Raw genomic sequence first — 52,962 nt, forward strand, 5'->3', positions numbered from 1 at the left:
AAGACTGCAGTTCACAATTTGGCAGCAACAATATGAATCCTTGGACTCAGAGTGCCAAGGCTGCTGCTGGTGCTGATGATGATGATGATGATGCAGCTAGAGGGGGTGAAATGGTTTGGGGTCTATTATCATCTGAATGTCACACAGTCTATCTCGTTGATCAATCATCTGATGAAATTCAGGTTACCCCGACACTTTCTCTCCTCTGTAATATAGGCCATGGAGTGAACATGGAGGGGAGTATACAGGGACTGCCGCCTGTGAGAATTACATAAAGTCTGATCAAGCTTTCTCCTGCCAAGTTGAACATTATGATTTAATGAGTGTCCTGGTTTGCTGCTTGCCAAACTTGTGATGTACAAAAACACATCACGGCTGTCGAGCTCTTTTGTCAGGGAAAATGTGAGGTTTTCTGGAAAAAGAGAGGCAGAAAATATGCTGCTGCTGCACATAAAAAAAAAGGAAAAAAAAGTGGGTCTTTAGTGACATCTGCTGCACGGTAGTGGACTTTCACCGTTTGCCCTCACCTTGTGTTTGTGTCACAACTTTCAACGGACGAGTCATTGAGGTCGAAATGAGTGTCGAGCTTGAGTTTGTCTGACACATGAGTAATAATAATAATAATAATAATAATAATTATGTAATAATATGAATGACTAATATAAGGTACAACGTACCAGAAACACGTCATGCTCGTGCTCTTGACCAGTTCAACGTGGTTACACTGGACTTTGGATGTGGTTGCGTAACTGTGCCAAAAGTGACAGACACACACACACACACACACATCCACATGTTCATGACTGGCACCACATTCAATGGCACTTTCAGTCTTTTCTTCAGTTTCACTCTTACATTATTAGGTCTGTGGTAAAAAAACAACAACAACATACAACAATTATTTTCACTGAGGTCGTCACCTGATCACCAGCAAGGATTAAAGGCCACTTCACCCTTTTTACTCATTTTTAGAGATAAATGTGTTATTGGATACGTCAAAGTCACTCCCTTCAAAGAAAATAAAAGCCCTACACTGCTCTTTAGTGTGTTTCTGTCAAGTTTTATGACTAAAAGACCTGAAAAAATCGAATTCAAAACATGTTGGAAAAGAAACCGAATAAACTGAACTTGACATATGCACAATTAACAACTTCCTGTAGCCTATATATGAACCTTGAATTGAACTGAAGTGAATTAAATGTGATTTAACTGAATGAAACAGAGTTGTCGTTGAATGAACTGAAAGATTGAGGGTTACTGCACAGGTCTGACGACAGTGTCAGTGTGACATAAGTCAACTCCACCTGCTTTTTACGTTTGCACGACGAGGAAAAGGATGACGCAACCGGCGCATGCTCCAAATGTTCAGTGTCAGCAGCAGCAACAACTGAGGCGAGAGCCCGGACCAGCCGCCGTGCGTAAAGTTGTGAGTATGACAACTACATTAAATAATAATATTATAATAATAATAACACCTGTCACGTGTCTATGTCTGCACTTTAAACCTGACTTGAATGAAACGCAGACCTTTGTCCCCACGCGGGCGGTTATCCATGTGCGCCCCCCTCCTCTCCTCTCCTCACCTCACTTCTCCCCTCCTCACAATGCTGACTAGTTGACACCCAGTTCCCCACCTGACAACCCACCTCCTCCACGCGTCACTGTCGCGCTGTTATTTAAAGAGCAACCACACAACGTGCAAACCCCGCACTGTGCCAGGGGTCACTGACAGTGACTTGACTTTGAAATGGAGTCAATTGCGAGATCGAATGGGCATTTGATCACCGTGGATACAGGTATGACCTGAGTGATGATGATGATGATGATGATGGTGATGATGATGATATTGATGATAACATCTGACTGAGCTGTGGTCTTTTCATGTGAGTTAAAGCCACCTGATGCAACTGATGACGCCAGAGCTGCAGCAGCCACGTTGCTTTGTGCTGATTGTCCACTCAGCTGGTGGAAGTAATCCCACTGTGGACTGGTGGGGCTGAAATGTGTCAGTGGTTTGACTGAGGCTGCCAATCCTAGCCCGTACAGCGGCACTGCCTTGTTTGAGAGTTGTAACCTAACATGAGGGGGTTAACAATCAGAAAAGCAACATTACAGACCAAATCATTGACTAACGGTAAACCTGTGTGTCAGACATGCACATGATATTCAGCTTGAGCTGAACAGTTAGTAAAAGCACAACATCTGTTCCTTATTTTATTTTGGAATTTGGAGTATAGAATAAAGTTGTAATATTATGAGAATGAAGCCTTAATATTAAAAAAGTTGTAATCTTTTGAGAATAAAGTCGTAATATTATGAGAATAAAGTCATAATCTTTTGAGAATAAAGTCGTATTTTTTTAGAATATAGTTGTAATACTTTTAGAATAAAGTCATAATCTTTTGAGATAAAGTCGTATTTTTTTAGAATATAGTTGTAATACTTTTAGAATAAAGTCATAATCTTTTGAGATAAAGTCGTATTTTTTTAGAATAAAGTTGTAATATTATGAGTATAGTGTCGGAATATTAATTATTACTAATTATTAACTCAAGCAAAATCTCATCTCAATCGGCACCACATTATCATGAGCTGCAGGACTTTGAAAAGACACAGATTGTGCTCCAGACACAGATTGTGCTCCAGACACAGATTGTGTCGTAATAAAGTAACTACACCTCTGTCATACTTCCCGGATTCCCCTTTTTTGTTCACAGGCAGTAAGAAACAAACACATAGTGAATGTGTTTGTTCTGTCACATATGCACATTTTTCCAACCTCATCTGAGATCCTGTGTGTGTGTGTGTGCTTTTGCAGTGCGTGACGACATGGCAGAGTTTTGGAAGACGCACTCGGGGAGCGCCTCGGTCGAAGAGATGATGCTCGACTCTCGTGCCAGGGACCTGCATCAGCATGAGCTTCCCGAGATCCTCTCCATGCTTCCAGGCCTGACTGGATGCAGAGTGCTGGAACTGGGAGCTGGTATTGGGTGAGCACACAGGGGTTGAAAATCCTGGGCAGGGTTTTCAACATATATATATATACATATATATATATATGTATATATATATATACATATATATATATATATATATATGTATGTATATATATATATATATATATATATACATAATACATTACATGTGTCTCAACAGTCGTTATACCAAGCACCTGCTCACTAAAGCAGCCCATGTGACGGCTGTGGACTTCATGGAAACCTTCGTGGAGAAGAACAGACAGGAGAACGGTCACCACAACAATGCAACCTTTATTCAAGCAGATGTCATAAAGATGGATTTCCCCCAAAACAGGTGTGTGTGTGTGTGTGTGTGTGTGTGTGTGTTAAAATGTCTCCTGTAGGCGTGGTAACTTTGGTCTGTTTGTTGTTAGATGACATTATTGGAGCTATTTATATGGGACACCAGAGGATAAAGGGGTTTTGGGTCATTTTAATTTGGGTAAATAATCGATATAAAATCACCACTATTAACTATTGACCACCCGACAGCAGATACAGGCATTTCCATACATTGAAATCACACCAGTGGCTCTATTTAGAAATGAACTGGCACTTTAGTTAAAACGTAGTCTATCCCCTGTGTTGTTAATGAGTATGCATTTCACCCCGACCTTCACATTCTATCACCATGGATTTCCCTGTTCTCTTGCATGCCTGAACAATCTTTGGGACGGATGCAAAAGTAGATTCGACACGAGAGGATGTGTGCAAATACAAACAAAATACAAAAAAAAATAAAAAATCATGTTAAAATACAAAAATACAAAAACAAGCCTGTGTTTTCCCTCGTGTTGCTTTGTGTAGTTATGACCCAGTCCACCAGTTTGTGCCCGTGCTGTCTTGTCCAATTGTTGCTCAGCTAGTGATGTACATAAACATTGGATGTGTAACAGTAAAAGAAAACAATTGCATGTCAAAATCTCCCCTCAGCTTTGACCTCATCTTCTCCAACTGGCTGCTGATGTACGTGAGTGATGATGAGCTGAAGAGCTTTGTAGAGAAGATGCTGGGCTGGCTGCGGCCTGGTGGCTACCTTTTCTTCAGAGAGTCCTGTAACCACAGGTCAGGTAGTGTGAGTTCATATTAAAAATGTGCACATTTCTTTTACTATATTCAATATTCTATATAATATAATATAGTCAAAGTACAGTGACTGATTACTGTTATTACTATTCATGTCTGTCAAATTCGGAGATCATTGGCATAGGTTTAACTTCTACAGCATGTGGATGTAATGCTCAACCATGTGTTGAGTTAACCAGGTGTAAAATACCTTTTTTTTTTACATGAAATAGTAGGGTAGGATATTTATTACACTGCATACATGTATTTTCTGGATGTGGTCCAGTACACTGATTTAAAAAATAATTATACTGTATGGTGATTATTGCTAAGACAAAAACAATCTAATTGAAAGAAAGTGGTGAGATATCAACGTGTCTCTTCGACGCAGCTGCAGCTTAAACTCATGTCTTTTTTGACCAAGGTGACAAACGAAGGGACTTTGACCCCACCATTTACCGCACTGAGGAATATTACAGTCACCTGGTATCAGCATCACAAGTGGAGGAGCCAGAGAGAGGCCAGACGTTTGGTTTTGACATTGTTTTGAAAAGAAAAGTCCAGACCTATGTTCAGGTAGAGACATTCTCCATTCACCATTGGATACTGGTGCAACAATGTGCATTTAAGCCATTTCAATCCTTAATCGTCTTCTCAACAATCCCATCCCCATCTTCCTCCTTCCAGCTTAAAAACAACCCCAATCAAATCTGCTGGCTCTTAGAGAAGGTTCCACGCTCCGCAAACAGCCAGAAAGGATTTTGCACCTTCCAGCAGTTCCTGGACAACCAACAGTACACAAACCGTGGCATCCTGCGCTATGAGAAGATGTTCGGGGCTGGCTATGTCAGTACAGGGGGGCACAGCACCACCAAGGTGGGAATTCAGTCTGGAGCGAAAAAGAAATCTACCAATTATCACTTGTTTTTGCCCAGTGGCACTGTTCTACTGGCAGCCTAGACTCTCGTGTCTATCGTGTAGCATCAGGCAGACGACACAGAGTTCAACACTGTAAATCTAATCGCTGTAAGGATTTTCCCCAATATCATTCACAAGTCTTAATAGTGAATTAGCACAGCGATCCCTGGTTTTGTGTTGTGCTAATGGGTTTAAGCCTTGTTGAGTTCAAGACACATTCAAGACAGGATTGTAATGATCTATCTACAGCTGTTGCACTTCACGTGAAGCTTGAAAGCTGTATTTCTTTTTGTTTTAGAGAAGGGACAAACTTTATAAAGTATATCTACTACAATTTTTTGGTCATTCAGTTATCATGGTCATGACAGATCATTCTTGGAAAGACTTAATGCTTTCAAAGATACACAGCCATATGTGTTAATTTTTTTTTGTGCACACTGACCACACGGTGACATAGTGGCTAGCACCGTTGCCTCGTAGCCCAACGACCCAAGTTTGTGCCTCAGTCCAAAAATCACAGCCACCCTCATGTTGGATGATAAAGCCGTAGCAATAACTGAGTGAAATTTGCACCCTGTGCTGACAGGAGTTTGTAGATCTTCTGGACCTGAAACCTGGACAGAAGGTTCTGGATGTTGGCTGTGGCATTGGTGGAGGAGACTTCTACATCGCAAAGGTAGAAGAATCTGTAATAGTGAATTAGAATGATTGCAAACAATGTAATGATGGTGATGATGATGAATGTCACATTTCAGACCTTTGGTGTGGAAGTGCTTGGCCTGGACCTGTCAGAAAACATGGTGGCCATCGCCATGCAGAGGGCGATCACTGAGAAGCTGCCATCGGTGTGTCTGAATCTTCCCGGATCATACATTGTTTTAAACGGACAACAGAAAACTAACTCTCTGTAATGACCTGTGCTCTTACATTAGGTCCAGTTTGAGGTGGCTGATGCCACTAAGAGGACGTTCCCAGAGGGTTCTTTCGATGTGATCTACAGCAGAGACACAATCCTGCACATAGATGACAAACTGGCTCTCTTCAAGCGCTTCCATGTGAGCATTTTGTCACATATTAGAGAGTATTTCAATTTCAATCTCCTTGTGTCTTGCCACATAATCTAGTTTTGCCTCCTTCATGTTCCAGTCATGGTTAAAGCCTGGTGGCAAGTTGCTTATCAGCGACTACTGTTGTGGGGAGAAGCCGTGGACACCAGCATTCGAGGTGTACATCAAACAAAGAGGCTACATCCTGTATACACCTTCACAGTATGGCAAGGTAAAAAGATAATACTGTACAAACTCACTGGGTTGTTGTTTTTGGAAGGACCGCACTTTGATCCTCTGACAGTCAGTGTCTGATGCAGTGTTCTGTTAGTTCTCAACGTCCAAAGCCAAAGTGTAAACCTTTCTTCATTATGTGATAATACGTCAACCAAGCCACGATGCCGATAGGTGGTGTAAAATTAAAAGAACTGACTTTGAATATACCGAGAGTAGAGTTTCTCAATCCTGGTCCTGCGGATCCAACATGTTTTAAATACTTCCATGTCTTGTATTTTTGTATTTTTAAAATACTGGAAAATTCTCGGGTTGGACTGCATGGTGCTTGGCCCCTAATTTGAGGTGTTCTGTTGTTGTTGTTGTTATTGTAGAAGTTATTTAGAGTGTCCAAGTAACAATGACCAATATGGAGTGGGTACCTTGCTCAGGGATAGCCCAGCCCTTGTCTTGGAGGGAATTTGAACTGGCAACCATCAAGTTACGAGCCCAGTTCCCTTCCACGGGGCCATGGGCTGTTATTGCCACTACATGGTGTAATTGTGTTTCATGCATGAGAGTGTTGTACCTCAGTGTCATTGGAGGAAAGTATTTTATTCTGATGCATGGTGTGGCTGCTGTATTTTGTAGTTTATTTTAATACATTTATTAGTTGGGTATTTGGTATGTCATGTACGCCAGACAGACATGTCTGCTTTGCAATGGCCAAAGGTAAAGAAACTATCACTATCAGATTGTGTAACTCCTAACAAGTCAAAGTCTCCTTTTGTGTAGCGCGCTCTTGTGTGACATAGACTCTCTCTCTCCCTCTCTCTCTCCCTCCCTCCCTCCCTATGCAGTTCATTGAAGAGGCTGGCTTCAGCAATGTTCGGGCCGAAGATCGGACAGAGCAGTTCATCCAGGTGATAAAGACAGAGCTGCAGAGAGCTGAGGCCATCAAGGATGAATTCACTGAGGTTGGCAAGAAGACTTTAACGCAGAGGAATTGTGTCAACATCATATTATTATATATACAGATTATACTTAGCTTAACAAAAACCTCTTCTTGCCTGTCTGTGCCCCTTGCAGGAGTTCTCTGAGGAAGACTATTTTGCAATCGTGAATGGATGGAGGGAAAAACTTGTCCGTTCCAGCTGTGGAGACCAGCGATGGGGACTTTTTCATGCAAAGAGAGATTGAGTTTTTGCACCAGGGATGGAGAGGAAAATGTGTCACAGTAAAAGTTTTCTTCCCTTATTGTCTTTGCTTTTGTCATTATGAAGCCCCTTTTGAGGATTCAAAAGAATATAATATACAATAGACACAAGTAGGCTTACAATATTAACATTTTAATGACATTTCATTCATTTATTCATCTTGTACCGCTTTATCCTCCACATGAGGGTCAAGGGGGGGCCCTTGTGCCAATCCCAGCTGATATAGTGCGAAAGGTGCGGTACGCCCATTTGTGATTAAATGAATCAGGTTTTTGCTCATTTAATCATGGAAACACAGACTGCCCTTAGACAAATAGTCAGAGTTTAGATACCGATCAGTCTACATTTAGTTATGTGGCTAATCTCCAAAGGCTCAAAGGAATCATTTGACCCCATTTATATCTCTGATTCTGAATCTACCACAGACAAAACGACAAAACAGACACGGTGCTAAAAGGTGAAAAGTGTGAAACAGAGGAAAACATTATTATTTATTCAGACTCCAAGGTTTTTGTGGACTGAAGGGAAAACTGGAGCAGAGCAACCCGTTCTACCTATGTCATTACAAGCAGACACTGCATCAGCAACAGGAAGTCATCATGCTAAAGATGTCGTACAGTATGCTGTGGTTTGCTGGGTTATTATCAATTCCTATTATTTCACAACAGAGCGTCCCAAACCTCAGCGGTTTGAGGCCCCTGAAAATTTAGCAGAACTGATACGTAAGCACAAACGTAGCACAACAGTGAAATAAGAAGATTAGGTTTAAAAAAAAATTACAAAATAAGACGTTGTTATTCATAGTTTCTATCCCCAGAATAAAAGAAAATGAGTATGTTTTGAATAATTTGACAAATGGAAGAATCTTTTCATTCCTGCCTGAAGTCCACCTGTAATACCTCCAAGGGCCACACCTTGAACAAAACAAAGCACAGAAGAAGTTGACGATCCACTTTGTGAAGTGACTCAGTCAGAACCCAGAGCTCAGCCCAAATGTGGAATAACCGCTCAAGAGAGACTATGAACAAATGAGGTTTGTAAGGAAAAACGGTGACTTTGTCCACCCACGCATGTGAATGTTTGGTGTGTTAATTATTAACAGAAATTTTGGAGAAACAATGTGTGTTTACCAATTCTGGGTAAACACTGTGTGTTTACCGGCGTTCAGACTACGAACACAGTGCAAGTAATTAATGCGGTCAAACGAGAAATTCCAAATTTTAAACTTGTCAGACTTGCCTGTTTTTCTCCCGACCCAACCTTTGTCTACAATTATCATCTGCCTTCAGGCAGCTGCAGCAAATAGATGTTAGATAGATGTTCAGGACGAGCAGCTCCTGAACATGTGTATAGTATAATTATTGTAACAGTGTTTTGTTTATTTTACCATTCACCATTGAATATTTATTATTCATTAGTATGTTGTAGTGTGGATGACCACACTTTATAGTATTACTTTTGTATTAATGTGTTAGTCTATTTTTTTGCATGGAAAACTAGCTTTGTTTATTTTGGGTGACAGTGGGGGGTGGGGGCACAAAATCCCAATGCTGCCTATAGGGTGGCAAAATGCATAGGACCGGCCCTGGTTGGGGATATAGCTTTGGTTGAAGACTTTTATTAAACTTAACCTCCAGATGTGATGTCCATGTGTCTTCACTCTGAGAAGGAAGTGCAACAGTTCAGTCTCCCTTTCATTTCCTGGTAAAGGACTAGAATATGCATTATGTCTTCTGGGTGTCGATCAAAAGACAAGTGTGCGGCGCGTGCGATGCGGTATACGCCCACTGCGTGACTTTGACTGACACCAAATGACGCAATAAGTCAGTCGCCAAACATGGCGAGGTTAAGTGAGCACGGCATTCGCCTGAGTTCCGTAAGTTCTTGATTTATATTTCAGTCACTTGGCACGTTTGTGGGGGTGTGAGCACGCGGGCTGTTGCAGAATGGGCATGCAGGGAGGGATGATTGACACTCACTGCGTATGTTTGTTTGTTTGTTCGTTTGTTTGTTTGTTTCCATTTCTGTTGCAGATGAGTCCTTCATTTCTAAACAGCAACTCTACAAGCCACACCTGGCCTTTCAGCGCGGTGGCAGAGTTAATAGGTAAAATTAAAAAAATTAAAAAAATTAAATAAATCGAGCATGACCAGTTTTGAGCACCTGCTGCAGCTGTGAGTAAATAGACATGGTTTCATTTTCATGCACTCTTCCGCTGCGGACACATCTCTGATGTAGATGTAGATGTGGACTTCCTCATTAATCCCACACTATCAATGTTAAGTCGTGATAATTCATTATAGTTAATTACATTTGTATAGTGTATATCCATCCCCTATAGTCTTGATTTTTTTCATTAATAGCCTACGTTGTAACATTGTGCTTTTAGAATATATAGTGTGTGTGTGTGTGTGTGGTATTCCTTATGTTGTGGGGACCTAAACCTATTCACACAGTCACATTTTGGGGACTTGTCTTCATTATGGGGACACAAATCAAGTCCCCATAACGTAAATTCATTTTAAGGTGAAGACATGTTTTACAGTTAAGGTTAGATTAAGGTTGGAGTTAGGATTAGGATTAGGCCAGTATCAATTATGGTTAAAGTTAGAGTAAGTCTACAGGAAATGAATGTAAGTCAATGTCCTCTGAAGTCAACCAGCGTATGTGTGTGGTTCTTCTTCTCACTCTTGTCACTCCTCACTCGTCTGTGGCTCTATCTTTAATTCAGCTGTCAGTTGGCTGCTGTTTTGTTTCTGTTTTATTTTAGCAGGAGCCACTGCATAAATGCACTGTTGTGAAGAGACAGTGACATCTTATCTGGAGTTTATGCTTAAAAAAATCATCATCATTTCTCTGAGACTCAATAATTCTCATCATTTAGAGCACATATAAAAAAAAAAACAAGCGAGGCTTGTGCTGTGCAGAATGGCGTCAATAAAAAGCAGTAAAGTAGAAAACATAAAAACAACATAAAACGATACAGTGCATCATAAAAAGTCCAACTCAATAAGTGTAGCCCTGGACCAAACTCAAAGTCAGACTATAGTGTGTCGACTATGTTTACGTGGAATGTTTTTCATTGCTTTCACACAAAATGCGTTCAATAATCTCTTTTTTTTTTCATCCACCTGCAAAATACTGTACATTCTGTTTACTGTTCAGTTTCTCCTCAACTCACTGCTTTGTTTCCCAACCTTCTGCATATGAATGGACATTTGTTTGTTAGACATCTATTGTTATTATTTCACTCACTCATTTCCTAGATAACGCGTCCGATCCCGGTGTATATGCTAAGCAGATCTGGATTGATGTGATCGATGAAGCCGGTCACCCCTGTTTAACATTCATGGATAATGGCAGTGGTATGACCCCCAACAAACTGCACAAGATGCTCAGGTGACACTCACACACGCATAGTGACATGAAGTCATCATGCAAAACAGTGTGGCACCAGATATGTTTCCTGTGTAGTTACACACAGTTATATTGTTCCTCTTCTCTGTATACAAACCACAAGAGTGACTCAACGGTATTTTTAGCCCACGTTTTACGTTTGATGTTTCTCATGCACGTTCTTCCAATAAGACTCACACAGTTCAGTAAAAATGCACTCGCAGCTATACTTATACAGAAAGATTAATTGTATTATTTGTCCACAATGGCAAATCATAGTTTGTAAGTTTACACTACTGGCACTTTTCCACTACCCAGTTCCATCACGGCTCGACTCTGCATGTTTTGTTTTTTTTTTGCTTTTTTTGCTGTTTTGTTCGCGATAGTACTTGGTACCTGTTTTTTTTTAGTACCTGCTCTAACCGATAGTGATGAGCGTGACGTCCAACACAAGAATCAAACTGAACAATGCCGAACTGTAGATCAGTCAAAAGGTCTTAAAAATCCTGAAGACATGCGTTAATCTTTAACATTTAGCAGGGAAATGTCTAAAAACTCATCATTTAACAGGAGTCTGGTGTATTTAGCCGTGATCGTGAGCGGCATCACAACCCCTTCCGCTGTATTTCAGTTGCTCGGTCATGCAGGAAGTACTGAACGCCTCTGTGACACAAATCTTTTTAATGAACTGACTCTAATGATTCAGTACATGAAAACAACTGCTTAACAAGTCACTCGTCACTAGTTTGTGTGTGTCAGTCTCATGCAGCCGTGCCATGACTCCGCCCACGTTGAGGAGGTACTATAGTAATGGAAAACCATACCAAACCATGTAGAGTCGAGCCGTGCTGGTACTGGGGAGTGGAAAAGCGGCATCATTGACGTCCTAATTCCCCTCACTGCCCCCCTCAGTTTTGGTTTCACAGAAAAAGGCTCGGGTAAAGCCAGTCAGCAGGCCATCGGCGTGTACGGAAATGGTTTCAAGTCCGGCTCAATGCGTCTGGGCCGCGATGCTCTGATCTTCACCAAAAACGGCGGCTGCCAGAGTGTGGGAATGTTGTCCCAGACCTACCTGGAAAACATCAAGGCCCAGGCTGTCATCGTCCCCATCGTCCCCTTCAACCAACAAACCAATATCCTTCACAAAACACTGACAGAACATTCAGATCACTCCACTGTCTTCTTTTCCAAGTGATTATTCTTACATACATATAAAAGGCTTATTCTAAGGCAATGAAAACCAAATCATTTTTATTCAAACACTTATTATACAGTCATACAAATGTACTTGTGGGTAAGACATTTACTGTGTGCCAGTAAACCCTTAAAATGTTACACACTGGACCATTAAATCCTACACACTGGTCCTTTAACTCGGTGTTACAGTCACTGGTGGTGACAGAGGACTCCGAGGCGAGCCTGGCAGCCATCCTGCAGAACTCCATCATCAGCTCCCTGGAGCAGATACACGCACACTTTGACTCCATGGCTTTCAAAAAAGGCACCAAGATATTCATCTGGAACATCCGCAGGTTAGAATCATATGACTAAACACTAAAGTGTTATAAAATGCTTAGTTAAATTGTGTGTCTATTCTTCTTATTATCTATGGATTTAAAATGATGACAAATGTGTGTCTTCTGTTGAATTTTTTTCCTTTTCCATATAGGTTTAATATACTAGCATGACAGATTACATGTCAGAAGCACACATGAGACAGGCAAATGTGCACCTTTAGACAAATCAATGCAAACCACCACACATTCAAATACGCACGCATCCTTATATCACCATATTCAGATTAAGATTTAAGGTTTTATGGAGCCAGAAATGTGTTACCCCTTATTAATGCAACGATGAATGACTGAGTGAAGCTAAATTTGACCCAGATATTGTGCCGGTGATAGGAGACTCTAGTTAGGAGACTTATTTTGAGAAATAAATCAACACTTGTAGTGTCCTCACCTGACCCAACAACTGCTCACGTGTTATCCTGAAGGACCACGGATGGAAAGACAGAGATGGACTTTGACACTGATGTGAGTGACCTCCGTTTGCCTGAGATTCAGATCGAGGAGATGAAGAAGGGACTGAGGAACAGTGGGTCCCTGAGAGCTGAGCTGAACGTCCCCGACATGTTCTACAGTCTGCGGGTGTGTGTGTGCGTGTGATCACATTGTTAAACTTATATTTAGCAATGTTTACATTGTCTCGTGTTTGTCTTTCTGCTTCAGGCCTACCTCAGTATTTTGTATCTGAAGCCGAGGGCACAAATTATACTGAGGGGGAAGAAGGTTATCACCAAGCTGGTGTTGAAGAGGCTGACGCGCGCTGAGCATGACGTGTACAAACCACAGTTCAGCGTATCCCTTCACTATTCATGTGTGTGTGCGTGCGTGGGCTTGTATTTGTTACCTCTTTAGGACTTGTTAAATGAAGGGCTAAGATCTGGATTGTGGTTAGGTTAGGGTAAGACATAAACTGGTTATGTATTCCTACCCTTTGAACTTTGTATTATACTGCATCTCTTGGACTATTATCTCTTGGACCCCTATCTATATTATATACAAAGCAGAAGTGTAGAAGGATATTTACAGCTGATATATTAATACATTGTTTTCTATATTATATTATTAACTATTCACAGTCGACATATAAACCGGTTTCCTCCCACAAATCAAAAACATGCAGATTTGGGGATTAGGCTAATTGGACACTCGGTGTGAGTGTGAAAGTGGATGGTATTTGTCTCTATTTGTGACCTTGTGATGGACTGTGACCTGTCCAGGGTGTAATCCGGTGAGTTCATTTAAAATGGCTGTGGAGTTCAGCTGTGGAAGACAGTTCCATTTGATTGGACCCTTGTACTGCATTGGAAACACCAGCGTCAGAAACTGGCTATATTAAAGATCCACAGCCGTTTAATAACGGCGTGGTATGAGCATTCCAGTGGTCACAGTGTCCCTGGAGCAGTGTCCCATTAACTGATAATGTCCTGAAACCAGCCGATGCCCAGTGCTAACCTTGATTGATGAATGCCAGAAAGAGAAGGTGAAAGTGACCTTTGGGCTGAATCCCACAAATAAAGACCAATATGGAATCATGATGTACCACAAGAACCGACTCATTAAGGCTTATGAGAAAGTGGGATGCCAGCTCAAGGTAAAAAAAAAAAAAAAAAAGGATTTTCCTCAATATATTCATTAATGGATACTTGTCCTTTCCTTAAACTCACTCCCCCAATTTCTTTTATAGGCCTCTGGTCGACGAGCAGGAGTCGGAGTCATCGGTATCATTGAGTGTAACTTTCTCAAACCTGCTCACAACAAGCAGGACTTTGAGTACACTAAAGAATACAGGTAGGGTTTGTTTGATGCTTGGCCTGACACTAGTGCTGGATACTGTATTTACAAAGTGATACTAACATTTTTACCTCATGTCAAACTTCATTCACTTTCTTGTCCCTTTACTTCTCTAAAGACTCACACTCGGTGCTTTGGGCCTTAAACTCAATGAGTACTGGAAGGAGTTGACAGAGAAGAAGGCCAGAGAGCGAGAGTTCCACGCGGTAGACAGAGATCAAGATGAAGATGACACTGATGGGTTTGTATTGACTGTTATTTACAGGTGTCGGGATTATTATGATTAGTGTTGTTAGTGTTATTGCATTTGTAAATAACTAGTCTAAGTCTTTCATGGATAATTGCTGTAATAGTCCGTTAAGATACAGGTTAATTGATCATTTAACTGACGGTGAAAGTATATATATATATATATATATATATATATATACAGTAATCTACAAGCTACGCTACTATGATTTAAAAAAAATTTTAAATGTTATACATTCTGAAGTTACTATGAACTAATATTCATCAATGTATATACACATGTTTCACACTCAGTCACACCAGTCTATGTGTGTGTGTGTGTGTGTGTGTGTGTGTGTGTATTTACAGCGGCCCTGTGTGGCTACAGTGTGAAGAGTGTCTGAAGTGGCGGAAAGTCCCTGCAGGACATTACAGTGTTTCCCCTGAAAGCTGGTACTGCAGCCAGAACCCCAATCCACGTTACAGGTGTGGCTTTCAAATTCTTAATTCCCTGCAATACAATGTTCCTTTCATTGTTTACTCCAGGGTTTTGTATTTTACAATGTGTCGTACAGTGTGCAATTTATGTCTGAACTGAATCAACCTGGTGTCTTTTATTAATCAGGCTTTTAGTTAGACGAGTGTTCTTATTCTTTTATTCTTTTTACTGTGTTTTCCTGTTTTTGTTGTTGTTGAAACTATCAGTATTTTATGTATTTTACTCTGTTTCGCTGTGAAGCACTTTGTGATTCTATATCTGTGAAAGGTGCTGTATAATTAAAATGTACTTACTTACTTACTTTGCCTGTTTAGAAGTTGTTCTCTTCCCGAAGACGCAGAACAGAGCGAGGAGCTGCTTACACCCAGCTACCAGAAAAAACACAAGAAACAGTAACTTCAACTTCTACTTCTTCTTCTTCTTCTTCATTTTTCTGTGTGTGGAAATGATTGTGCATCCATGCTGATAACTGCAAAGAACAGGTTTTTACAGATTGTATACATTTTTTATTACAATTGCACTCAGGCATAACAAAGAATTGTTGCCTTAATGTCATTTGTAAAAACATTTTCTATAAGAGGTCACAGGACATTTAAAGGTAAACATCTCATCACTGTATCGATTTTCTTACAGAGAGCATCTTCTCAAGGGCAGAAAAAGAGAGAATTCACTTGAGGTGTGTAAAAAGTGTTTCTCCTTTCTACTGACATGTCAAATCACTTCTATGATTTGATTGATAAAAGCACCACTGTACTGTTTGTTTGGCACTTCTGCACATTTGAAGTCTGTGTCCTCATGTGTGTTTGCAGGTGTGTGCCTTTCAGGACCAAGAGGTGAAACATCAAATCCTCAGTCGTAGCACATCAGAGCCGATTCAGCCCGCCTTCCAGTCCAGCTGCTCACCACCGAGATGCCACGTGGAAGAAAACACGCTTGAACACGGTCAGACAAACACAGGCAATCACCCTGCACGTCGGCGCACGAATGGCGAGGAAAAAAACACACAACAGAAAGCCGCGGGAAGACACACGGCCTTTAAGGACAGGACACGCACCACACAAGGAGGGGTGCAAGTGAGAAATGTGACAAATTATCACAAAACTAAAGAGACAGGCACAAGTGAAGACACAGACGTGGAGCCAGTGCAGAGACGAGAAGAGAGCACCGATACATTCAGGTGGGACATGTTGCATGCAAACATGTTGTATGCAAAGTCAGATTTCTTTCATCTTATAATGTAGGTTTATGTAGTATTTCTACACACATTTCAGTTTGTATTAAAAACCTCACATACACTGAAAACTGGAACATATTTCAAAATTACATTTCAAGACAAACACAAATACAAATGTGTCCTAACCCTTAAGCCAACAACAAAAATGAGTTATATATGTAATATAATTGTAGGTAGATGAAAGATCAGACATTGTATGCCTCATCACCACAGGCATTTATAATATTATTTTAAAATGTAAATAATAACAGAAATAGTAAAAGTAAATATATGATGTAATTATTAATATTATTTGGATAGTACTTCTAACGAGTGCTTAAAGACACTGAGCGCAAATATTAAATAAGAAATAGAAGAAATAAAAAATGGACAAATTCATAATATTCATGTTATTGGAAGTTTTTCTGCTGGTCTTTACTGCATAATGTTCAGTTATTAGGTTTCAAAGGCCACTGCCCTCTCTAAAAACACAGCTTTTGCTTTGTGAACATGATATCTCAGGAATGCCGTGAGGAAGTGGGACTCAAGGATGAGCTGATCACTGATCATTTGTTTGGTCAAAAGACAAAGGTCATGGTCACTATGACCTCACTAAATCTGGATGTCTTCTGAATAAACACCTCAAGAGAATCGTTTTAAACTTGACACTAATTTTCCTTTGGTCTCATGGATGAACTGCTCAGCCACTTTGCACGAGAGTTAGTTATAAGTTCATAACGAGTATCCCTAGGAAAAAAAATAGAAAATAATCAACTTACTGTTTAAAATCCGCTGCATTATCACACAATAATGGAAAAACAACAAAATGTACCTTTTAACTGAACGGGTCTCCAGCTGTCTTACATTTCTAACATGTGTTTCCTGCAGCCACATAGAGAAAGCAGCGTTTTTATGTAACAGTGTGAAAAAGAAGCTGTGCCGTTTGGAGGAGCGACAGCCTGACTCAGAGAATATGGCAGAAGAAATGGATCCTCACAAACAAACAAAAGTGTCTGAGCCTCTACACCAAGTGGAAATGCCAGGTGGTGGAGCACAGGTAATACCCACCCACCTCATCTTGACCCACTCGCTCACCTCCGCCCAGAATGTGACGCTCCTTCCACTGAATCAAGCAGAAGAACCTCGGAGCACAACGCTGCCACTCACAGGGAGCGACCGGGAGGCTGAAGTACAGAAACAGAAACTGGCTGATTTAGAGAAAGAGGTTCAGGGTCTTCGGAGGCTTCTAGGTCTAGAAGTCACAAAGACATCTCAAGGCACAATGACAACTGTTGATTCTGGTGCTGAAAAGCCTAAAGAAGTGGGCTGCCAGACAAACATCTGTGAGGTCAGTGCATGACTTTGTTTTGGGGAGATTTGTTTTGCACATGTCATTTTACATATATGTATATGTATATATATGTATATATATATATATACATATATATATATACATAATAGGAATACTGAGTGAACGGCTCATCTAGTTCAAATACGTTCAGACTACTGAAGTTCACAAACTCAGAGTAATCTGCCTTCCTCTGTCCTTTCTTCACACCAGATTTCTTCTTCATCATGCTGCCTGACTCATACCCTGATGGTCCAGGATCAGGCGGCTTTATGTGAACCAGCAGAGCAGAACGGAACCAGTAAGGAGAAAAATGAAAGTGAAGACAACAGGTATAGTCACTACTTTTACATAATAAAATCATCAATCTGTCAAAGAGTTTAGGTTTTCATATTTAAGTTTGTCTTTTATTCTTTATTCTTAGCAACTTCCTGTCTGAAGTTTTTAACGTATCGATCAGATTTTTTTTGTGATGGGTAGGTGGTCACCCAAGTATGTTACGTACGCATCTACCCACTGATGAAAAATATATTATAAAGCAATTTTAAGTTAAACATGGGAAGACCCATTTAACAAGTCGGGGTGTTTATATCTGAGTGACATCTTAACAGATCAGAGTGAATTTTGTCGTTCTTATGTACAATGGTAATCGCTTTAAGTTAAGTTCTATACAGTGGATAAGGGAGCTATTTCTGTATGTTTTTTTTGAGTTGTAGATTCATTCTGCATCATAAATACATTCAATATCAATGCATACTTTTATTTTGAAGTGCTGTGAACTATCTCTCATCAGTGATGATATTCCATGAGATATCTTCATATATATGTATATATATATATATATATATATATATATTATATAATGTAATTTTAAGCTCATGTTGCCCACCATGACTGAACAGTTGTTTCAGTTGTCAGTGTTTTTTTACTTGACTGGCCCCCTACTGGCCAGACTAGATGGCTCAGTGGCCCCAAGGTTATTTGAGTTTGAGAGCCCTGGTTCAAGGTCTGTGCTCTCTGTGTGCTCTTGTTAGGGTTCGAGCAACAAGGTTGCAAGAAACCTATTGAAACTGGAAGGATTATTATTATTAGGGTTCGAGCAACAAGGTTGCAAGAAACCTATTGAAACTGGAAGGATTATTATTATTATTAGGGTTCGAGCAACAAGGTTGCAAGAAACCTATTGAAACTGGAAGGATTATTATTATTATTATTCTTATTATTCCCCCAAATGAATTGCCTTTTTGAGGCCTTTCCCATACCCCAAAACTCACCAATTTTTGTGACCGCATCAATCCTGGTGTAAATTTACGTCTGAAAAAGGTTCGGGGAATGTGCGTCGAAAATTGAATGTGGGAGGGGCCAATAAGTGCGGCGCCACCTGTCCAAATTCACCATGACCAACACAAATATCGCACATGCACGAAATTCGGTACACATGTGTAGTGGGTCAGGATGAAGAAAAAATTACATTATGACCATGATCCAAACCCAACAGGAAATCCGCCATCTTGGGTTGATTGGCCATTTTTTGGCGATTTTGGCGAATTCGCAGCAATGGTATTTGAACTAACTCCTCCTAGAGTTTTCGTGCGATCACCTTCAAACTTGGTGAGGTCCCTGTGGACCAGTTGAGGAGCTCACGGTATCAAAAGTTTTTTCAAATGTCGCACGGCGCACGAGATAGGGGGCGGCAAAGTTCGTGATGATTCTGATGTTTCGCATCAGAAAAACAAAACTCTTATAACTTTGCGATGGAAGGTCCGATCCGAACCAAACTTGCTACCATTGATGATGGGCCATGGCTGAAGACGTCTATGAAAAAACGGTGAAGTTTGAAAACAGCGCCTCCTTGTGGTGAAAGAAAATACACAAAAAAAAAGTTTTTTTACAATTTCGGGAATAACTTTTACACAGATAATCGTACCGCACTGAAAATTGGTGACAACAGTCAAAACACATGGTAGATGATGCGTGATCAATATGACAACAAATCGTTTAACGGTGTTGCCATGGCAACGACGCAAAGTCGGATTTTTGGGACAAAAAATCAAACTGCTACAACTTCGTGAATCCTGGTCCGATCTGAACCAAACTTGCTAGGATTGATGATAGTCCGGCCCTAAAGACGTCTATATGAAAATATTAAATTTCGAAAACAGCGCCCCCTGGTGACAGCAGACAATATGACAGCTTGTATTTCAATTATCTCCTCCTAGAGCTTTTGTGCGATCACCTTCAAACTTGGTGAGATCAATGTGGACGAGTTGAGCATCAAAAGTTATCGAAAGCTTTTTAAAATAGTGTATGGCGTACGAGATAGGGGGCGCCAAAATTGGAGATAATAATAATTTTTCATAACAGACAATGAAACTCTTATAACTTCGCGATGGAAGGTCTGATCCCAACCAAACTTGCTATAGTTGATGCTGGTTAGTTGCTGAAGACGACTATGTTGCTGAAACGGTACATTTTGAAAACAGCACCTCCTGGTGGTGGTAGAAAATTCTAAAAAAACAAACTGTTACAACTTTGCCAATCCTGGTCCGATCTGAACCAAACTTGCAAGGATTGATGACAGTCCGGCCCTGAACACGTCTATATGAAAATATTCATTTTCAAATACAGCGCCCCCTGGTGACAGCAGACAGAATTACATTTATAGTTTTTGATGCTGCTCCAACAGGGATTGTTGTATCCACTTGAAACTTAGTATGTGGGACCCCAGACCCTTCCTCAACATGTCCGTAAAAGGTCACCTCCCTACAGGAAGTGGAACGCCCGAAACAGGAAGTAAAGTCTTACATTGTCCGATTGACACGAAACTAGATATGTGAGTTACTGGACCTTCCCTGAACATGTTTCCGGAGACGCCGTTGACCGAACAGGAAGTCGGCCATTTTAAACAGGAAGTGCCCTCTAACTTTGCCGTACGTTGTCCGATCTGCACAAAACCTTATATGTGACACCAGGGACCTGTCCTGAGCATGTCCGTAAAAGGTCACCTCCCTACAGGAAGTGGAACGCCCGAAACAGGAAGTAAAGTCTTACATTGTCCGATTTGAACAAAACTTGATATGTAAGACAAGGGAACTTCCCTGAACACGTTTACGGAGACGAACAGGAAGTTGGCGATTTTAAACAGGAAGTGCCCTCTAACTTTGCCGTACGTTGTCCGATTTGCACGAAACCTTTTATGTGACACCAGGGACCTGTCCTGAGCATGTCTGCAAGAGATGACCTCCCAACAGGAAGTGGAATGCCCGAAACAGGAAGTAAACTCTAAGATTATCCGATCTGCACAAAACTTGATATGTAAGACAAGGGAAGTTCCCTGAACACGTTTACGTACACGCACTTAACCGAACAGGAAGTCTGCCATTTTAAACAGGAAGTGCCCTATAACTTTGTCATACGTTGCCCAATCCCCCTCGAAATTTGGAACGACATGCGCAGGGACGCCGCTGAAAATAACTAGTACTGAAAATAACTAGTACTGAAAATAACTAGTACCGCGCGCGGTGAATGAACGGGTGAGAGCGCGAGGCACGCGGGGAGCCGTGGCACACGGCGACCCGCGTGGGTCGGCTCGAACCCGTTCAGAACCGCGCGCGGTACTAGTTATTTTCAGTACTAGTTATTTTCATTATTCTTATTATTCCTTAAAGTAAATTGCCTTTTTGAGGCCTTTCCCATACCCCAAAACTCACAGATTTTTGTGACCGCATCAATCGTGGTGTAAATTTACGTCTGAAAAAGGTTCGGGGAATGTGCGTCAAAAATTGAATGTGGGAGGGGTCAATAAGTGCGGCGCCACCTGTCCAAATTCACCATGACCAACACAATTATCGCACATTCACGAAATTCGGTACACATGTGTAGAAGGTCGGGATGAAGAAAAAATTACATTATGACCATGATCCAAACCCAACAGGAAATCCGCCATCTTGGGTTGATTGGCGATTTTTTGGCGATTTTGGCGAATTCGCAGCAATGGTATTTGAACTAACTCCTCCTAGAGTTTTCGTGCGATCAACTTCAAACTTGGTGAGGTCCCTGTGGACCAGTTGAGGAGCTCACGGTATCAAAAGTTTTTTCAAATGTCGCACGGCGCACGAGATAGGGGGCGGCAAAGTTCGTGATGATTCTGATGTTTCGCATCAGAAAAAAAAAACTCTTATAACTTTGCGATGGAAGGTCCGATCCGAACCAAACTTGCTACCATTGATGATGGGCCATGGCTGAAGACGTCTATGAAAAAACGGTGAAGTTTGAAAACAGCGCCTCCTTGTGGTGAAAGAAAATACACCAAAAAAAAGTTTTTTTACGATTTCGGGAATAACTTTTACACAGATAATCGTACCGCACTCAAAATTGGTGACAACAGTCAAAACACATGGTAGATGATGCGTGATCAATATGACGACAAATCGTTTAACGGTGTTGCCATGGCAACGACGCAAAGTCGGATTTTTGGGACAAAAAATCAAACTGCTACAACTTCGTGAATCCTGGTCCGATCTGAACCAAACTTGCTAGGATTGATGATAGTCCAGCCCTAAAGACGTCTATATGAAAATATTAAATTTCGAAAACAGCGCCCCCTGGTGACAGTAGACAATATGACAGCTTGTATTTCAATTATCTCCTCCTAGAGCTTTTGTGCGATCACCTTCAAACTTGGTGAGATCAATGTGGACGAGTTGAGCATCAAAAGTTATCAAAAGCTTTTTAAAATATTGTATGGCGTACGAGATAGGGGGCGCCAAAATTGGAGATAATAATAATTTTTCATAACAGACAATGAAACTCTTATAACTTCGTGATGGAAGGTCTGATCCCAACCAAACTTGCTATAGTTGATGATGGTTAGTTGCTGAAGACGACTATGTTGCTGAAACGGTACATTTTGAAAACAGCGCCTCCTGGTGGTGGTAGAAAATTCTAAAAAAACAAACTGTTACAACTTTGCTAATCCTGGTCCGATCTGAACCAAACTTGCTGGGATTGATGACAGTCCGGCCCTGAACACGTCTATATGAAAATATTCATTTTCAAATACAGCGCCCCCTGGTGACAGCAGACAGAATTACATTTATAGTTTTTGATGCTGCTCCAACAGGGATTGTTGTATCCGCTTGAAACTTAGTATGTGGGACCCCAGACCCTTCCTCAACATGTCCGTAAAAGGTCACCTCCCTACAGGAAGTGGAACGCCCGAAACAGGAAGTAAAGTCTTACATTGTCCGATTGACACGAAACTAGATATGTGAGTTACGGGACCTTCCCTGAACATGTTTCCGGAGACGCCGTTGACCGAACAGGAAGTCGGCCATTTTAAACAGGAAGTGCCCTCTAACTTTGCCGTACGTTGTCCGATCTGCACAAAACCTTATATGTGACACCAGGGACCTGTCCTGAGCATGTCCGTAAAAGGTCACCTCCCTACAGGAAGTGGAATGCCCGAAACAGGAAGTAAAGTCTTAGATTGTTCGATTGACACAAAACTAGATATGTGAGTTACAGGACCTTCCCTGAACATGTTTCCAGAGACGAACAGGAAGTTGGCCATTTTAAACAGGAAGTGCCCTCTAACTTTGCCGTACGTTGTCCGATTTGCACGAAACCTTATATGTGACACCAGGGACCTGTCCTGAGCATGTCTGCAAAAGATGACCTCCCAACAGGAAGTGGAATGCCCGAAACAGGAAGTAAACTCTAAGATTGTCCGATCTGAACAAAACTTGATACGTAAGACAAGGGAAGTTCCCTGAACACGTTTACGGACACGCACTTGACCGAACAGGAAGTCTGCCATTTTAAACAGGAAGTGCCCTATAACTTTGCGATACGTTGCCCAATCCCCCTCGAAATTTGGAACGACATGCGCGGGGACGCCGCTGAAAATAACTAGTACTGAAAATAACTAGTACTGAAAATAACTAGTACCGCGCGCGGTGAATGAACGGGTGAGAGCGCGAGGCACGCGGGGAGCCGTGGCACACGGCGACCCGCGTGGGTCGGCTCGAACCCGTTCAGAACCGCGCGCGGTACTAGTTATTATTATTCTTATTATTCCCCCAAATGAATTGCCTTTTTGAGGCCTTTCCCATACCCCAAAACTCACCAATTTTTGTGACCGCATCAATACTGGTGTAAATTTACGTCTGAAAAAGGTTCGGGGAATGTGCGTCGAAAATTGAATGTGGGAGGGGCCAATAAGTGCGGCGCCACCTGTCCAAATTCACCATGACCAACACAAATATCGCACATGCACGAAATTCGGTACACATGTGTAGTGGGTCAGGATGAAGAAAAAATTACATTATGACCATGATCCAAACCCAACAGGAAATCCGCCATCTTGGGTTGATTGGCGATTTTTTGGCGATTTTGGCGAATTCGCAGCAAAGGTATTTGAACTAACTCCTCCTAGAGTTTTCGTGCGATCACCTTCAAACTTGGTGAGGTCCCTGTGGACCAGTTGAGGAGCTCACGGTATCAAATGTTTTTTCAAATGTCGCACGGCGCACGAGATAGGGGGCGGCAAAGTTTGTGATGATTCTGATGTTTCGCATCAGAAAAAAAAAACTCTTATAACTTTGCGATGGAAGGTCCGATCCGAACCAAACTTGCTATGATTGATGATGGGCCATGGCTGAAGACGTCTATGAAAAAACGGTGAAGTTTGAAAACAGCGCCTCCTTGTGGTGAAAGAAAATACACCAAAAAAAAGTTTTTTTACGATTTCGGGAATAACTTTTACACAGATAATCGTACCGCACTCAAAATTGGTGACAACAGTCAAAACACATGGTAGATGATGCGTGATCAATATGACGACAAATCGTTTAACGGTGTTGCCATGGCAACGACGCAAAGTCGGATTTTTGGGACAAAAAATCAAACTGCTACAACTTCGTGAATCCTGGTCCGATCTGAACCAAACTTGCTAGGATTGATGATAGTCCGGCCCTAAAGACGTCTATATGAAAATATTCAATTTCGAAAACAGCGCCCCCTGGTGACAGTAGCCAATATGACAGCTTGTATTTCAATTATCTCCTCCTAGAGCTTTTGTGCGATCACCTTCAAACTTGGTGAGATCAATGTGGACGAGTTGAGCATCAAAAGTTATCAAAAGCTTTTTAAAATATTGTATGGCGTAGGAGATAGGGGGCGCCAAAATTGGAGATAATAATAATTTTTCTCAACAGACAATGAAACTCTTATAACTTCGCGATGGAAGATCTGATCCCAACCAAACTTGCTATAGTTGATGTTGGTTAGTTGCTGAAGACGACTATGTTGCTGAAATGGTACATTTTGAAAACAGCGCCTCCTGGTGGTGGTAGAAAATTCTAAAAAAACAAACTGTTACAACTTTGCCAATCCTGCTCCGATCTGAATCAAACTTGCTGGGATTGATGATAGTCCAGCCCTGAACACGTCTATATGAAAATATTCATTTTCAAATACAGCGCCCCCTGGTGACAGCAGACAGAATTACATTTATAGTTTTTGATGCTGCTCCAACAGGGATTGTTGTATCCGCTTGAAACTTAGTATGTGGGACCCCAGGCCCTTCCTCAACATGTCCGTAAAAGGTCACCTCCCTACAGGAAGTGGAACGCCCGAAACAGGAAGTAAAGTCTTACATTGTCCGATTGACACGAAACTAGATATGTGAGTTATGGGACCTTCCCTGAACATGTTTCCGGAGACGAACAGGAAGTCGGCCATTTTAAACAGGAAGTGCCCTCTAACTTTGCCGTACGTTGTCCGATTTGCACAAAATCTTATATGTGACACCAGGGACCTGTCCTGAGCATGTCCGTAAAAGGTCACCTCCCTACAGGAAGTGGAATGCCCGAAACAGGAAGTAAACTCTAAGATTGTCCGATCTGAACAAAACTTGATATGTAAGACAAGGGAACTTCCCTGAACACGTTTACGGACGCGCATTTGACCGAACAGGAAGTCGGCCATTTTAAACAGGAAGTGCCCTATCACTTTGCCATACGTTGCCGCGATCCCCCCCGAAATTTGGATCGACATGCACGGGGACGCCGCTGAAAATAACTAGTACTGAAAATAACTAGTACTGAAAATAACTAGTACTGAAAATAACTAGTACTGAAAATAACTAGTACCGCGCGCGGTGAATGAACGGGTGAGAGCGCGAGGCACGCGGGGAGCCGTGGCACACGGCGACCCGCGTGGGTCGGCTCGAACCCGTTCAGAACCGCGCGCGGTACTAGTTATTTTCAGTACTAGTTATTTTTTTCCTAATTAGATTTGGCTCATGCTGTTTGACACATAGGTGGACGGCATAACATTTATTCAAGTTAAGTGCCTGTGCAGATGAAATAATTACAAGCTTCTACCTCTCCGATGTTAACATTAATCTCTATATGCCTGCAAAGTAAACTTCAGATTTTTCCCCAGTATTTCCAGTTGCATTTAAGATCATTTATTTTCTCCATATGATAAATAAATGTGCTTATTTGACCACTGTTCTACTGTTTTGAATTACTATTTTAGTCACTTTCTTTACATTTTCTTTTCTCTGTTTAAAACAGATCAGCTCAGGAGAATCTGCGCACTGTTCGTAACAATCTGGTTGTTCTTCTCACGGCGCTCCTGCCCCAACTGGACCTGACTGGCATCAGTCTGGAAACCACTGACGTGGACAGCATCCTGCAGCAGATCATAGACGTCAACTCACTGAAACTATGATCAGCATCGTTATGGAATCCAGTGGTAATAAAAGTAATTAAAGAGGCAAAACCAAATGCATTTTGCTCATTTAAAAACCCATGTTATTGTTGCATTACTGTCATGTGGATGAACTCTGTAACACAGTATTTTTTTTATTATGACTGTTTTGTCTTTAGCAGTTACAGTCAAGACAACAAAGTGATTTTTTTTAATTGATTTTAGTATCAAATACATTTTCTTAAGTTACACATTTATGACATTTCCTATTTGTGTTTGTCTCATTTTGATATTTTCAACCATGTTTGTATATATTAATGTAATAATACTCATCACAGAAGACATCTTTTTTCTCTGAGTTCTCAAATGAGAGCCATTTCCTTGTCACAGTCTTTTTCCCTCCAGCAGTGCAGTGTATTTATTAAATATACTGCTGGTTTAAATAGTCTCTCTTTTCAGCAAACCTTGGGACACAAAATAAGGTCTTTCTCTCCTGGGGAACAGGATGTCCAAGTTCTTAAGAACACAACATTCCCAGGAAATATGATAGCGTACTGTAGATGAACGACACCAACTCCCAGAATGCACTGCGCTCGCTGGCCTGCGGGGCACAGCCATACGCCACACCCCCTTCTTAGCAAGTGAAGCTAGTTGTGTAAACACACGAATCCCCATGAGGAAATAGTTGGCAAATACATTACGGACTTGTAAATTACTCACGTTTTTTTGTACGGTGCTAAATTGTACCGGACTGTGCAGTAAAAACAAGACAAGGACAAGCAGTAAGTGCCCATCATTTGCCGGTCAGAGATACAGAGCGGTGCTAACAAGCTGATAGCCTGAAGGCTAATGCTAACGCTATCAGCTTGTTTGCATTGATAAACCATCCGGAGTTTGCAGAAGACACGTGGAAAAGTTGGACACTCAGAGGGTTTACTGTCTCCATTTCCAACAGGAAGACGTCACTGAGCGGTAAGGCTGACGCTAATGCTCTACTCTATTTCTGCTCACACACTGCACGATGTGATATAAGCAAAGTGCTATATAACTAAGCTGTTAGCAAAGTGGAGCTACTTTGTTTTCGTTTGAGAATAATTTCAGTGTTATTCAAATGTTATTCATGTTTGTTCAAGAAGTCACAGGCTATGTTTTCAAGTCGTTGTCAGTGTGTTTAATGTCTAATGTTATTTATAGCCTATATAGACAATATTAGAATGTTCACAGCTAACTCAGTTGGCATGTTTTGCTGAAAGGTTTATGTTTCCTGGAAAAAAAGTAAAATCTTTGTTCAGATTGTATGTGTAATTGTATTTATTGTCCTTTACAGGAGAAACATGGTTTAATCAAGTCTTGGAGACAATGTTCACACCACACAGTGTCTGCTCATCTTCCAGACTCCTCTACGTAGCTGTGCCACATCAGATTCTGTCGCTTTCATTATTATTATATTTTTTTGTTTGCATAGTGTTAGACATTCTTTTAGACGTGTCTCCTTGTTTATTTTAATTTGTACTCTTGAATGTGATGGCAAAACATTGTCCTTTGTGAATAATAAAGTTTTTGTTTGTTTCACCTTACCCTGCATTCATGTGTTCACCACAGTTTAGCTGTCAAGACTCGTGGAAGGAGGCTGAATAGTTACTGATTTGCTCTCGTATTAATTTCTATACTACACAGGTCAGATTTACACAATAAAAATGATGCATTTAGCATCAGTGAACAAAGTAGCTCGTATTCTGAAGTGTTTATCCACAAACAAAAAATCAAATCACAACCAATATGAATTTACATATCCGCTCCACATATTCTGCTTAATTCATGCAGTGACAATTATATATATACATATATGTGTATATATGTATTTACATATTTTGTACATATGCATTAAATTAGTGAAAATTTCAATTATAGACTGCCTCCTAATTTTCAAAGTTCTGTTAATTTTGTGCAGTAAAAAGGACAGCAGTCCTGCAGTACTCATTATCTACCACAGGGTGGCAGCCAAGCTGAGTAATGGAAATATGGTTCTAGTGTTCATACTCCTAAAATACTCCTCTCTCACAAGGTATACGTTATGTCAATACGTGGTCAAATAAAGGGCACTTATTTGTAGTATATACTCATGTTCATGATGGGTTATAATTGTATTGTAATATAACATGCATTGATTGGTGAACAAGCCTATCATGAAACCAACAAAGGTAGAAATACAAGGATGTCAACCTTTTTTCCAAAAAAAAGTACTGATTAATACAAGTTATGAGAAACAGTAAAAATAGAGGTATTTCTTTAGAACAGTAATATAATTTGGTTTTGGTTTAGAGTCAGCGAGTCACATCAAATGAAAGCCAATGAAAAAATGAACTTATTTATTATTATTATTATTATTATTATTATTATTAATAACAATATTATTATCATTATTGTTATATTAATAATAATGATAATAATATTGTTATTATTATTATCAATAATATTCATGTTAATTTAAAAGATAGATAGATAGATCTGTTTAGATTTGTTTGTGTATTAGTTAGATAATATATTAGATTGAGTAGGCTGCACTTGAGGTTACTGTGTAATTGTGGGATTATTTTATTGCACTTCAGCTTTGTGAGTCTGTTAGACACACTTCAGACCTCACGTGCCCCCACGTGCCACTTCCGTCCCCCCCTTCTCTCCTCCCCACACCCCAGCACACCCATCGCCTTTAAATATGACAGGCAGCAGGAGGAGCAGCAGACCGGACTGTAGTCTGTGTGACAGGTGCCGCACACCGCGATGACAGCGACACGTGTGCTGCTGATGATGATGATGGTGGTGGTGATGATGATGATGCCGCTCTGCTCCTCCGCAGGCGAAGCCCCGCAGTTTTCCGCCACGGTCAGAGAATACTTTGTAGCAGCTGTAGAAATCGGCTGGGACTATGTTCACCTGGAAGATGCTGAACCACCGTCAGCTGAACAAAGGTCAATATGTCTTTATTGTGATTCTTTAGTGACGTCTGTTTTGAAAATGTCTGTGTGTGTGTGAGCAGAAAAAGAGGTTCTGGCCATTATGGCCCAAGGAAGAACTTTCTTGACGTTATTAAAGTGTCATGTAATAGTATGCTTTATACTGTATCACATACAGTGCTTAGACCATCTGTCATAAAAACAAATATTTTTAATTAAATATTAACAAAACGTTGTTTAAACCCCTTTAAAAAAGCATTATTTATTTGGCTCAACATTCAACCACTAAAACTAATTTCTCTGTTTAGGAATGCAAGAGAATATCTCTAATTTGACATCTTAATCAAGAAATAATAATATGCTTTACTATTTATTTTTGTAAAATACTCAATTTGAAAATCCATGGATAACAAATATGATAACCTTTCAGCATTAAAAAATATCATTTCAGTGAAAGAGTTTCTACACACTGGCATATTAACCATTACAGAAACATAAACGAATGGTTTTGATAAATACTAATGTTGTTCATTTAGGGCAGCTGTGGTAATATAATATACCTTACATTGGGTGGTGGTCTAATAAACGTGTTAAGTTATGTTTGGATGAAGCAGTGATTTCTGCTTTAAGAGAGTAGAAGGAAATAGGCAACTGGACTTTACTTTATATTTTCAGGAGATCAAGATCCAGAGACATTACACAAAAATACATCAAGGCAGTTTACAGGGAGTATACAGATTCTACATACACTGTCCCCAAGCCAAGACCAGCATGGACAGGTGGGTCTCCTCTCATCATGTTCACAGCTTGTTTCTTCTTTTTTTTATTGTTATTGTGAATTCGTAAAGGAAACTTTTTTGTCCACTTGTTGCAGGTATTCAAGGTCCGGTGATCGTTGCCCAGGCTGGTGATCGGGTGGTGGTCCACTTCAAAAACCTTGCCTCTCAGTCCTACAGTATCAGCCCTGTTGGAGTCACATACTGGAAACTGTCTGAAGGTAAAGTGAAAGTAACCTTTTTACAAACTGCCTATTAGTCAGCAGCATTCTGTTCACCTTGGTCAAATGATGGTCATGAGCAAGAACTTGACTCAGCTTTTAGAAAGGAAGAAATTTAAAAAGCGCCAAAGTGATTTAAATCTTAGTCAGACGTTCGACCTGTGGCCAAAAGTGAGCAATGGCATTTAAAGACGTTTAAAATTACATTTAATCACTCTTGGGTGATTAATTGTGGATGTAATCGTCAATAAAAAAAAAAAGGTTTACTTGCCCAAAAAGTCGCCCCCCCTCATTCCTGAGAAATTGAAACTTGCAACGGTTTCCATTATCTTGTGTGTGCAGCAGGTTTTGTACAGCATGTTAGAGCCAAACACTCACCAGGTATCAACAAAAAACATCTACAATAGATGTCTGCAAATGTGATAATGGTATAAACATGATGTGAGAAGCTTTCGCAAATAAATCCTTTGGCAGACTTTGGCTCACGTCCTAATGCTGCTGCAGATTCCGAGCAGTCACTTCCTGTAAATGACTCACGTCTTCCTGCCACTGGTTAGATTCTTCTTGCGAAGTTAATCATTATCTGAAAAGCTGCTCCTGTCGCATCCATGATGCAGCTTAATCAGAAGTGAATGGCGAGGAAAAAAAGTTTGTGCCCTGTTGGTTTTTGTCTGTGTACATTTATGATTGAAGTCATTGTTGCACATCGTCGTGAATTCAACTGATTCAATCATTTCATTCATCAGCGACTTACATCTTTTGAGTTTCGGGGCTGTTAGTAGAGGAGATAATAATGACTCCTATCCTTTCTCTGAGGACAGGAACAAAGTAGCTTTCCTGTTTTCACCCACTTCCCCTGAACGAGTCATGCTGCATGTCTTTTATTTCCAGGAGCCGGGTACGATGACTCCACAGCGGGTCAGGAGAAGGAGGATGATGCCGTCGCTCCAGGAGGATACTATGAATATGTGTGGGACATCAGTCCCAAAGACGGACCCACCAGCAGCGACCCTGACTGCCTCACTTACTCATACTCATCCCAGGTGGACACAGTCAGAGACGTCAACTCGGGACTCATCGGTGCCTTGCTCATCTGCAAATCCAGTCAGTATTACAGCCTTTAGAAACCTTATATTACTTTATTTCCTACCTCACTGCTGAGTCTTTGCTGCACCTCTCTGTATATGTTATGCCTGCATTATGTGCTTACCTCTTTTCCAGGTGCCCTCACAGACGAAGGCAAGAGGAGAAGCCCAGCATTTGTCCTGTTTCTTGCAGTATTTGACGAGACCAAGAGCTGGTATGGAGAGTTAGGAGAGAGGATGAGTCGAGAGAAGTTCAAGAGGAGCAATAACAGGAAGAAATACCACACCATCAATGGATATATTAACGCTACGTTACCTGGTAATGAGACACGATGTCCGCACACAGAGTTTGTTCCACGATGTCATGTGGTAATGTTAAGTGTTGCTAACACTCTCCTGTGTATCAGTGGCTGCGTACAAGGAATTTGACCTCATTTCTTTCTCTCTCTCTCTCTCACTGTAGGTTTGACAATGTGTCAAGGCCGCAATCATGTGTTTTGGCATTTGATTGGCGTAGGCTCAGCGCCAGAAATCCACTCCATTCAGTTCCAGGATCACTCTCTGCAGGTAATTCAATTCAATTTAAGAAGCTTTTTATGGGCTAAAACTTACATCTATGAACAAAATGAGCAGTAGTGGGTAAAGTAACTGTAACAAAGCAAAGTATTCTTCCCCACCTCAGCCATCTTTTTCGGTATTCTGCATTTTAAACTCTGGTATTCAGTTTTAAACTCCTATCTACTGTGTTGAATTTGTCCATTTTATTTGATCTTAACTTTTGTCTCTTTGGTTTATCTTCTTTTTTAAGGTATAAAGTGACCATTAGTGTTTGAAAGGCACTTACAAATAAAATGTATTATTGTATGTGCTTTGAAGGTTTCCTAGTTTAAATAAGGTTTATATATAAATGTGTAAATGTGATCTGTAATTTATTATCACATTCCTGTGTTGACCAAAATCTTTGTTTTTTGTTGTTTTCTCAGGTGTTGACTCATCGTAAGGTCACCATGGAGGTGACCCCCATGACCTTTATCACAGCGGAAATGAGACCTGCTACGATCGGACGCTTCCTCATCAGCTGTCAGATCCATTCACATCGCCACGGTAACAATACACATCTGTTACTCTGGCAGAAAATCTTCATTGGAGTCATTTCTCTGGTTGTTATAATGCACTACTGCCCCCCGCAGATGGTATGAACGCGTTGTTCACGGTGGAGAAATGCCCCGAAGTCGTCGCCGTGCCGGGACCAGATCTGCGTAACGTCCAACACAGTGAATACGGCGACTACGGTGAAGACTACAGTCAGGAAAATTCCGAGCATTTGTTCAATACTATAAGCTTTCAGCCTAGGAAACCTCAAGTGCAGGTGAGATCCAGCAGAGGACAGGACTCAAAAACCTGGGAGCATTTTATTGCTGCTGAGGAAGTCACATGGGACTACGCTCCTCACCTCAAACCCACAGACAGGTAGGAGAGCTGGAGCGGGTGAAAGAAGAAGAAGAAGATCTAAAAGTGAGTGTTTTGAAATGAACTGAACTGTGATTTCAATTTCTCGGCCTCGCCAGTGATTTGAGGTCCAGATATTTCCCTGCGTCGCCCCATCACCTGGGTTACAAGTACAAAAAGGTTGTGTATGTAGAATACACGGATGCATCGTTCACTGTGAGGAAAAGCCCTGCCAAGAACTTACTGGGTCCACGTCTGAAAGGAAAAGTCAATGATCAGTTCCACGTGAGTCACTATTTTTATGACAATATGGGGTAAAGGAGCTAGAATAGAAATAAATAAATGATAACCTTTCTGTGAAAGGAGAAGATCTTTGTTTGATTTGTCCGTTGAGCCTCCGCGGGTTTTTCTTGTGTTTCCAGATCACTTTTAGAAACCTGGCCAGTCGACCCTTTAATATTTACCCCAATGGCCTGACCAAGATCTCCCCACTCCAGCGAAGCACAAATGGTAAATCTTAAAACACAGACACAAACAAACACATCAGAAACTGTGTATTTCTAAGACATTTTTTTTTTTAGCAAATTTAGCTCCTTTTGTATGTTTTTTATAATAGAAAATATGATGAAAGTATGACTTCATGAGGGGTTTTCATATCATGTGTTGCTTTCAAAGCCCAAATCTCTCCACAGTCATCAGAGCTGTAGGATGATTAATATAAATATTAATATTATATATCATATTTATGTGGATCAGTGTAATACTTACTGCAGTATAAATCTTCAACACTGTTTTCGTGTTTTATGGGAAGAGAAAAATAATCTTTCTGCACACTTTTTGTTTGTCTTATTGTCTGTCATGCTGTTTTATGTAGTTAACATCCCAAATGACTTACTGTTACATCCATTTTTGTAAAATCTAATTTCCTTTCATTAAACGCAGAGCAGAACTTGCGCTCCATGGGCGTGCCCCCGAACGGGACGTTTGGCTACATTTGGAGGCTAACAACAGATGATGGGCCCCTGCAGGGAGACCCCCAGTGTCTCACCCAGCTGTATCAGAGCACCGTCTCACCAGAGAGGGACTTGGTATCGGGACTGGTGGGCACGCTGCTCATCTGCAAGTATGATGCCATCGACAGAAGAGGACGCCTGGTCAGAAGAATGTTTAACAATCTGCACATAACATAGCACTTAACCAGCGTGAAGGTGTAATGTCATTTGATGTTTTGTTTCCTTTACTGAACGCATGGTTGCGTGCAGGTGGGCCCAGATAAAGAGTGGAGTTTGACTTTCGCTGTCTTCGATGAGAACCGAAGTTGGTACTTCAATGAAAACATGCAGAAGTACAACCAGAACTCCTCAAACCTCAACGACCCGGAATTCTACAACTCCAATGTCATTTACAGTGAGTTGACTTTGAAGTTGTGTTTGGGTATATAGCGAGGAGCAATGCTCACTATCAGTATTTCCCTTTCTCTCCCAGGTGTGAATGGCATCATGTTCAGCGGGCGGCAGTTTGTGATGTGTCAGACTGATGTCACATTCTGGCATGTGGCCAGTGTGGGAACCCAGAGTGACTTCCTCTCTGTTTACTTTACGGGAAACCTGTTTCAGTACCAAGGCCTTTACCAGTCAGTTCTCACCCTGTTCCCCATGACTGGCATGACTGTTCCCATGGAGACAGAGTTGTCAGGTAAGCTTCTGGACATAAACGTAAACCTGTTTCTTCTCTGGTGTGATTTAGTCACAGATTAAACTAATAAGGGCCTCACAGGCGGACTTGAAACTCCAGTGTGTAACTTGTGGCACCGAATCAATGCTAGTGTTGCTACCCCCTCCAGACTTACCCCAAACCTTAAGTGCACCTGCAGAGCTTTCTGAAACGACAAATCCAGGTGTAACTGTTGTGCTTTTGCCTTTTCCCTCATCAGTTGTGAGTCTGTCACCACAAAGGCACAGAGAGAGAGTCGTGTGCAGCCGATAGGATTTAACAGCCCTGTTTTCAATGTGTCCGTATTCAAACAGATGCCATGACACACCTGCATTATTTCAAAGAAAATAAACTTTAAAAGGCATAATTATAAATATTTTAACGTGTATAATCTACTAAAAAGAAAAGTGAGAAAGTTAGATTTTTTGTGGTAAACACTATAATCTACAGTGGATGATTTCTCTGGAAGTGTGGAACATACTCAACATGTTTTAATAGTCAAGTCAAGGTCCTGGTTGTAACATAAATGTGATTAAATACATGTTACTCTTTTTGAGCTCTTTAAGCTTTAAGGCCGCTATGCAACATATTTACTGGTGTTGAGACAGTTACTCAGTAAGTGTTATAAATGACTTATTACATATAGCTAGTTCAAAAAGCGGTAATATCACTTTACGTATTACTTGCTATCAAAGGGAACAAGTTGCATTTCTTGTTATATTACCATAAAACATTTTAAATACAATCAAATACAATGTGGGGTACCACAAATTTACTGCAGTCAAGTAATACTATTACAGTATATATGAATATATGAATGAATGATGCATGGCTGTCCAACAGTGATTGAGTTATCTCTCACTGGACTGGGCTACGATGTAGACCAATATGTGCCATCAAAGGACCTACTTCCACTCAAGTCACATGACCTCTCTCTTCTCTCAGGTGAGTGGGAGATCAGTGCCTTTGACGGCAGCCTCAAAAGCCGCGGCATGAGCGTCCAGTACACCGTCCGTCCCTGTGACAATGGAGAGCTCCCGCTAGTCGATCGAGACGGAAGTGAAGAGGATCTCTCTGACTACATCGATCAGATCAGTCTACGGCCCAGAGGCAGAAGACCTCAGAATGATACAGTTTTGGTTCAGCTGAGGAGAGTCACAGGATCATCAGAAGACGGAGAAACCCCAAACAATGTGTCGGAGGGAGGAATCCCTCAGGATATCCTGGAGGCCATCGAGAGGAATGTGGAGCGAATAGAGAACAAGACTGACAGTGGAGAAAGGAGAGGCGGCAGACAGAGAAGACATGTAGAGGGAAACTGTACAGATGGAGACATCACCTCGGGAGCCTCAGAAGATGGAGCTGCTGGGATATCGATGGGTGGAGAGAATATGGAAAACTGGACTGACGCTAGTGCTGAGGTAAAGTCTGAGGAATGGAGTGAAACGTCAAGTGATACGACAGAGTCAATGGAGGCGTCGGAAGAAAGCAATGAGATCTTATTGAACGGTGATGGAAAGACGGTGTCACCAGTGGAGCCGGGTGCTTCAGAAGAAAGGGTTGAAAGCTTTGTGTGGAAAAATCACATCCAGACTGAACCTGGCTGGAAATACAACTACACCACTGAAAAAAACAACAGAACACAAACTGATCTGTCGCTGGAGTACGACTATGACTACAGCACTCAGGTACTGCTACCATTTCTGGTGCTCTCCCGCTCACCTGTAGCAATGTATTCATTCATATTAATGAATTTATGTCCTCATTTATTTTAGATGAACACCACATCAGATATGTTTTCCTCAGATTACCTGGACCCACGCTCAGGAGGCAATATATACCGCACTTTCTACATCGCTGCAGAGGAGATCGCGTGGGACTACGGCATCAAAAAACCACATCAGCTCATCAAACCCAGGTCAGTAATAATATTTCGTCCAGATTTGATAGGACGTTAGTTAGCTAAGATAGTGTGACACGTTTGGATGAGATATTGTCCAAACTATGATTTTTTCTTTCGTCTCCTTCACCAACATTTGTAACTACCATCCTTTCCAATCAGTGTCAAAGCAGCAGCATTGACTCAACGCCTCTTTTTTCAGAGAGATGCGTCGAGGGATGAGGAAGTTCCTGCCACAGTATAAGAAGGTGGTGTTCAGAGGCTACAGAGATGAAGACTTCCTCCATCCCGAACACATAGGAGAGCTTCAGGAACACCTGGGAATCATGGGACCGTTCATCAGAGCTGAGATTAACGACCTTGTGACTGTGAGTGACACCAAATAATGTTTACTTTGAAGTGCATGCGGGGAAAACGTTGAATTGAACTTTGAATAAAACTCTTATTCAAGGTGATCTTCAAAAACAAGGCATCCAGGCCGTACTCTTTTCACCTGCACGGAGTCTATGACCGCAGCCAAGGGGCCAGCATAGCTCAAACCTATGCCTCCTCTGCACCACCGGGTGTCCCAGGAGAGCCTGTGGCTCCTGGGGAGGCACGGACCTACAACTGGAGGATAACCAGGAAACAAGGACCCACTGACATTGAATTTGCCTGCAAGACCGGAGCTTACTATTCCACTGTTGACAAGGTCTGCTTCCATGTGCACACACAACATGTACTGATTATGTGTGTGTTTGTTTGTTTATTTATTTACTCTTTTGCCTCTTTAGTTCCTCAGAACGACCAGTGTTGGAAGTTTAGGGCTAAGATTAGAATTTAATTTTGCAATACATACACAAAGCAGATTTTTCCAGAATAGATGGTAAACTTTCTTTAAATTCACTTGAATCTTTATATAAACAAAAGGACAAAGAAATGTTGTTGCATATTCAGCAGCAGTTACCTGCCTTGTCTTTACTTTGTACTTTAATCTGCTGAGTAAAGGTTCAAGCATTTCAAGACATTACATATTTTTATAGTATTTTGGAAAAATTGTTTTTGTATGTCCTTCAGGAGAGGGACCTTCACTCAGGTCTGATCGGTCCACTGGTCGTCTGTAAGCCCGGCACCCTTCAGACTCGTCAGAACACTCAGCCAGACATCCAGGAGTTTTCCCTGCTCTTCCACACCTTTGATGAAACTAAAAGCTGGTACATGGAAGAGAATCTACAGAAGCACTGTGTGCCGCCGTGTCAGGTCAACACTGAGGATCCCTGGTATCACACCAGCAACAAGTTTGCAGGTCAGGAAAGTGAAGATTAACGAGCGGCGGTGTCATTTCTAAACAAACCCACTATGTCGTGTTTCCTCAGAAGTAGTTTTTCTTTTTTTCTCAAAGATATTTTTATTGAATTTTAACATTTTACAAAATCACAAAACAAGAAACCTTATCTAACCCAAGCCCACCCCTCAGAACACATCATTACCTAGCCAGACACATTCACAAATAAATAAACAGAATAAACACCAACTGTGCTTAATTCCTGGAGTGGTACAAGTAACAGCTGGAAGTCGGGTTTTACTCTGAAAAAGTAAAATAAAGTAAAACAAGATAGAAAAGAGAATATATACATAAACATACATACACATATACATATACATATATATATATATACATATACACATACAAATCATGAACCCACAAATGGGTCAAAAGCAGGCATCAGGCCAATTTGTACACTTGAAATTGGTAGCATCGAAACAAGAGAGGTGTGAGGGATCCAGTCCCTATGCTGTTTTAAAATTATGAAAGTATTCCAGAAAGGGTCCCCACACTTTCTGAAACTTTTCTTTGGAGTTACAGATTGAGTAATGTATTTTTTCAAGATTTAGACAAGACATAACATCTCTCAACCACTGAGCGTGGGTGGGCGGGACAGCATCTTTCCATCGCAGCAATATTGCACGCCTGGCCAGGAGAGAGGCGAAAGACAAAGCTCGCCGTTTAGCTGGGGTCAGGCGCACATCGACCTCACCCACAGTTCCAAAAAGACCGACCAAAGGGTTGGGCTCTATGTTCAAATTGACAATCAGGGACAAGGTTTGGAAAACTTCCTTCCAGTATTTCTCAAGGCTAGGACATGTCCAAAACATGTGGATGAGCGAAGCCTCTGCTCTCTTACATTTGTCGCACCAGGGATCCACATCTGGGCGAAAACGAGATAATTTGGCTTTGGATATATGGGTCCTGTGTACAACTTTGAATTGCAGCAAGCAGTGACGGGCACAAAGCGAAGTTGAGTTTATCAATTTAAGAATTGTGTCCCACATTTCTTCTGACACGGACAAACCCAGATCTAGCTCCCATGCAATTTTAATGTTGTCGAGTGGGGCCCGTCTTATACCTAGCAGTTTATTATAGACAATTGAGATCAAACCCCTGCGTGATGGCTGTAAATTGAGAAGTGCATCAGCAATGTTCACATCAGGTGTCTGAGGGAAGCTTGGTATCTGACAGCGAAGAAAATGTCTTATTTGTAGATACCTGAAAAAGTGAGACTTTGGAAGATTAAACTTCTCAGTTAGTTGCTCAAATGATACAAAATTATTATCTATGAAAAGATCCCTGAAACGCTCAATACCCAGTCTCCGCCATTCCTGGAATGTTGTGTCCAATAAGGAAGGTTGAAAAAAGTGATTGGCAGAAATGGGACTCGAGAGGCAAAAATCGAAGGAGCCAAAGTGTCTCCTGAACTGAGCCCACACCCTCAACGTATGCCAGACAACTGGATTATCTATGGGTTTATTTGGTGGGAGAGGAAGTCTAGATCCAATAAGTGCTGGAACTGAACAGCTTTTAGCAGAACCCAACTCCATTGCCACCCATGAAGGGCATTCAGATCGATTGTAAAAATAAGACCAAAACGTAAGACAACGAATGTTGGCTGCCCAATAGTAAAAACGAAAATTAGGTAGCGCCATACCCCCCTCTCCCTTAGGTCTATAGAGATGGACCTTATTTAACCTAGGACGCTTCCCTTTCCATATATAGGATGATATAACAGAATCCAATGTATCAAAAAATGATTTAGGAATGAAGATTGGTACTGATTGGAAAGCATACAAAAATTTAGGAAGAATATTCATTTTGATAGAATTAATTCGGCCAACCAAAGACATAGAAAGGGGTGACCACTGGGTCAGGCACCGCCTTGTGTGGTTTAGCAAGGTAAGAAAATTTTCTTTGAAAAGACACTTGTGCTTTTTCGTAACTGTAATACCTAAGTAAGTGAATTTGTTTTCCACAATCCTAAAAGGGAGGTTGGAGTAGTCTGATGCCGGTGTCCCCTCACTGACAGGGAAAAGTTCAGATTTATTAAGATTTAATTTGTATCCTGAAAACTGGCTAAAATCATTCAGTAGGGATAACATGGCAGGCAGAGAGATATCTGGACGTGAGATAAAACTTAACAAGTCGTCTGCATATAGGGCCACTTTATGTTCCACTCCATTCCTCCATATACCAGAGATATTCTCACAACTGCGGATTGCTATCGCCAATGGCTCTATGGCCAGGTCAAATAAAAGTAGTTTTTCTGAGTTTTTTTTTTTCCCCTCCCCTGTGTAGCAATCAATGGTTATGTGGCTGAGACACTCCCCGGTCTGTTGGTCGCCCAGCACCAGCAGGTGAGGTGGCACTTGTTGAATGTAGGAAGTGACGGCGAGTACCACGCCGTGCACTTCCACGGTTTGCCGTTCACCGTTCACACTGACCAGGAACACCGGCTGGGGGTCTACAACCTTTTCCCTGGTAATTGCACATACACATTCATACCTTTGTCAACTATCATTATGGGTTGCATTATGTGTAAAGTATAGTATTTAATGCCTTCTAATTCCAAATCCATCTCCTAGATTCCTCCATTGCATGTTGTTTTATTTATGTCCCTCCCCCTTTCCAGGAGTGTTTGGCACAGTAGAGATGAGACCCCCTACAGTGGGCACTTGGTTGGTGGAGTGCACTGTTGGAGATTACCAGATGGCCGGCATGAGGGCTAAACTACTGGTGTATAATCCACGTAGGTTGATGTGTCATACATGTGTTGTTTTTTTTTTAGTTTGTTTATAAGGTACTTGTAGTAGGGTATAATCTAACAGTAATAAGCAGTGTCTGTTTGATAATCTGAGACTGAGAATACATGCTGTTCTTTTGTTTTCCAGTGTGTAGTAAGTGTGTCAGCCTCAAACAGGTGCTGGCAGTGCTGCAAACATTTGGACTTTTATTGGGAGTGTTTGGGAAATAATGCTAATCACATGAAACCCAACCCACACACTGTCCTGCGGGGAACACTTCCATAGTTCTAAAACTTTTTTTATATTTGAACTTTTCATGAAACAACATGCAGGATGTGTGTCGCCTCTGGGCATGAAATCGGGAAGAATTGAGGATTTCCAGATCACGGCATCAGATCACATAGGTAAGACGCTTTTGTTGTCGTCTTGTCAAATACATATGAGAACCAGTGCACGGAAAAATGAAAATAGCTTCATGAAAACATCGACATTTACACGTGTTTTACTTGTGTGTGTCCAGATAGCTGGGAGCCTCGGCTGGCGAGGCTGGATCTGACCGGTTACATCAACGCCTGGATGGGCAGAAACAAGATGTCATGGCTACAGGTCAGACAATCTTTCTCCTTTAATGTCTGTTTATACTGTTATCTATGACAATTATGTGCTACTCCGTTATATTGTCAGTGTCATCTCCACATGAGCAGTGTTAAATGCAATGTGTCTGATGTTAGGTGGACCTCCAGAGGCCAACCCTGCTGCATGGTGTGCAGACACAGGGAGTCAGGTCAAAGCTGAGGGACCACTACATCACATTCTTCACTGTCGCCTACAGTCTGGACCTGGATAACTGGATGATTTACAGAGGAAACAGCACCCGGCAGAACAAGGTATGACCTCTACTTAGATTGCAATAGTGATATTATTATTAATAATAAAAGGTTCATTCTTCAGGAAATGAGTTTCTCAGCATTACAGAAGCTGAGCCCAGAATACCAGGAACACGCAGTTCTCTCATCACACAGATAAACAGACGACGAGAGCACTGACATTATCCTTGTGCTCCATTGTGTATTCTGTGGTGATGGCTTGATACCGATATCACACCCTTGAGTATCTGCGGTACTAATCTCGGTCTGATAAAGTCATTTTATATCTTTTAAACGACTCATCTATTAGCTGCACTGCTGCATAGCCATAAAAACCCATTTCAAACTGTATAAGCAATATTCAGCTCCCATAAAAGGAAATTAACCGACCACGTTCTTACACAGTTAGTGAAGTATTTATGTACGTATATATTACATGTCCTAAGTCTGGAAACACCATCATTCCAATCTGTCTATGGTCCACAGATATAGTATTAAATGATAAACTGTTCACGTTTCAGGTATTTCACGGAAACATGGACAGTAGCAGAGTGAAAACCAACCACTTCATTCCGCCGTTTGTGGCTCGCTACGTCAGGATTGAGCCGTTCAGCTTTGTGCAAAAGCCTGCTCTCCGACTGGAGCTGCTGGGCTGTGATCTCAACAGTGAGTTCCACCGAGCTGTAATTTACTGAAGTGTTCGTGTCTCTGAATGACAATGCAGAGACAGAATCTGTGTACACCTGAGTGAGTGTTTCTCTGTGTACGTGTGTGTGTGTTGCCAGGCTGCTCCATCCCTCTTGGACTCCAGAGGGGGATTCCTGACAGTAGCTTTAGTGCTTCCTCATTTCAATCCTCTCTGCTGCGTAAGTGGAGCCCCTACCTGGCCCGGCTGCATCAGGAAGGAGGAGCCAATGCCTGGAGGCCAACGGTACAGACTATATTAACAAAAACAACTATTCTACTTTGCAATCCAGGTTTATTACACAGTCTAAGCCAGTGTTTCCCAACCCTGGTCCTCAGGGAACACTGACCATCTGCATCAGGTGTGGTAGAGCAGGGCAACATCTAAAACATGCAGGGCAGTGTTCGCCGAGGACCAGGGGTTGGGAAACACTGGTCTAAGCCAAATCTTTTCTCAATTATAAGACTTCTCTCGCCCATCGTTCCCGTCCCGCTATCTTTATGCCTTGTATTCCTTCCTGTCCTACTCTCTCAGGCTTATCCATTTCACACTTTGCAGCTGTGAGCGTTAGAGGTGTGATTTGTCCTTCTGACAAACTGTTGAGCTGTCATTAAAAGTCACACGTCAAACAGCGCACAACACTTGTGATTAATGGACAGAGGTCAGACACACACTTTGGATCAACCTCCATGTCAACAACTTGGAGGTCTTGAAGGAACATTTATCCTTTTACCAGCAGTCACACACAGCATTCGGTGATTTGTCTTAATGTTAGCCTAAGCAGGAACATGTGCAGGATACAGATTATAATCCACCCTGATTTACTTTTCCTTGTTTATATCAATGTGAGAGGTTTTAGTGTAAGACCAGCAGGAAAGTGCTGTTGTTACACTGGGTTTCAGCTTTGAATCATCACATCAAATCAAAAACATGCACCACCAGGAACTTTTTTCCTAAAGTATTGTGACATCATAGCTGTCATAATAAGTATATTACATAGGATGTCTAAACAAGCTGTTTTAACCATGTCTTTTTTTTTTCCAGCACGACAACCCACACGAGTGGCTGCAGGTTGACTTGGGTAAAGTGAGACGCATCACTGGAGTCATAACACAAGGAGCCACGTCACTGTTGACCCAAATGATGGTGACAGAGTTCTCTGTAACCATCAGTCACGATGAAATGTCCTGGAGCAGCGTGTTGGAGGACAACTCCCAGAGAGAACAGGTACAGTTCTGCTAAACCAAGTTTGTCTGTAAGAGTGTAATGTCCAACATTTTCTTCACTCATTGGACTTTTCTTATCTTTATGCCGACGACAGTCAAATGTATATGCCACTAAAACAGGAAAATCTGTATTCTGTGAAACTACTACTAGAGTGCGTTGTAGGGTTTTTTTACATTTTAATCATAAAAAGACTCAGGTCACCTCAAAAGTTCATGTCGATCTGGGTTCTTTAAGTCAGTATTTGACGCCTACAGCCATAAACCTGCGTGTGAGACTGGACCATCTTAAACTTGATGCACAGATTTAGCTCGGTGGTCAAGTCCAGCTCTTTTCAAGTGAGACAACTCGCCAAAGTTTCTTTCCTCCGGTGCCCACGGGTCAGCTGCAGGGTCATCAGCCAGGAACCACCATTCACCGTTTCGCTCCTTTAATCCTGGAACGTCTCCTGGTGGCGGAGCAGTGACAGGGACGTCTCCCTGTCACCCCCTGCAGCTGATGGGTGTTTCCCTCTGCAGCTGTTGTCGGGGTTAGTTGTTTTTTCCCCAGCTCTTGTCTTTCCTCCTCAGCCAGAGCCAAAAGCCCCCCTTCTCGGCCTCCTCTGCTAGCTCTGTAATCACCTTCTTCAGGTTCCCTCTGGTCACTCCTGCGTCCCTCAGAAGGCGTATGGTTGACAGCCCCATGTAGCCTCGGCATCCAACCTCCACTGGGTAGATGGTGGTCCTCCAGCCAGCCTCCTGGCACTCAGCAGCCAGCTCTGAGTACTTGGCCTTCTTGCGTTCGTAGGCGGCCTCCATCCCCCCCCCGGCTGGTATTGTGAGCTCAATGAGGAACGCAGATTTTGACCACTATGTCGGGGCGGAGAGATGTTGCAGTGATCTCAACCGGGAACTGGAGCTGCCTGTCAAGGTCGACTCTCATGTTCCACTCCTGGTAAGGGGAAAACGGCCTAGGTGTTTCTCTTGGTTCTCCTTCCCCCACCCTCTGTGACAAAGCTGGCGTGGTTGTTCCTCACTCCCGAACCACTGGTGAAGGTTCCGAGGGCAGGGAAGCGCGTCGTAGGTTGAGCGGATGAGGAAGCTGAGCCTTGCCTGCGGAATCTTCCACAGGTCTGACCAGGTGATGTTTCGGTTGACAACTCCCTCCCAGGTTGTCCAGCCTCCCTGCGACACAGCCTTGATCTTGTAACGCTCTTCCTCTATTCTTGTCACCTCCGCCACCACCATCTCCTTCCTCTTTTTGCGGTTGGCCTTGGACCAGAACCACTCGGCTCGTTAGTCATTCTTAAGACGGAGAGGAGAAGTTTTAAGAGCATTTTCTTAGACGATTTTATATGTACTGTGTACATCACTTTGGCCAAGTGTGCTTTATAAAACTGGGAGTAAAACTAATCTTTATATCGTGCCATCCAAAAACCACATCCATGGAACTAAAATGTTAGACTTACTTGTAATTATTTTGTATTTACTGTGTATAACAATTCTTCATCTACTAAAGGGCTGGCGTTTTCTCTTTGTTTCTTTCCTCTACCCTCAGATCTTCACAGGAAACAACGACCCGGACGAGGAAGCCGTCGCTGTTTTTGATCCTCCCTTATTCGGCCGTTACCTGCGCATCCACCCACGGGGCTGGATCAACAGCATCGCACTGCGTCTGGAGATCCTGGGCTGTGACACGCAGCAGGTGTTCTAAAGGCACTACGCTCACCAGCCTGTGTGTGTGTGTGTGTGTGTATGTAAAGAAGGAGGAGTTAAGTTATACATCACTTTGTAGGACTTTGTACGAGAAAAGCTATTTCTTCTGCAGCCACGACGTTGTTTACATTTTCACCTTTTTTGTTGTTTTTTTTTTGCTAATGTGGCGCTACTAAAGTGGATATAACGTGTTAAAGGTATAGCTAACACTTTTAGCGGATAAGCTGCGCAAACTACAGAACCTTGTTAAGCTTGTGTAAATACGATAGACTCATGACTCTGAAGAATGTGTCCAGTTTAACTGGCTGTATATCATTGGAAAAGTTCAAAATGTTTCTTTTTAGTTTTGCTTCACAACAACCCCCAACACAGATGGGACGCAACATTTTAACAATCACTTTCAAAGCTTTACACCATGGCAGGTGAGAGTAACCGTACTAGTAAAAATCCCATATTTCTTGATAAGAGATTTCCTTTCCTTTTGTTTTCTTCCTGCTTTATCTTGTTCTCCCCTCCGTCCATTTGTCTGTTATTTCGGCTTATCCACCTCCACCAGGTTGTCCTGGTAGAAACAATGAACAAATCAGCTCCAACTTTCCTCTGTGAAAGCATGCGCTGAGGGGAAAACAAGTCGAAGACCTGGTGAAATTATGGGGTGACTGGCAACAGTAAGAGAAACATCACCTCATTATCATTTGAGGAAGTTTCCGAGGCTGGAGGTGTGTTTCCTTTGGAGTGTAATACCAGACAGGACATGTGTTGGCAGAGACGTAGCCGTCGCAAATCATGCCTGGCCGTCACATTTATCTCTCTCTGAAAAGAATAACACAGTGTCTCATTATCTCAGCGGCACAACAGAGCACCTGTGTTCACTTCCAATGGAAGAGCTGGTGAGATTGTGTTTGCGGCGTGTGAAAGAACCAGCAACAACAACTGCAGGCTAACAAATATGCAGGAGACTGAACTTCAGGTGCCGTAGGAAATGTTACACAAACATTAAATCACAATGGATCGAGGTGCTTTTATTTACCAAAAGTACCACTATTTTTGATACATTTTTACGGTACAAGTAAGTACAAGTAAAAGTACTGGTCAAAAAAATGTACTCTAGTTAAAGTAAAAAAAAAAAAAAGTCACTTTAATAACAAGGTTGGGGTATCACATGAATTTGAGTTTTTAATGAAAGGCAAAACACATCATGTATCAGTCAAAGGTTATAAATCACTCACTGATAACTGAGTAATTATGTCAATATCTGTTTTTTAAGAACAACCTTTTACAATTTACACACACCCTATTGCAAAAATGACCACTTCCAAATGAAATCTATCAAAACAAATCCACTCCTCAAACATAATCAACGACGAACCGCTTGCAGCTGCCATGGTCATCACCGCACCTGCGTGTGATTGCTCAGACGCCCATATAAGGAGGCGCCAAGGACTGACTCTGTTTCAGTCTCAGGACTGTGAGAGACACAAGCTCAACATGGGGGAAAAGCATTTGTAAGAGTACTAGAAATAAACTGAGGCTGTTTTTAACAACGACTGTGTGTTTGTACATTTGACTACAATGTAGTACAATGTTTAGATAAAACAGATATTTGGTGAATTAATGCCAGCTGCAAACATTATCACCTGCTCTACCACGAGCAACCCCGTGTCACAGAAATGATATTCCCTCACAGTGAAACTGGGCTTAAATGTGGAGATTATGTTGCATTGTAGGAAACCACCACTAAAATGTAATATTTTCTTCAAAAAATGTCATCAAAATCCAGTCTTTATTTTTGTGAATGATGCTGCTCTGAGGCAAACATAATAAAAAACAACAACAAAACAACAACTTCCTTAGTAAAGTGAAATAACTTTCTACAGACGACAGAAAGATGACTGTAAATGCTCACATACATTTAAAATGCACGTTGACACAAGTGAAAGGATCCCACGCACAAAAAGATCCTCTGACCTTTACAACTGAACACAAAGGTGTGAGAGACGCACACATGAGCTCCAAGACTCTAAAGTTAAGAATTCAAGAATTGTGAGAAGATTCCATTTAAGGGGAATTATAGAACGTGACATCACAGTTCTGAAATGGAACGTTTCAAAGATTTTGGCACAAGAAACTAAGGCTAGAATATGAGAAGTGTCTCAACAACACGGCTCTAAAATATGCTGTCAAAGTATACGACACTCAGTCCTAGAAGGCAATGTTACCTATAGAATGTGATGTCATAGTTCTGGAATGTTGAGTTGTGCAACACTAACATGTTCACAATATTACTTATCAAAGAAACAAGTTTAGAATGAATAAAACTGTGTTGCAATACAAGCCGGACACTGTGTGTTATGTAACTCATCAGTGTTTTGTGCAATTTATGACCAATGATTTTATTCATTTTACTACAAATGTAAATACTACTTAATGTAAAGTATTAATGTATATGACACGCTGACATGTGTTTAGTACAGTTGAGCTTCTGTCTCAGACTGGATGTTGTTTATTATTTGGCATGTGTCCAGCAAAAGTTTCAGTGTTGTTTTGAATTTCCTCTTTTTTTCCGCCCTCATTTCATTTTACCGCAGACCGCAAGCTTGCCACTGCAACTAGAGACAAAGTTACAGCATTGCTAAATTTTTCTTCCACTTTTAGGAAAATGCAACACTGTCAACACCCTTGTCAGTATTTTCTGGTTTTGTTCCCTTCAAAGAAACACGGTCACTTCTAGTCACCACATGTAGGTTTACTGACTCTAAATCAAAGTCTCAAAGAATCAAAGAATCAAAGAATCCAAAATCTGAAAACATCCAGACACAAGGATGATAAAAGACATGAAATAAAGGGAGGGGTCACACATAGTGCTGTTGCCTTGTACTAAAAAGCCCTATGTCAGCTTGGATTGGCCCTGCGACCCTCGTGTGGAGGATTAAAGAGGTTCACAATGGACAGAGACAAATACATGAGGACGTCAGGGATGATTGGACGCAGGTGAAAGACATCAGGGTGGGACAGACGATCAGAGGAGGGAAAGCAGACAAAGACGAGCAGCACATGGACAGCTAATCAGGAAACTAACACAAGGGAATTAAACTGAACCAGAAAAATACAACTCAAATATCCAAAATGACACACAGTAATGGTACACTTTCTGTCTCTTGCCATGATGAAATCCACCTGCTGTGAAATCTGCCACAGTGAATCCGCAGTGAATGTGAAACCTTCCGAGTGATTGCCACACTTGATCAGTGTGGGACACTTCTCGTGAAGTGACAGGGGTGGTGTGGCTCAGTGGTTAAGACCGGTACCCTGTGTGCGAAAGACATCATGGTCGCAAGTTCGACTCCACCCCTGGCTGATTGTACTCAATTGTAAGTCGCTTTGGATAAAAGCATCTGCTAAATGACATGTAATCTTGGCAGAGGGGGAAAAGAAAACTCGTCATTTCCTGCCATGGTTTGACGGCTCGTGTGGATACAAGATAAAAGAGACAAAACAGTTGAAGACATTATCTACTCTTTTTTGTTGGCTTTCACAACAGTGTCCAAGGTGACAGCATTAGTGTGTGGTGTTGTTGTTGTTGTCGCTTTCTCCAATAATAGTACACTGTATTTGTACACTGTAATGCGACAGTACTACATTTTCACAGTGATATTAAACACCAGCAGTCATTTATTTACACTTCTTTATTTTTCTTACTTCATTTGCCATCTGTGACTCATTTTCTATGACTAACTCTGAAGCGTGTTGTCTTGTGTCTCATGGAAACCATGTGAAATAATTATTAATCCCTCCTGGGTAATATTTAAGAGCTGCTCATGGACACTTGTAACTGAGCAGTGGGTTCATGTCGTTCACAAGTTTCCAGTTTGGCAAAACTCCTGAAAGTAAAATTTCACAACCACAGAAAACTTCTGTGTGGGAATCTGAAGATTACTACAGAGCCCCAAATACTTGCAGTTATGTCACTGTATAATTCAAACTGTAAGAATATTCCTTATATGTATATATATATATATATATATATATATATATATATATATATATATATATATATATATATATATATACACATACACATACACACATTTTCGGGCACCTATCAAGACACTCAAGGACAAATTCCAGAAACAAAATAGTAAAAACAATAATAAAAGAAAGCAATTTACAACAAAATATCAAGACAAAACAACAATTAAACTTCATAAGCAGAGACGGGGAGCTGCATTCAGGGAAGAATGGATGTCAGATTCCATCCATTGTGAACCTCTTTATCCTCCACATGAGGGACGACGTTCCCTTAATTAATAGTAATTAAAAATAAAAAGTATTGTTTACAACAATATTTGTAGTTTATTGCAAAAAAAAAGGCTCCTTATGCTGGAATATAATCTGGGCTCCTTTAGGTGTTCATGGCCTCACTTTGCATAATATCCTTCCCATAAGTTCAACCCATGGACTGTGGTTCTATCAAAAACGGTGCACACACTATAATAGGCGAGGGAGGCCCCCTACTGGACAACCCACAGTGTTACATTAGTTAGTGCACAGAGAGAAGTGGTGCAGAGACACTCACTGGACAATATTCATTCTCAAAAATGTGCAGTAAAGTGACATGTGACATACAGGCAGCTGTTCTGTTTTTGTTGTTTTTCCACTTTGATACGTCAACAGATTGTTAACACAAATACCTAAGGAGTCAATCGTATGGTAGCGACTCATTTAGTCTTGAGTATTTGTTTGGTCCATAAAATGTCAGAAAATGTGTAACAGTGTTTCTCAAGTGTCCTGTTTTGTCCAAAAACTATTCTGTGTGAATGATTTATTTGTTATAGGCAACAAAGAAACCAGAAAATATTCACATTTAAGAAACAGGAAAAATCAGAAATCTTGTTTTAATTCCTTTAAAACAACACTCCGATTGATCTATTGTCAATTAATTGAGTAATTGTTTCAGCCCCAGTGGTAAAGTCACATGCAGGTTCAGTAACACACACACACACAAAGGTCAGAGACACCACATGTTCCAATGAGTAACTTTTATTTAACAATAACAAATGATCAGATCTAAAAAAAAAAACACCATAGACACCTGTAAACAATCATAATCACTGGGGTCCAAAACTAAAAATTAGCAGTTCATCAAGGGCCGATGAATGAAGTCGTAATACAATAGGTGACACAAGTTCTTAATGAACGTTCTGCAGTGATTTTAAAACACAGGCACTTTTACTCTCTGCAGTATCCGATCATTTAGATAAAGTCAAGAAGTGATTGTCTGATGTTTTTCGCCTCAGTTAAAGATCATTTTTCATGGGTGTTAAATGCTCATTTATTGAACCGTGGCTTCAGGCTTCGAGCCAGTCTAGACAACAAGCGGCGTATTCTTTCTTTCTCTTTGTCACATGTCAACTATTTCCCTGTATGTAAATGTATATAAAGGGTTCTGCAGCTTGGATGGGAGTGATTTAAGGTTACCGTCTGCCTGGCTGTGAGACGCTGACGTGCAACAGGGAGTCATGAGAGGACTCCACCTCTGAGCAAACTGTGTTGCTGTGGCGCTAAGTAGATGACACATTCAGCGTGTCCCTGAACAGCTGCGGCGGGGTGTATTATATTTCTGTTTTGAATGGCCGTGTCTTTATGCATTTTAAAGGAGTCTGGGGTTAATCTCAACGTAATTGTGTGTCTAAAAACCATCTGAGCACCTGTGGCGTCTCATGAGGGAAAGGTTGAGGCCTGAAAACACATGGACAACAAAAGGAGATACTGGCAGTGACTGCATGGGTTGTTTTGGTTTAAACATACTTTTTAATGTCGCTAATAGAAAAACAAATGTGCCTCTTTTTTTTTTTGATAGAGATTCAAAATTACTTTGAAAACAAAAAAAAAATACACAGATTATAATTAAATAAAGATTTTCTAGCAGCATGACTTAAATTCTTAAATTCTTAAATGATGCCACTGGCCTTGTTAGAAATTAGAAATACTCACAGAAATACTCCAAGTATGCAAGTCTGATACAAATGAGAATACATCACCTGCAAAAGTTAGAAGATAATATGGCTAGGAAACACAGTGCCTATAGTCAAGAGAATTAAAAAGAAGCATGAATAATACAAAGGTTTCAGGCAAAAGGATATGAAGGTCTATACATTATTCAGGTGTAACCAAGCACACTAACAATGTTACATTACATTTTTTTTTTTAAAGTGATGAGTGGTACTGGGAACAGAGCCAAAACCACAGCGAGGATGGAAATGGAGCATAGAGCGTCTTTAGAGTGTTGACGTTTCTCAAGTGACGTCTCATAAACGCACAGACCCCAGGAAATCGCATGTTCGTGCGGTTTCAGGCTGAGGAGAAGCGTGGCGTACGTACGCAGAGGCCGAGGTCAGAGGAGCAGCGGATATGGCACGCAGCGGAGCAAAAACAACAGGCCTCCATGTCACACTTTAAGTCGGGAGTCTCTTTTTCTTTTTTTCCCTGCTAGTGGAAAATCTAATGACCGGGGAAGCAGCAGGTTCTGATTTATGGCAAATGAATAACAGGCATCAGCAGGAAATTTGAGTTAATCTCAGAAGAAATTATGCAGTGCTTCCCAAAGCGTGGGTGGCAGCCCGACGGGGGGCCAGACATGGGCGTCAGACATTTACAAAAAATTCTTCAATTTACCATATTCATCAAAACATCTTTGTTTAGGGGAAAGAAACTGACTAAATAAAATATATATATATTTATAAAGTGCTAAAATATGACATTCGATTTGAATGATTGTGGCCAAAATAGTGATATTTAATAAATATAAAGTATTAAAGTCTGTCCTATAGAGTAAAAAATGAACCATGTGATAACACACACGCCGTGCAGTTTGCACTTGTTTCGGACGCACGTACGAACACGAATGCAACAACCGGGAGACTTTAGTCTGGTGTCAATTGGGATTTAATGTGGAGCTGTGTTCGACGTGCTTTCACGAGGCTCCGAGCTCGACACCTGAACATCACAAGCAAACACCAGGACACGGAGAAACGGCGAACCCAGAGGGGAAGTGTGAAGCTTTACTGCACTTTGATTGTCAGCGAGTACACACCTGTTCAAACACTTTCACATTTTAATTAACGACAAGTAGTAGTGATCGTAGGAGAAGTAGATTCAGCCGTTCAGGCTACAGCTCTCCATGTGCTACAGGAGGAAAAATTAAAAAAGTTCCAGGCAAACAAATTATTTAGAGCGCGACACATTAAGACGTCAGAGAGAAGCAACAATAATGAGTTAGTGAACAATTCATTTTTTCCAGTAGTCATTGAATTGTATCTTTTTAAAAAAAAAAAAAAACAGACAAAAAAGCAATCATTAAAAACAAATAACACAGTTTATGATTAAGGAAACAAACGTCCAAAAGAGTATAATGAACATATGCTGATACACGTCGTCCTACAGTCGGTTAATAAAATGGAGCGCTCGGCTGGTTCTGACCAGAATCTGAGCGAGGCTGAAACAAGTGAGGAGGATGTTTTTTAAAAAAACCCGACGACAATGAAGACCGAGAAAAAGATCAGAGAAAAATAAAATGGTTTTTTTCCCCTCCCACTCAAATCTTGCAACAAGTATTTTGAGATGCATCTGTAAGGCAAATCTGTTTTGCTTCCAAACGGAGGTTCTTATTACCGTGACTCACATGTCTTACGTTTAATCCTTTCGAGTCTCTTTAAAGTGTGTTGTGGAAAAACAACAGTGGCGGTAAAAATGTGACAAGTTCAGTACAAAACAGAAATGGGAAGGGAAAAAAAAGAAAAAGGAAAAAAAAGGTATTGGTTCACAGTTAAAAACATAAAATAATTCTCATAAACTTTGTTGAGACAGAATACAGAAACACATCCAGGCCTTTTGCAGCTGGTGTAAAGCAAAAGACTTAAGTCCTCCGATGAGGCTGCTAGAGGTTTGACTCGTGTGTTGACGGAAAGAAACAGATTCCGAGACTTTAGCGACGTCTGCAGAAGCAAACTGGTGCAACTTGTCAATGACACGAAACGTTTACCGGGGTAAATAACAGTGTTGTGCAAACCCACCGAATATGAGCAAATGTGTCAAATTTG

The 52,962-nt window shown here is 41.2% G+C and overlaps 3 protein-coding genes across 4 annotated transcripts; all 3 read left to right on the top strand.

The window, feature by feature from the left end:
- The first annotated feature begins 1,307 nt into the window (after nt 1-1,307).
- pmt (phosphoethanolamine methyltransferase) lies at nt 1,308-7,516 on the top strand. Of its 2 annotated transcripts, none has more exons than XM_058650223.1 (12): nt 1,308-1,426; nt 2,819-2,990; nt 3,157-3,312; nt 3,951-4,087; nt 4,507-4,658; nt 4,770-4,958; nt 5,587-5,676; nt 5,756-5,845; nt 5,933-6,055; nt 6,147-6,278; nt 7,120-7,236; nt 7,349-7,516. In XM_058650223.1, exons 2-12 carry the CDS (start codon nt 2,830-2,832, stop codon nt 7,457-7,459), a joined length of 1,458 nt encoding a protein of 485 aa, XP_058506206.1. In that variant the 5' UTR covers nt 1,308-1,426; nt 2,819-2,829; the 3' UTR covers nt 7,460-7,516. The 2 variants fall into 2 exon arrangements, with proteins under 2 accessions (XP_058506206.1, XP_058506205.1); XM_058650222.1 differs by lacking the exon at nt 1,308-1,426 and adding an exon at nt 1,686-1,796.
- Nucleotides 7,517-7,626: 110 nt separating this feature from the next.
- Nucleotides 7,627-27,672, top strand: zgc:152774 (uncharacterized protein LOC553526 homolog). Its single transcript, XM_058650577.1, has 18 exons — nt 7,627-9,352; nt 9,510-9,582; nt 10,743-10,875; nt 11,785-12,005; nt 12,257-12,404; nt 12,872-13,025; nt 13,107-13,235; nt 13,915-14,034; nt 14,128-14,231; nt 14,353-14,475; nt 14,832-14,948; nt 15,276-15,353; nt 15,595-15,637; nt 15,771-16,138; nt 17,063-17,522; nt 17,736-17,854; nt 26,105-27,212; nt 27,568-27,672. The coding sequence occupies exons 1-17, from the start codon at nt 9,314-9,316 to the stop codon at nt 26,259-26,261; spliced, it is 2,586 nt and encodes an 861-aa protein (XP_058506560.1). The 5' UTR covers nt 7,627-9,313; the 3' UTR covers nt 26,262-27,212; nt 27,568-27,672.
- Nucleotides 27,673-28,976: 1,304 nt separating this feature from the next.
- On the top strand, nt 28,977-45,328 carry f8 (coagulation factor VIII, procoagulant component). Its single transcript, XM_058650425.1, has 27 exons — nt 28,977-29,209; nt 29,870-29,973; nt 30,069-30,191; nt 31,083-31,295; nt 31,413-31,595; nt 31,740-31,843; nt 32,260-32,380; nt 32,467-32,746; nt 32,845-33,010; nt 33,148-33,235; nt 33,668-33,879; nt 33,988-34,132; nt 34,211-34,420; nt 35,384-36,126; nt 36,214-36,356; nt 36,541-36,706; nt 36,790-37,029; nt 37,395-37,623; nt 39,949-40,131; nt 40,283-40,399; nt 40,727-40,798; nt 40,915-41,000; nt 41,126-41,281; nt 41,782-41,926; nt 42,046-42,191; nt 42,990-43,172; nt 44,706-45,328. Exons 1-27 carry the CDS (start codon nt 29,022-29,024, stop codon nt 44,859-44,861), a joined length of 4,902 nt encoding a protein of 1,633 aa, XP_058506408.1. The 5' UTR covers nt 28,977-29,021; the 3' UTR covers nt 44,862-45,328.
- Nucleotides 45,329-52,962: the final 7,634 nt, after the last annotated feature.

This window comes from Solea solea, chromosome 14, assembly GCF_958295425.1.
Source record: "Solea solea chromosome 14, fSolSol10.1, whole genome shotgun sequence".
Taxonomy (NCBI): Eukaryota; Metazoa; Chordata; class Actinopteri; order Pleuronectiformes; family Soleidae; genus Solea; species Solea solea.

Coding starts and splice junctions, on each gene's coding strand:
- f8 (XM_058650425.1), top strand. CDS start 29,022: ATGACAGCGACACGTGTGCTGCTGATGATGATGATGGTGGTGGTGATG. Junction 30,192..31,082: donor ATACTGGAAACTGTCTGAAG/GTAAAGTGAAAG, acceptor TTTTATTTCCAG/GAGCCGGGTACGATGACTCC. Junction 42,192..42,989: donor CCAATGCCTGGAGGCCAACG/GTACAGACTATA, acceptor TTTTTTTTCCAG/CACGACAACCCACACGAGTG.
- pmt (XM_058650222.1), top strand. CDS start 1,748: ATGGAGTCAATTGCGAGATCGAATGGGCATTTGATCACCGTGGATACA. Junction 2,991..3,156: donor GAACTGGGAGCTGGTATTGG/GTGAGCACACAG, acceptor GTGTCTCAACAG/TCGTTATACCAAGCACCTGC. Junction 4,959..5,586: donor GGGGGCACAGCACCACCAAG/GTGGGAATTCAG, acceptor CTGTGCTGACAG/GAGTTTGTAGATCTTCTGGA.
- zgc:152774 (XM_058650577.1), top strand. CDS start 9,314: ATGGCGAGGTTAAGTGAGCACGGCATTCGCCTGAGTTCC. Junction 13,026..13,106: donor ACATGTTCTACAGTCTGCGG/GTGTGTGTGTGC, acceptor TTTCTGCTTCAG/GCCTACCTCAGTATTTTGTA. Junction 15,638..15,770: donor AAAGAGAGAATTCACTTGAG/GTGTGTAAAAAG, acceptor GTGTGTTTGCAG/GTGTGTGCCTTTCAGGACCA.